We start from the raw sequence: 72,089 nt of genomic DNA, 5'->3' as shown, positions 1-72,089 counted from the left end.
CACATAGGCTGGACAACCAAATACTCTCAAACCAAAGTAATCTACCTCATTACCGGTCCACACCTCCTTTGCAACATTACCATCTAGTGCTACCCTTGTTGACTTGTTTATCAAATAACATGCCATATTCATTGCATCTACCCAGAAAATCTTTGCAAGTGTAGCATTCAACTTGAGACATCATGCTCTCTCTGCGATAGACTTGTTCATCCTATCCGCCACATCAGTTTGTTGTGGTGTCATACGTACTGTGAAATTTCTCTTTATCCCATGCTACTCACATAAATCCATGAACTTGTCATTTGTGTGCTCAGTACCATTATCTGTCATGAGGCACTTGACCTTTCTCCCAGTCTGGTTCTCTACTTCAGCATTCCATAATTTGAACTTGGCAAACGTCTCTGACTTGTTCGCATGAAGTACACCCAAACCTTTTTGCAAAATTCATTAGTAAACTTTAAGAAATACATATGCCCTCTCTGTGATGTTGTCCTCACTGGTCCCCAAACATTAGAATGAACATAATCCAGAATACCTTGTCTTGTGTGTGGCTATCTCGAATTGCACCCGATTTTGCTTCCCCAGAATACAGAACTTACAGAAATCAAGCTTGCACGTTTTGACACCCTTCAACGAATCTCTCTTATGAAGCTCCAACATGCCCCGCTCACCCATATGATCCAACTGCATATGCCACGAAACAGTACAATCAGACTTAGACTCCACAGAGGCTAGTCCACCTACAATTGTACTCCCTAACAATTTACAGATATTCTTTGAACTTTTCTGCACCCTCATCACTACCATTGCACCCTTAGCCACCTTTATTATTCCACCTTCAGACTTATATCCAAAACCATTTGAGTCTAACGTACCCAATGAAATCAGATTCTTTTCTACATCTGGTACATGTCTAAGATCACATAACTTTCTATCCACACCATCAAACATATTAATTCTGATTTTACCTATGCCTGTAATTTTACAATGTGCATCATTACCCATAGTAATGGTGTTAAACTAATTTCTGTTGGACGTCATGTGAAATGAACATGATGAGTCCAAAAGCCAAGAATCCACAGGATGCTCTGAATTTGATGCAACATAAAGCATATCATCATAACTAGAGTTTGATTTGTCTTCCACTACGTTCACAGACCTTGAGGAACCTTCATTCTCGTCGTCCTTGTTCTTCTTCCGATCTGGACAATCCCGCTTCATGTGCCCTTTCTTCCCGCACTTGTAACTGTTGATGTCCTTCCTCTTCCTGAACTTTAACCGAGAATTCTTTTTGTTGGTTTTTGTGTTGGCTGCATTCTATTGGACAAAATCACTTCTATGTTGAAAAATTGAAATTTGAAATGACTTCTAATTTAAACAACAAGTGTGTGCATAAGTGTCAACAAAAATTAAAGCACAGCGGAAAGTAAATGACACAAAGATTTTTGTTGACGAAGTGGAAGCTCAGTTAAGAGAAAAACCACTCCGGGGCAGCCAAACCCAGGAATTCCACTATTCAGAAGACATAGCTAGATACAAGACAGTAACACTCACATGTACCGATGCAGTGGTCGTACCTTGATCTCTGACGTGTAACCCAACACGAACACTTCCCAACCAGGTTCACCTACCTGAAGGGGTCTTCAATGGAACTCATTACCTTAGAGCCGACCTCTAAGATAGACTTCGGTTTACAGCACAGCACGCTTGTAAAATGGCTTCAGAGGGATTGATGACTTCTCTGAGCTCTAATGGAATTCACACCGAATTCTTGCAGTTCTCAGTGCCCAGGGGCCTCTATTTATAGGCTGGGGGCTCAAATGAGCGTCAGGGAAAATATACCTGGGCACCGTCCGGATGGTGGACATGGGCCATCTGGACGGACGACTGTGCGACAAGATTTTCTGAAAAATTCGCGGAGAAATCTTTCCTGTTTAAGGACATCATCTGGACGGTATGGCACATTGTTTGGACGGTCGCACGTCCGCTGCAAGTAATTTCCTTATAAGGCTCTCGAGCGTCCGGACCATGGGGGATGAGCATCCGGACGGCTATTCTTCAACACGCAATTTCCATATCGGTAATGCGCGCGTCCGGACCATGATAGCAATCGTCCGGACGGTTGAAGTCGAATCGGCAATTTCCTTCTTTGATGCACACGTGTCCAGACTACAGCTGTCAAACGTCCGGACGGTCATATTTGAATTGCGATTCTTGCCTTACGGAGACAAACATCCGGACAGGATAGCACATCGTCCGGACGGTTGACTGATCTTCCCTTTCTTGAAACTTGGAAAGAAATCAGAAGCTGATAGAGTACTAGGAGGCGTCCAGACATGCTGCTGAAACATCCGGACGGATGCAAGCTGGCACAGAAACTTCTCGATACAGTATGGGGTCTGGACGGAATGAACACTTCGTCCGGACCGTTGATGCTGGTCTGTTTAGCGTCCAGACGGTATTACACGTCGTCCGAAAGGATGGAACAGTGGATAGATGGGCGTCCGGACGGGATGGCTCGATCATCCGGATGGCTAACAGGGAACTTGAATTCTTCTGACTTGCAGACTCTGAAAAAGTGGAATCCCTGTTTACAGCATCTTTACACTTAAGTGATTTTGTCCAAACACAGAATGAGGCCAAAATACTAACAAACTCCCCCTTTGGCCATTCTGGGACAAAAATCACTTGACCGTTTTGGAAATACATTCCCGGTCCAAAAATAAAAGTACTCCCCCTTTTTGTCACAAAGGGACAAAGAGTAAAACAGAGTAATAAAAACTAACTGTCAAAAAAATTACTCCCCCTAACGGTCTCAGAAGGAACCGAGAAACAGAGTAATATATATCCAAAAAGTTTTAACAAAGCAGAAATTGTCTCAAAATAACAAAAGACAATAAAAAGTCTACTAACATAAGAGGGAATCAAACATCCTTAGGCATGGGTAAAATCCCATCTGCAACATCCGCATCATCACTGCTGCTAGGATGATGATGCTTCAGGCACTCCTGAAGGTCCAGTTGGTTCTGCTCCACACGCCTGTCGATGGAGTGCACAGCTAGCTGCAAGGATGAGATGGACTGCTGCATGGAAGACATAGACACCTGCATGTTGCTCATCCCTCCCTGAAATGCAGCAAGAGCCTCCATAATCTGAGCATAATTGACCTCTGGCTCAGATGGCGGCACAGTATGTGAGGATGAAGCCATATCTGGAAAGCCGACTGGCATAGCAGCAGGTGGGGGCACCTCATCATCGGAGTCATCTCTCTGCAGCTGCGCATTAGACTTTATCAATGTCTGCTTGCTGATTGGCTGTTGGATTTTCATCTTCGGTTCGCCATTGACATTGATGCCCAACTGAAGAATAATCTGAGTAAGGAGGCAGCCAAAAGGAAGACCAGCAGTGCTCTCATCACGGGCCTCTAATATAACCCCCAAAATGTGCTTGCACAGGCAGAAAGGCAAGCGGAGGTGGATTGCATAGACAAACTGGGCCCATTTCAGAATAAGATCACTGCGCCGGGCAATAGGCCAGATGTTCTGCTGAACGATCTTGGCCAGCATGCGGTGGGTGGATGACAGGGCACCAATCCGGATGGTAGTAGAGCGCTCCTCACCTTGGGGAATGGCACGGAAGAATTCCTTGAGATCATTTAGGGATGGAGGAAGCACCACCTCATTGTATGGGCTAGTCGAAATCTCAAGCACTGGGACTTGGATGATGTTGCTGATGACCTGAGGATCAATAGTGATGAGATGGCCTGCAACTGAGGACTGAAGCACCACTCCATGATCATCATTCTGAACCACCTCCAGGTTGGCGTAGAACAGCTTGACTAATCTGGTGTGTACCTGACAAGCACAACTGTGGAGATATCCCCAGTTGTACGTCTGAATGATGTCAAGTATGTTGTCCAGCGCTGGCACCATGATATCAGCCCGAAGAACGTTCCGCTCAGCAATGACGGAGCGGTCCATAATTTTGGCCTGAATTGCAGACTTATCTTCCACAAGCCTCTGACGGACCTGGAGGGGTGGACTGCCAGCAGACATGATTCTGCAAAAGATCCAACAAAAATTTTCCAAAGAAAAATATTCCAAAAATATTCTTGTTAGGATAGCAAAAATTTGGCAGAATAACAGCAGTAAAAAGGACTTGTAAAAACAATAAATACAAAATAATATCATAACTAAGTCCAAGAAATTTCAACATAGCAGATATATGCATCTCATATTCCAAAATAAACAACATTCTAACAATAAAAAGAAAACTAAAGAGATAAGGGCTGAAAAACAATACCTGGAATATGAGAAAAATGCAAAAAGCCAAAAACACACAAAAAGAGAGCTCACAAACTGCCAAAAGAGAGATTAAGTGGGGTATAGTGAGAATGCGACGAGCAGGGGAATTTATAGCCTCTGTGGGGTCCCCGTCCGAACTGTGGATTGATGACGTCCGGACGCTCGCTGCCTCGGAAAGGAGCAGACTGGTCACGCATGTCTGGACGATATAAAGAGACCGTTCGGATGATGATGACAGCGCGCGTCCGGACTCCATCAGGTCTTGTCCGGACATGTGGGCTCCATCCCCGTCCGGACTTCAAGAGAGTGCCGTCCAGACCACCAGTCCGTCCGGACGTCAATATAGACCATCCAGACGCTCCACACTGAAACACAAAAAAACTGAGGAAAATTTTACAGAGATCAATTTTCCTCAAGTCAGTGTCAGAACAAGCATATATAATCAACTTATAACACAATCAGAAAGCATCTCAAAACTTAACAGAGATATAAAAGAGAGTTGAGATTTCAATTAGCACAAGTAATTTTCCTAATCATAGAAAAGTCAAATAGACAACTCAACTCAAGCAATGCGTGTGTGTGTGGAGACTGAACCGACAAGGTTTGAAAAATCATGACAAGAGCAACTGGATTTCCTAAAGAAGAGAGAGAATCCGTGACAGATTAGCCAAAAGTCAAATCTTACTCTTACTAGGGCCTAGCCATCCTCATCTGATACACTCCCCCTGAGATACAGCACCGAATTGTTTTACTTGTACCATGAAAGACAAGATAAATTTTTACTTGCTCATAAAGGGCAAGGTATATTGCAAATTCAGTACAGAAGCAATGAATAGACAATTTTAAAGCATAAAATTCATACGAATAACTGCTCAATTCTTATGGTGCTGTAAGCTAAAGGAAATGCCATAATTTTTTGATCCTAGGTTCAACTAGCTTATGGTCAATTTGACCATCTTATCACAAACCTCTTCTCTTATTAAGAAATTCTAGAAGCAAATAGTCAGAGAAGGAAATATGTACCTTTAGGGAGTCTCGGATAGTGCACTTTTTCATCGCATGAGGAAATGAACTATCCTTCTTTTGCATAAACATGAAAATCACTTGGCCAAAATAGTCATAAAACTCTCAAATACATCTAAGCAAAGTATTGATGCTCACAGAATTGAGATATCAGGTGAGAATACATGCAATATCTAATAAGCCAAGAGAAAAATAATCCTGCAAATTCTCCCCAAATTTTTTATTTTTTATTTTTTTGTTGAAAACGAATAAACAGAAAAACAACAAAGACATGCTTATGGAAAAGGAAATGACATCTAATCCCAGCATGTAAGGTAAAGCCAAACCTATCCTCATGGAGAGAGGTTTAGAAATACCAACACAGAAAAGCAGCCGTCCGACGTGCTTTTAACTGTCATCCCCAAAGATATATCTGCAGAAGCTTCTCAAGATAACAAGAGAAAATATGGGGATAAAATAAACAGCTCCTCAAACATAATGCAAGGCATGAATAAGATACGACAAGGTAGACAATGCAATGCAAACATACCTGACATGCACTATGATTTAGGAACCAAAATCCTAGGCATGGGGGAGACCTCACCTACTAGGTGAGTCCACTCCCCCTTAAAGGGTGAATTGTCTCATCCTTCCTTACCCATACCTTCTTTACCTGTGAGGCAGGGGTGTGAGCCATGTCCCAATTGATCAGTCTGACTAGGACATTCTTCATCATGTTGACAAGCCTTTCATTGGTCTGATTCTTCTTGGGCTTGTGAGGCTTCACTTTGAAGCATTCGGCTTTGATGTGGCCATACTTACCACAGTGATAGCATGAGGGAGAATCCCTTTGAGGATAATGCCGTTGTTGCCGAAAAACATGATGAGGCTTAGAAAGTTTAGAGCTAGACTTACCTGTCTTTTGCTCTGTTTTCCTGATCCGAGGCTGCTGATGTCGGATCTGAGGACAGTGAGGCCTGATGTGTCCAGAGACACCACAATGATAGCAGGTAGGCTGACTTCGTTTGCTGAAATGCTTCTTGAAGGGCTCTGCAAATTTAAGATTAGCATTTTCACAAACAATAAAGCCCTTACCTCTTTTAGATATATGCCTTCTATGGGGCAGGACATATTTATCTGAAGAGGTTTTCTCAATAACGCCCTGTTTGGAATCCTCATGCTTCTTCCAAGGTCTGTGGGATTTTAACAGATAACACTTTGGTCTGATATGACCAACCCTCCCACAATGATGACACATAGGAACAAACTTACCTTGTGTTCCCGAATCCTTGGAGTTAGGCTTCACACAATTATTCAAGTAAGAATTTTCTGAACAAGCTGCATCTACTATCACAGGCTTAATATCAACATGATCTAATTCAAAGTTAGAAATATGTGAAGTAGAAGCACTCAAATCATCAACAATTAAACCAGTCTTGTTCGAAATATCTGAATGAATACACAACATGCTTTTCAAATTATCACTTGAGAATTTTTTAAGAGATTTTCAGATTCCTTTAATTTATTCTCAAGTGTATCAATAATGTTAAATAGCATGGTATTTTCAGATCTCAAAGAGTCAATCAAAGCAAGTGATTCAGACAATTGCATAATTAATGACTCTTTTTCTTGCTTCACATTATTAAGCTCTTTATGTGAAATTTTAATTTTAGAATGTTGAACATTCTTCAATTTATTAAAAACCTTAAAGAGCTTAATATTAGAATCCTCATTAGATAACTGAGAAGAATTCATGATGAAAGGTGTAATCAAAAAATAGAAGTCACAAAAATATGAGGATCACACTCAGAAAATAAATCCTAAACATAGTGTACCCGCTCTGATACAATTTGAAAAATTGAAATTTGAAATAACTTCTAATTTAAACAACAAGTGTGTGCATAAGTGTCAACAAAAATTAAAGCACAGCGGAAAGTAAATGACACAAAGATTTTTGTTGACGAAGTGGAAACTCAGTTAAGAGAAAAACCACTTCGGAGCAGCCAAACCCAGGAATTTCACTATTCAGAAGACATAGGTAGATACAAGATACTAACACTCACATGTACCGATGCAGTGGTCGTACCTTGATCTCTGACGTGTAACCCAACACGAACGCTTCCCAACCAGGTTCACCTACCTGAAGGGATCTTCAATGGAACTCATTACCTTAGAGCTGACCTCTAAGATAGACTTCGGTTTACAGCACAACACACTTGTAAAACGGCTTCAGAGGGATTGATGACTTCTCTGAGCTGTAATGGAATTCACACCGAATTCTTGCAGTTCTCATGCCCAAGGGCCTCTATTTATAGACTGGGGACTCAAATGAGTGTCAGGAAAAATATACCTGGGCACCGTCCGGATGGTGGACATGGGCCGTCCGGACGGACAACTGTACGACAAGATTTTCTGAAAAATTTGCAGAGAAATCTTTCCTGTTTAAAGACATCGTCCGGACGGTATGGCACATCGTCCGGACAGTCGCACGTCCGTTGCAAGTAATTTCCTTATAAGGCTCTCGAGCGTCCGGACCATGGGGGATGAGCGTCCAAACGGCTATTCTTCAACACGCAATTTCTATATCGGTAATGCGCGCGTTCGGAGCATGATGGCAGTCATCCAAACAGTTGAAGTGGAATCGGCAATTTCCTTCTTTGATGCACACGCATCTGGACCACAGCTGTCAGACGTCCAGACGGTCATAGTTGAATTACGATTCTTGCCTTACGAAGACGTACGTCCGGACGGGATACCACATCGTCCGGACGGTTGACTGATCTTCCCTTTCTTGGAACTTGGAAAGAAATCAGAAGCTGATCGAGTATTGGGAGGCATCCGAACATGCTGCTGAATGTCTGGACGGATGCAAGCTGGCACAGAAACTTCTTGATACAGTATGGGGTCCGAACGGAATGAACACTTTGTCCGGACCGTTAATTCTGGTCTGTCTAGTGTCCGGACGGTATGACACGTCGTCCGGACGGATGGAACAGTGGACAGATGGGCATCCGGACGGCTGATAGGGAACTTGAATTCTTCTGACTTACAGACTCTGAAAAAGTGGAATCCCTGTTTACAGCATCTTTACACTTAAGTGATTTTGTCCAAACACAGAATGAGGCCAAAATACTAACATATGTAATGGTGTTGCTTTCAAAGGGATGCCGTATATTTCAGAGTCTTTGGATATTCAGAGTTTATTTCTTTGATGTGGAAAGAGTCGTATTATGACAAGCTTCAAGAAGGCTATTTCAGTATTCAAGGAAGATTCTGTGTAGATTCCAACTCAGAGAAGTCAGATCCTATGTTTCCGTTCAAACGACCCAGTCTAAGGGTCTGGACGAGGTGGCAAAACCGTCCGGACGCCCATCAGTGTCTAGAAACTTCAAACTATTCAAGGTTGCATCCGTCCGAAAGTAATGGCAAATTGTCTGGCCACTATTTAGAGTTCAAGAAGTTTTTAGCTTTCCAGTGCATCCATCAGGACGACGTGATATTCCGTCCAGACGCTCAACTGTCCAAGCACCATCCATTTGTACGATGAGAACTTTCCGTCCAGACCTTCTTTTGTGTCTAGAAGCTTTGAACTGTTCCAGCTTGCATTCGTCTGGACGTCTCAGCAACACTTCCAGATGTCACTCAGTGTTCAATCAGCTTTGGGATTCCTTTCCGAAACACAGATAAAGGAAGACAGCTGCAACTGTCCGGACGATGTGGATTCTCGTCTAAACGTGCTCATTCATAAGGCAAGTCTAGCATTCAAATTTCAGACGTCTGAATGACAGTCTTCATGGTCAGGACGCTCGAGCTTCATATATGGAAATTGCGTGCATCAGATGTTATGGCCCGGACGCTCCAAGCCTTGATATGGAAATTGCGTGCAGCTAAAGTACGACCGTCCGGACACTAGGGCAACACTATTCGGATGCTGCTCAATTTAGGAAAGAATTTCTGCAAAATTTGGAAAGCCAATCGCACAATTGTCCGTCCGAATGGCGCCTAGGTATTTCAAGCCAGATGCTCATTTGAACCTGTAGCCTATAAATAGAAGCTCCTAGGCTTGAGAATTGTAAGAATTCGGTATTGAATTCCGTAGTGCTTAGAGAGTTATATTTTAAAGTTATTGTGTTGAGTTAGTCTCTCTCAAGCTGTTACCAAGTGCTGTTGATGTGCTGAATTGAAGTCTATCTTAGGGGTTGGCCCTAAGGTAAAGGATTCCATTGAAGACCCCTTCAAGTAGGTGACTTGGTTGGTAGGCGTTCGTGTTGGGTTACACGTTAGAGTTCAAGTTACGACCACTGCATAAGGTTATGTGAATGCTACTGCTTTGTAACTAGTCTTGTCTTCTGTATAGTAGATATACTGGGTTTGGCTGGCCCGAAGTGGTTTTTCTCTTAACTGAGTTTCCACTTCATTAACAAAATATATGTCTCTTTTAATTCCGCATTTTGATACATTGTTGTTCACTATTGCACACACTTGTTAATAGGGATGTAAATAAACCAGTCTGTTCGACAGCCCGCTCGATACCCGCTCAGTTTAGCCCGATCCGAACTCGAGCTCGATACTGTAGAAACTCGATCGTTACTGTAGAAACCCGCTCGATTAGTAAGTGATACATACCCGACTCGCTCGACAAAACTCGATAGGGGCTCGCGAGCTCAGCTCGTTTAAAGCTCGACCGGATCGTTAGTTCAACTCGTTAGCTCGTTCATATCTTACATATATATTAGTAAATAGTAAATATAGTATAATATATATAGTATTACATATTAATTATAATATTTTGATAAAAATATTTAGTATGTTAAATTAACATATTAAGTTATTAATAGTTAGTATATAACAATATTAAATAGTTAGCATATATATGGTTAACAATAGTTATATATTATACTTATATTTTAGTTACTTAGTTATATAGAATATATTAGACTTACTATTTGTTCACGTTATACATATACCATAATTTATACTCTCTACTTATATATAATAACATATTGTTAATTTGTTACTTATAAACTATAGTTTTGTACTATATTTTATAATATGTCTTATATAGTTATATATTATATATTTTTGTTATTAATAAATGCATAGAGGTTGTTCATAAACTTGGGCTTGAATTCTGCTTTGATTACTCATTGAAAAATTTAATAGTCTACATCGAGCTATAATTCAGCCGAGCTTGTCCAGTAACCCGGCTCGGCTCGAATGTCATTTTCAACGAACTCGAGCTTGAGCTCGAGCTCGAGCTCGCTCGAGTTTTAAACGAGCCGAGCTTGAACATGAAATTTATAGCTCGGCTCGAATTCAAGCTCGACTATTTAGGCTCGACTCATAAATGAGCCAGTCTTGAAATCTTCAAACCCGACTCGGCTCGGCTCGATTACATCCCTACTTGTTAAAATTAGAAGTCAACTTAATTTTCACTTTCCATTCGAAACACCCTTCTTACTGCTTCTTCCACGCTCCTGGTTACCCTTCACAATTAGGCCTTCTCCTTAAGAACTTTCGTCACTGACTTTCTTCCTTTGATGAAAAGCCAGCGGGGTTCCAGTAACGTCCTCTAACTTCAAGGACTCTTTCCCCATGTTCGAGTTGTAACCAAATTCTCATATGTGGTAGAAGTTGGGAATGAATTCAACAGCATCAATGCCTTGTCTTCGTCTTCGAACTTCACATCAACCCTCTTCAAATTGGTGATTACATGACTGAACACGTTGAAGTGTTGGCTCAACTCTTCTAAGCCCTCTTCCATCTTCAACAAGATTCTCCATCCATGACATGATACATCACGTCATCCCCCAGACAAAGCCGAATAGTAGCCACCACTCTTGCCTCAAGCTCCTTCCAATCTATGCTCGGCATATCATCTGGTTTCGTCCTGATGTGGTCTTTTGTTTACCAAAATATATCAATAATAAAATTACCACTCGTAATAGTACAAATCCTTATAGGATAGGGCTATATTGAGGGTGTCGAACCTCAAGGACTGCAGGAGTATTACTATCAAGTTTTTCGAGATTAAATATAACTTAATTAAAAAGATATTTGATTTTTGTTTTCTAAAAATAAATGTATAAAAGTAAAAGACATAAATGTAAATAAAGTAGGGATGAGATAAAGAATAGGGGATTGATTTCACCACTCACCGCATAACAAAGGTCCATCATAAATTAATAAGGGAAATTCATACTATGCATGATATAGGGCTCGTCTTACTCTAGTAGTCAAGAAATTACCTCTAAAGAATAAGTATAATCCATCTTTGGTTGGCACGGACCGTCCACCTAACCGCTAAGATGCGGTACGAATCATCTTCCTTAGGTATGGATTAGCTACGTCTTTAATAGGATACACACAATCAATGGAATAGTATAACCCATCTTCGGTTGGTACAAACTGTCTACCTAAATTACACTAAATTAGGGTGTAGTACAATCCATCTTTCCTAGGCATGGTCTATCTAACCCTCTTGATCATATGTCAATTAAAACCGTTGTATAACAATCATTCGCATAATCACAAAAAATATGAAGGATTGAGTTCAATCAATATAAAAGACTTTCTAAGACAAGATAAGAAATTCATAATGATTGAATATAAATATTAAGATCAATTCTCACAGTTATACAACCATCATGCATATAGAAAATACCAAATTAAAATATAATTACACCATTGTTACTTGGAAAGGGCTACATCAATACCCTAGTACGAATTTAGCCGCTCATCGTGGTGCTAAAATGGCCTCCTGCCATGTTCTTCTCCTCTTCAACTTGTCAAGCCTTCAAAAAGAATGTTTTTTTCTAAATTAAGCACAAGCACAAGCACCCCTTTTCTTAAAGCTTAGGAGTCTAATTATAGAGACTAGGAGAGGCCTAAAAGCTCTTGGAATTCCATAAAAAATCATCTCTTGAGTCTTCTTGTCCAAGTAGGAGATTGAAACTTCAAGCTAAGTAGGAAAAGGATTCCAAATTCGTCCAGAATTATGGTCTTTTATTGTGGGGCGATTTTAACATAGTAAACGTCCAAATTAGAAAAAAAGCTATTTCCGACATATTTATTGAATTGTTTATTAGCTTTCCAAAGCCATAAATTTCATTGCAATCCAATATTTGAAAAAGTTATGATCAAAATACTGAGACATGTGCAGAATCCAATCCGATTTTGACTCTTAGTGAAGAAATTCTGATTTAATCATCTCATTGATTTGATTAAACTTAACCACATCATAGAAGTCTTCTATTATGATCGGTTAAACTTACCAATATCTTCTAGGTCTTCTCAAAGTGTGCTTTAAGCCCAAAATCAATGGAATTAATTGTATCTTTATTTAAAATCTAAAAACATTAAAACAAGACAAACTCAAACAAATAACAATACTAAGAAATTAACATATGCAAGTTAAGGGGCTTGAATGTGCAACATTCGAAGCTTATCAGACCCCCAAACTTACATATTGCTAGTCCTTTAGCAGTACAAAACAAGAAATAAAACTGAAAAACAACAAGATAAATCCTTCTTTCGTGGGATGTACGATTGCATTTAGCATATGCAACAAGCCTTTTAAACCCCTAGGACTCCCTAGTGGACGAGTAGTCTCGTGAGGGTTTGTTAGGAATGATACCCACAAACATTGTTCCTACCATATTATCCCCAAGAATGCAGCATCATAAAAATAACGGTTCTCATTCATTGGCAAGCTTAAGAAAATAAAGTCCATCTTCACAATTTCAGGGAACTAAAAATTAAGCTACTAACATGGCATTATGAGATATCAAAAGATTCAATTAGTGTAAAGTGAACTTAACACATAGTCATGGGGTTTCAAAAACTAATCTCAATCACGAATGGTTTAACACTCAAAATTCGCTGGACTCCCCATTAGATAAAACAACCAAGGCATATATATTTATTATTATTTTTATATATATGCAAGCTGTACAATGCTTAGCTCCCTTAAGCTTTCTAATTGACCCATGTAATGAGTGTTAAGTCAATGACTCCCAAACCAGATGGTTTTAGGGCACTAGGTGTAAAACACCCTAAAGACTTACTAACTCGAGTCAAAAAGGTTACAAAGCTAAACTTAGCCATTTTATCAATCAAAGTAAACTTTAACCTTTTGACGCAAATACTCAAAGCTTAATGAGGCAAGAGATCTGGTTACTCAGCGAAAGCTTTTTCTTTCTTCTTTTTTTCTTTCTTCTCTCTCTCTCTCTCTTAATGCCAAGGTTATTCCTCCAACAAGTTACCCAACTGCATCCAAGATATTGATAACAGACATAACTAATTTCAAATTTCATACCCCACAGACTACGTGCTAGTGTGCTTGTGAAAATCAAATTGAAACAAGTAATATCTCATGCTGCCAAAGAAAATAACAAAACTTCTTAATTCCCTAGTCAAGCGATCATGTGTTCGTCATGTTAAGCTCACCAATGAAATACAAATCAGAATTTAAGTTCAACCAAATTCTTATAGATAGAATAGCAAAATATTGGACAGTGTTTCGTTTTTCCATACCCCCAAACTTGAATCACACATTGTCCCCAATGTGTGTATAGAACTGAACATAACAGTAAAAGGATAGAAATACCTGAATGAGCAGATATGGGGCATATCATACCCCCAAACTTGACAGCAAAAATACATATCCTGAAAAAGAGAGTGATACTCCAACCAAATACCAGTAAAGTGCAACATATTGTTGTAAAAATATAAACTAAGAATGAAACAACAATGGAGAAGATAAACCTGGAAGGAGATCATGTACCCTGGCCTGATGGAGGACTCGAGCGCACAGGGCCTGTGCTCGAACCAATGAAGCCGACTCATTTAGTCAAAATATGTGGGATCCACCAAGCCAACGGAATCCACATCCTTAATGTGCTCAATGATCTCTGACCTTAAATTTAAATTTGAAGCACCAATCTTTTCTTCTCTTGAACCAAAGAGAATAAATTTTACCTATAGAAAGGTAATTCTGAATGGCCGCATATCGAGGTAAATTCTTCTGAGTATTCTCAAACAGTTTCTCATCCGGAAGGGAATCATGAACTGGAATAAAATGAGGAGAATACACAAGGAAGTTTTCTACCTTGATGGTATCTTTTTGCTCTTCTAACAGCCCTAACAAATTACTCTCATGACCTCTTGTTAAGTCATAAGCAATAGAGGCTCGGGGTTTATATGGCGTCTCGAGAATAAGAGTGGATGATGAAGGAACCTCAGTGCTCACTTCCTCGCCTTTTACCCGATGTAGAGCTTGTGGGGCCTCAATTTGCTCCTCCTTCATCTCTTCCACGTGAGTTTCGACCACTTCTCCATTCTTCATTGTGGTGATGGCTTGGTCATGATAAGAAGTACTCTCATCCACCATGTAGTGTCCATCAAGATTAGCCATCGACTGTCTTTGAAGCTCTTTTTCTTCTCTATTGAGGTGGTTCATGATTTGTTCAAAGTGAGCATCCATCCTGCTTCCATCTCGGTGAAGAATTGAGGAGTATATTGTTCCTGTTGAGACTGTTGTTGTGGAGGCCAGTAGATGAGAGATGGCTCCTCTTCGTGAGCTTCTATCTTGGCAATGGATTCAGAGTGAGAGTTCAATGTCTGACTGAGACAGGTCACTGTTTGAGTGAGTTTCTGATTGATCTCACCCATAAGTTTCAATATCTGAGCTTGAACGTCGGAATCTGATTGAGGAGATGGTGTAGCTTGAGAAGAAGGCTGCCAGTTATCCTCAAAGCCAGCACAATATGGAGATGATTGCCATTGCTAGTGGGGAGGATGGAAGTTAGATGGTGGATAGACCGCTTGATCAATTGCAGATATGCCTAATGGTATAGTTCATAAAATTGTGGAACATAATTTTCAGGAGCTTGAGCTTGCCACAAGATATTAGATTGGTTGCTCCATCCCGGGTTATAGGAATTACAATAAGCTTCATTCCTCGGTCCAGAGAACTGTTTGCTCATATGCTCATAAGAATAGTTAGAAAATTGTCCTGCAATAGGACAATCTTTAACATGGTGATAAGGACTATAGTAATATGAACATGGTTCATGGGGTGTTGGAATGCCTCCCCACATGAACAAAATTAACAAAAATAAAATAAAGGAAAATAAAAAAAAAAAATTGAAAAAAAAAAATCAAAGAAACCAAAAATTAAAATAAAATAAAATAAAATAAAAACATAAAAGAATCAAGTTAAATTCAATCTTTAAAACATAATAACATAACCGTTTGTAATCCCTGACAACGGCGCCAAAAATTGATGTGGTCTTTTGTTTACTAAAATATATCAATAATAAATTTACCACTCGCAATAGTACGAATCGTTATAGGATAGGACTATATTGAGAGTGTCAAACCTCAAAGACTGCAGGGGTGTTACTATCAAGTTTTTTGAGATTAAATATAACTTAATTAAAAAGATATTTGATTTTTGTTTTCTAAAAATAAATGCATAGACATAAATGTAAATAGAGTAGGGATGAGATAAAGAATAGGGGATTGATTTCACCACTCACCGCATAGCAATGATCAATCATAAATTAACAAGGAAAGTTTATATTATGCATGATATAGGGCTCATCTCACTCGAGTAGTCAAGAAATTACCTATAAAGAATAAGTATAATCCATCTTTGGTTGGCACGAACCGTCCACCTAACCACTAAGATGCGGTAAAAACCGTCTTCCCTAGGTATGGATTAGCTACTTCTTTAATAGGATACACACAATCAATGGAATTGTATAACCCATCTTCGGTTGGTACGAACTGTCTACCTAAATTACATTAAACTAAGATGTAGTACAATTCGTCTTCCCTAGGCATGGTCTATCTAACCCTCTTGATCATATGTCAATTAAAACCGTTGTATAACAATCATTCACATAATCATAGAAAATATGAAGGATTGAGTTCAATCAATATAAAAGACTTTCCAAGACAAGATAAGAAATTCATAATGATTAAATATAAACCGTTAGTTTTTGTGTTGGCTACATTCTGTTGGACAAAATCACTTCTATGTAATGTTGCTGGTTTTCACAGATGCTACTTTATCCAGAGTCTACTCTTCAGCTATGTTCTTCGAGAAGATTCTGTGAAGTTTTCAAGGATTTATTTCGGTTCCCTGTCAGCCGTCCGGACGACGTGGTATTCCGTCCGGACGCTCATCAGTCAGCAACATCCGTCCGGACGACGAGATCTTTCCATCCGGACGCCCATCAGTGTCTAAAAGCTTTGAACAGTTCAAAGATTGCATCCGTCCGGACGTAATGGCAAATCGTCTGGACGTTCTTCAGAGCTCGAGAAAACCCCAGTGTTCCAGCGCATCCGTCCGGACGACGTGGTTATACCGTCTGAACGCCATTCAGTGTTTGACAAGAAATAGGGTTTCTGCCTCAAGACACAGTTATGGGAAGACAGCTGCTACCGTCCGGACGATGTGTGATCCCGTTCGGACGATGTCCTCTATAAGGCAAGAACGTGCATACCAAGTTCAACCGTCCGGACGTCAGCCTTCATGGTTCGAACGATCAAGCTTCATATAAGGAAATTGCATGCACCAATTCAATCGTCCGGACGTTAGCCTTCAAGGTCCAGAAGCCTATTAGTTCTCGAACGGTTCACTGATTCTTTCCAAATTCAAGAAAGGGAAGATCAATCAACCGTCCGGACGATGTGGTATCCCGTCCGGACGCGTGTGTCCATAAGGCAAGAATCGCAGTTTGAATTTAACCGTCCGGACATCTGACAGCTGTGGTCCGGACGCTGGTGCATCGTATATGGTAACTGACGATTCGACTTCAACCGTCCGGACGTCTCCCCCTTATGGTTCGGACACACGCGTATCAGATATTGAAATTGCATGTTGAAGTTTAGCCGTCCGGACACTCCTGCCCCATGGTCCGGACGCGTGAAGCCTGTTACGGAAATTACTTACAGCAGACGTGCGTCCGTCCAGACGATCAAGCCATCCCGTCCGGACGATGTTCTTATACAGGAAAGATTTCTCCGCGGAATTTTTGAAAAAAAAATCCTGTCGCACAGTTGTCCGTCCGGACATTCATGGTCCACTGTCCGGACGGCTCACAGGCAAATTTTGCCTGACGCTCATTCTGACCCCCAGACTATAAATAGGGGTCATTGGGCACTTAGAGCTGCAAGAATTTGGTGGTGAATTCTCTACAGCTTAGAGACGTGATATTTGCTCTAAAGCGTTGCCAAGGGTGTGAATTCCATTAGAGCTCAGAGAAGTCATCAATCCCTCTGAAGCCGTTATACAAGTGTGCTGTGTTGTAAACCGAAGTCTATCTTAGAGGTCGGCTCTAAGGTAAGGAGTTCCATTGAAGACCCCTTCAGGTAGGTGAACTTGGTTGGGAAGCGTTCATGTTGGGTTACACGTCAGAGATCAAGGTACGACCACTGCATTGGTACGAGTGTTACTGTCTTGTATCTAGATATGTCTTTTGAATAGTGGAATTCCTGGGTTTGGCTGCCCCGGAGTGATTTTTCTCTTAACTAAGTTTCCACTTCGTCAACAAAAATATCTGTGTCATTTACTTTCTGCTGTTCTTTAATTTTTGTTGACATTATGCACACACTTTACTTTTAGAAGTCATTTCAATTTTTCATAAACATTAAGATCAATTCTCACGGTTATACAACCATCATGCATATAGAAAATACCAAATTAAAATACAATTAAACCATTGTTACTTGGAAAGGGCTACATCAACACTCTAGTACGAATTCAGCCGCTCATCGTGGTGCTGAGATGGCCTCCTGCCATGTTCTTCTCCTCTTTAACTTGTCAAGCCTTCAAGAAGAATTTTCTGTCTAAATCAAAGAACAAGCACAAGCACCCATTTTTTTGAAGCTTAGGAGTCTATTTATAGAGACTAGGAGAGGTCTAAAAGCTCTTGGAATTCCAGAAAAAATCATCTCTTGAGTCTTCTTGTCCAAGTAGGAAAATGATTCCAAATTCGTCCAGAATTGTGGTCTTTTATTGCGGGGCAATTTTGACATAGTAAGTGTCCGAATTAGGTAAAAGCTATTTCTGACATATTTATTTTATTTTTTATTATATTTCCAACCCCACCAATTTCATTACAATCCAATATCTGAACCAAAAGTTATGGTCAAAACACTGACACATATGCAGAATCCAAATTTGAATCCAATCCGATTTTGACTCTTTATGAAGAAATTCTGATTTAATCATTTCCTTGATTTGATTAAACTTAACCACATCATAGAAGTCTTCTATTATGATTGGTTAAGCTTACCAATATCTTCTAGGTCTTCTCAAAGTGTGCTTTAGGCTCAAAATCAATAAAATTAATTGTATCTTTATTTAAAACCTGAAAACATTAAAACAACACAAAATTAAACAAATAACAATGCTAAGAAATTAACATATGCAAGTTAAGGGGCTTGAATGTGCAACATTCGAAGCTTATCACGTCCCATATAGCACCTTCACCATCCCTTGTTGTACCAACAAATCCTTAACACGCCTCTGCCATAACCCGAAGTTACCTGTTCCATCGAATTTTATCACGATGAATTTCGTAGAGGATGTGCCAATCCCAGCCATCGCAAACTTGGCTCTGATACCAATTGTTGTTATCGTGCATAAAAATGATGAATAATATAGAATCGAAAGAGAGAAAGTAAGAGAGAAGAAAGACATGGATTTAACGTGGTTCAGCAATTTGCCTACGTCCATAAGAGTGCGGTTATATTTAATAATATGCTCAACTACTCTACTACTAAGTTAATTATCTTAATTAGATATCTAGTAATAACATTGGTTTAATCTTAATTAAATATATGCTATCTTGTAATAAATGCATAACCTAAGATTGAACAGTTATCAAACTAGCTTAGACCTTGCCGTGGGTGTTTCCACCACTTCAACGTCAACAAATGATTTTAATCCATGTGTCTTGTTAATATAGTAGTGAATTTCAGCTTCATATAAAAGAATCTCTCCTAACTGGGATGTGATACAATTTTAAAAATATATGTTGGTAAAATTTGAAAAATTGAAATGAATTCTAAATTTAAAACGTGTGCATAAGTGTCAACAAAAATTAAAGCACAGCGGAAAGTAAATGACACAGAGATTTTTGTTGACGAAGTGAAAACTCAGTTAAGAGAAAAATCACTCCGGGGCAGCCAAACCCAGGAATTCCACTATTCAGAAGACATAGCTAGATACAAGACAGTAACACTCACATGTACCGATGCAGTGGTCGTACCTTGATCTCTGACGTGTAACCCAACACGAACGCTTCCCAACCAGGTTCATCTACCTGAAGGGGTCTTCAATGGAACTCCTTACCTTAGAGCCAACCTCTAAGATAGACTTCGGTTTACAGCACAGCACACTTGTAAAACGGCTTCAGAGGGATTGATGACTTCTCTGAGCTCTAATGGAATTCACACCCTTGGCAAGGCTTTAGAGGAAATATCACGTCTCTAAGCTGTAGAGAATTCACCACCGAATTCTTGCAGCTCTAAGTGCCCAAGGACCCCTATTTATAGTCTGGGGGTCAGAATGAGCGTCAGGCAAAATTTGCCTTGGAGCCGTCCGGACGGTGGACCATGAACGTCCGGACGGACAACTGTGCGACAGGATTTTTCCGAAAATTCCGCGGAGAAATCTTTCCTGTATAAGAACATCATCCGGACGGGATGGCTCGATCGTCCGGACAGTCGCACATCCGCCGCAAGTTATTTCCATATCAGGCTTCGCACGTCCGGACCATGGGGCAGGAGCGTCCGGACGGCTAAACTTCAGCACACAATTTCCATATCTGATGCGCGTGCGTCTGGACCTTAAGGGGCAGACGTCCGGACGGTTGAAGTCAAATCGTCAGTTACCATATACGATGCACCAGCGTCCGGACCATAGCTGTCAGGCGTTCGGACGGTCAAATTCAAACTGCGATTCTTGACTTATGGACACACGCATCCGGACGGGATACCACATCGTCCGGACGGTTGATTGATCTTCTCTTTCTTGAATTTGGAAAGAATCAGTGAACCGTTCGAGAACTGATAGGCGTTCGAACCTTAAAGGCTAACGTCCGGACGTTTGAACTTCGTATGCACATTCTTGCCTTATAGAGGACATCGTCCAGACGGGATCACACATGGTCCGGGCGGTAGCAGCCGTCTTCCCATAACTGTGTCTTGAGGCAGAAACTCTATTTCTTGTCAAACACTGAATGGCGTCTAGACGGTATAACCACGTCGTCTGGACGAATGCGCTGGAACACTGGGATTTTCTCAAACTCTGAAGAGCGTCCGGACGATTTGCCATTACGTCCGGACGGATGCAATCTTGAACTGTTCGAAGCTTCTAGACACTGATGGGCGTCCGGACGGAAAGATCTTGTCGTCCGGACGGATGTTGCTGACTGATGAGCAACCGAACGGAATACCACGTCGTCCGGATGACTGACAGAGAACCGAAATAAATCCTTGAAAACTTCACAGACTCTTCTCGAAGAACATAGCTGAAGAGTAGACTCTGGATAAAGCAGCATCCCTGTGAAAGCAGCATCCCTGTGAAAGTAGCAACATTACATAGAAGTGATTTTGTCCAACAGAATATAGCCAACACAAAAACTAACAAACTCCCCTTTTGGCCATTCTGGGACAAAAATCACTTGACCGGTTAAAAATACAATCCCGGTCCAAATCAACAATTACTCCCCCTTTTTGTCACAATGGGACAAAGGGTAAAATAGAATAATGAGAAAAACCACACAACAATTACTCCCCCTTAATGTCTCAGAAGGACAAGGGTAAACAGAGTAATAATATCCACAAACAAAAACGTTCTAAAATCCAGAACAATAGGAAAGTAGAGAAACATCTGCAAATAGCCCAAAAGAGAGGAACAAAAATCTTCCAAGTATCAAATCCCAAGACCTTTGGAAATTGAACATCCGACTTCAACAATAGTCAGTTTTCCAAAGGATGCATCTGCCAATCACTGTGCTGGAAGCCGCTGGATGTCGTATCCCTGAAAAACCAATTAGAAATATCTCCAAAAATACCATTAGATCCTGTTAGTTCCAAACATAATGTGGTATTTAACACGGCTGTCAAATGGATGCCAAAGAGAAATATAAGCAATGCAACTACTCATAAGGCATAAATATATCATGATCAGCCCAACACACAGACAGAAAAGGATTTTCATGCACAATATCTCAAGAAAATATCCCAACAAATATTCCAATATTCTAAAAGCACAAAGACTTAAAATAATAACGGAAGACACAAAGAAGATCATGGGATGAGAAGAGATGTGCAACAAATGCTAAAATCTCGAGAGAAATCCACGAGAAAAACACACAAGATGCCATGATAAATCAATAAAAATGCAAAGGTGTGTGTATGGCAGAGAAAGAGAAACAAGTCTTAAACCTATAGAGATCCTGACCGGATGAGCAATTGCTAGGTCAGCATATGGTAAGACTGCTCTCGTTTTGGACGTAAGAATAAGTCTGTCCAAACACAACACACTGAAAATTTTGAAACTTGAGGAAAATTTGCAGACAAATAATTTTTCCAAAGGCAGTTTCAGAAACACGCATGTATAGTCAACTAATAACACAATCAGAGAGCATCTCAAAACTAAGCAGAGATATAAAAGAGAGTTGAGATTTCAATAAGCACAAATAACTTTTCCTAATCACAGAAAATTCAAATAGGCAACTCAACTCAAGCAATGCGTGTGTGTGTGGAGACTCTTTTCCCACAAGGTATGACTTTCCAAGACATGACAAAGAGCAACTAGATTTTCTAGACACGAGAGAAAATCAGAGACAGATAAGCCAAAAGTCAAACCTTATAACTTGCTAGGGCCTAGCCACCCTCATCTGATACACTCTCCCAAAGAAACAGCACATATTCTGTTTTACTTGTACCATGTAGGACAAGGTAAATTTTTACTTGCTCATAGAGGGCAAGGTAAATTTAATCACATAAGCAGTGATTAAACAAATTTAAAGCACAAAACTTTTTATGAATTACTGCTTGAATCTTATGGTACTGCAAACTGAAGGGAGTGCCAGAATTTATAGATGCTAGGTTCAACTAGCCTGTGGTCAATTTGGTCATCTAATCAAGGACTTCAACTCATATCCAAAATCTCCAAAAGCAACGAGTCAGAGAAGGAAAGAAGTACCTTAGGGGAGCCCGGGATAGTGCACTTTTTCCATCGCATGAGGAAAGAAGCTATCATACTTTTGCATAAACAGGAAAAATACTTGGCTAATATAATCAAAACTCTCTAATATATCTAAGCATAGTAAATTAATGCTCACAGAAGAGAGATATCAGGTAAGGATACATATAGTACCTAATAAGCCAAGAGAAAGAAAATCCTGCAAATTCTCCCAAATTTTTTTTTTTTTTTTTGTTGAAAACTGATAAACAGAAAAACAACAAACACATGCTCAGAAAAGGAAATGACATCTAATCCTACCATGTAAGGTAAAACCAAACCTATCCACATGGAGAGAGGTTTAGAAATACCAAGACAGAGAAGCAGCCGCCCGACGTGCTTTAACTGTCATCCCCAAAAATATCTGCAGAAGCTTCTCAAGATAACAAGAGAAAATATGGGGATAAAATAAACAGGTCCTCAAACAGAATGCAAGGCATGAATAAAATATGACAAGATAGAAAATGTAATGCAAACATACCTGACATACACTAGGATTAGGATTAAGGAACCACAATCCTAGTCATGGGAGACTTCACCTTTACTAGTTAAGTCCACTCCCCCTCAAGGGGTGAATGGTCACATCCTTCCTGACCCATACCTGCTTCACCCGAGGCAGTAGCTTGCAGGTTTTGCCCATGTTGTCCATTCTCCGTAGCATACCTTGTATTAGGTTCAACAATCCTTCATGGGCATGGCTGCCATTGGGCTTATGCGGCTTTCTCTTGTAGCGCCTTGATTTGCCACTCTGATTAGCAGGAACAAACTTCTGGTGATGCCGTAGAGCCTGAAGAGCCATCGGAGGTGTAGCTCTTATTGGCAACTTCCTCTGAACCTTCAACTTCTGGAGTTGTGGACATTTGGGTCGGATGTGATCGGTGATGCCGCAGTGATGACAGGTGGGCAAGCTTCTTTTGTTTGAATGCTTCTTGACATTCTTTGCAAAATTATGGTTAGCATTCTTACACATAACAGTGTCCTTACCTTCTATATGTCTCCTATGCGGAGGAACATATTTTGATGAGGAAGAATCTTCAACTTTACATTTCCTCATAGCATCCTGCTTGATCCAAGGCCTGTGGGATTTCAACAAACAACAATTTGGCCTAATATGACCAATCTTCCCACAATTATGACAAGTAGGGACAAACTTACCATGAGCTTGTGTACCTGTGTCTTTGGATTTTGGCATCACACAATCATTCAAGCAAGAATTATCCAAACAAGCAATGTCTACTATCACAGGCTCAATAATAAAGGAATCTAATTCAGAATCAGAAACATGTGAAGTAGAAGCACTCAAATCATCAACAACTAAATCAGGCTTGTTGGAACTATCTGAATGAATACACATCATGCTTTTCCAATTATCACTAGAGAAAACAGAATCTTTTAATTTAATCTCTAGTGAATCAATAATGTTAAACAACATGGTATTCTCAGATCTCAAAGAGTCAATTAAGGCATGTGATTCAAACAATTGAACAATCAAAGATTCTTTTTCTTGCTTCACCTTTTTAAGCTCTTTATGTAAAATTTTAGAATGATGATCATTCTTCAATTTATTAAAAACCTTCAAGAGCTTATTATCAGAATCCTCATTTGATAACAGAGAAGAATTCATGATAAAATGTGTAATAAAAAAAAATATCGAAGTCACAAAGAGATGAGGATCACACTCAGGAATTAAATCCTAAACAGAGTGTGCCTGCTCTGATACCAATTGAAAAATTGAAATGACTTCTAAATTTAAAATGTGTGCATAAGTGTCAACAAAAATTAAAGCACAGCGGAAAGTAAATGACACAGAGATTTTTGTTGACGAAGTAGAAACTCAGTTAAGAGAAAAACCACTCCGGGGCAGCCAAACCCAGGAATTCCACTATTCAGAAGACATAGCTAGATACAAGACAGTAACACTCACATGTACCGATGCAGTGGTCGTACCTTGATTTCTGACGTGTAACCCAACATGAACGCTTCCCAACCAGGTTCATCTACCTGAAGGGGTCTTCAATGGAACTCCTTACCTTAGAGCCGACCTCTAAGATAGACTTCAGTTTACAGCACAACACACTTGTAAAACGGCTTCAGAGGGATTGATGACTTCTCTGAGCTCTAATGGAATTCACACCATTGGCAAGGCTTTAGAGGAAATATCACGTCTCTAAGCTGTAGAGAATTCACCACCGAATTCTTGCAGCTCTAAGTGCCCAAGGACCCCTATTTATAGTCTTGGGGTCAGAATGAGCGTCAGGCAAAATTTGCCTTGGAGCCGTCCGGACGGTGGACCATGAACGTCCGGACGGACAATTGTGCGACAGGATTTTTCCAAAAATTCCGCGGAGAAATCTTTCCTGTATAAGAACATCGTCCGAACGGGATGGCTCGATCGTCCGGACGGTCGCACATCCGCCGCAAGTTATTTCCATATCAGGCTTCGCACGTCCGGACCATGGGGCAGGAGCGTCTGGACGGCTAAACTTCAGCACGCAATTTCCATATCTGATGCGCGTGCGTCCAGACCATAAGGGGGAGACGTCCGGACGGTTGAAGTTGAATCGTCAGTTACCATATATGATGCACCAGCGTCCGGACCATAGCTGTCAAGCGCTCGGACGGTCAAATTCAAACTGCGATTCTTGCCTTATGGACACACGCGTCCGGACGGGATACCACATCGTCCGGACGATTGATTGATCTTCTCTTTCTTGAATTTGGAAAGAATCAGTGAACCGTTCGAGAACTGATAGGCGTTCGGACCTTGAAGGCTAACGTCCGGACGGTTGAACTGGTGCACGCAATTTCCATATATGAAGCTTGATCGTCCGGACCATGAAGGCTGACGTCCGGACGGTTGAACTTGGTATGCACGTTCTTGCCTTATAGAGGACATCGTCCGGACGGGATCACACATCGTCCTGACAGTAGCAGCCGTCTTCCCATAACTGTGTCTTGAGGCAGAAACCCTATTTCTTGTCAAACACTGAATGGCGTCCAGACAGTATAACCACGTCGTCCGAACGGATGCGCTGGAACACTGGGATTTTCTCGAACTCTGAAAAGCGTCCGGACGATTTGCCATTACGTCCGGACGGATGCAATCTTAAACTGTTCGAAGCTTCTAGACACTGATTGGCGTCCGGACGGAAAGATCTCGTCGTCCGGACCGATGTTGCTGACTGATGAGCGTCCGGACGGCTGACAGGGAACCGAAATAAATCCTTGAAAACTTCACAGAATCTTCTCGAAGAACATAGCTAAAGAGTAGACTCTGGATAAAGTAGCATCCCTGTGAAAGCAACAACATTACATAGAAGTGATTTTGTCCAACAGAATGTAGCCAACACAAAAACTAACAAAATTAATCTTCTTAACTACATTCAAACCACTTGGATTTATGTATCTCTTTTCCATCTCTTCAAGCCAATTATGTTCTTTTGGAGTCCTTGCATACCTCGCCAGAAAGTCCGCGAGACTGTTTTTGTGGCGATAAATGAAAGATGAACGCCAATTGGTATTCCTTAGCAGCTTCTTAAACTTGTGTATTACACTTATTACAGGCACTTCCAATTCTGGATCTTCTCTTCTTATTTATATTGTTCAAATTTCTTTCTGCCTTCCAGATAATTTGGACGAATATGACCTTTTGTAAGACTTGTTCTTATCTAAGTATAACAAAAACAAAAAGAATCATTAATCTTAGTATAAACCAAACTTATATCCTTGCTAAGAAAAATAAAATTCAGTGCCTTAGAATTGAGTTCTACATTTGCAAATTAATAGCTTCCCAAGTGCAAATAAACATAGACTGCTAGAAGCTCGATTCCATCCTTGGGCTCTAAAACATATCCCTGTTTCAACAAGGTAAACACTCAATCTTGGGCTAATTAAGTTTAGACAATTAAATTAAAGGAGAGTTACTCAATGCACAAGTGAGGTGGTAAGAGGGAAAGAAAGCCTACCTTACACTACTAGAGGTGATGTGTGAAATCTACACTAGGCATGCATATAACAACACGCGCGTAAGACACCTGAACAAACACTTGGCTATTCACATGTAGCATTTTTGTTCTACATCTGACTCTCTCCCTCCGAATTACCCCATTCTTGTCTAAACTCTTGCTTCATTGGCCATTGGCCAGCCTTTATCCCCAAACCCTGCCTCCGTTGAAGTTTCTTCTTTTCGTTACTAGTGTCATTATGCTGGCTAGAATATGTTTACCTTTCAAAGTTTTAAAGGTAAGATGTCCTATTTTTTAAACACTTTATCATATGGGAAATGTTTCTGTTAAAAAACTTCATACATATTCATATGTCTTAAAACCTAGCAAAACATGTCTGTTTTCTAAATATCTATCTAAATGATAAACAAACTGAAAATAAATAATGACTTCTAAATTAGCCAAGTGTGTGTTTGTGTGCAACAAAATATCTTAAATGCGGAATTTAAAGAAGATAAGATATTTGTTGACGAAGTGGAACCTCTGTGAAGAGAGAAACCACTTCGGGGCAGCCAAACACAAGAAATCCATTATCCTAAAACAAAGCAAGTTACAAAGCACTCATACTCACAAAACCAATTGCAATAGTCATACCTTTAACGATAACACGAAGCCCATCGTGAACTCTTCCCAATCAAGTCTCCTACTTGAAGGGGTCTTTGATGGATTCATTTACCTTAGGGCCGATCGCTAAGATAGACTTCACACGAATGTTGAGCACACACCAGCAACAACTAGAGAGCTAGCGGATCTTTGATTCTTCCTAAACACCTTCTCTAAGCACTATGGAATTCGTTACAGAATTCATACAATTTACAAGCCTAGAGCCTTCTATTTACAGGCTTACATAAAACCTAAATCTACTAAAATTCAAACTCTAGCTATCAAGCGTCCAAACGAAAGTTATCCTCGTTCGGATGGTCTTCTGTCACCGCCTTCCAGAATAGCCAATTCTTTCTATAACAGGTATACGTTCGTACGGCTTGGCCGAGCGTCAAGACGGTCTTCGCTATAACTCCTTTCTGCGTTCGAACGGTAGTCCGGAATATTCTAAAATGTTGGACAGCGTCCGAACGTGTTGCCACGTCATCCGGACGTCTTGCAGAAACTTCCCAAACAATGTCGACTTCTGAAATCCAACTCCATGTAGAAATTGGAAAAGCTTGACCTAGAGTCCGGACGGTGTTGCTCTGATGTTCGGACGTCTTCAAAGCAATCTGCTAGACACTGAGGGGAGTCCAGACCCCTTTCAAAGGCTCGTCTGGACGGTTGCACAGGAATCGGCTGTTTTATCTTGGATTTTGCAAGGAATCTTCATGGACATGTTCTAGAAACTTGTGATCAATCACATGTTTTGAAATGAACATGGTCCGAATATATGAAGACTCTGAAATAAGAACCGATCATCATGTTAATATGCAACTATTACATAAAGTGATTTTGTCATCCAGAATGTCGCCAACATAAAATACTAACACAAACATTCCCTTCAACTTTCATTTGAACACCTGATAGACAGTTCCTTTCATATGTCTTAAAACCCAACAAAACATGTCCTTTTCTAAATATCTATCTAAATAATAAACAAACATTCCCTTCAATGTTCATTCAAACACCTGATGGACAATTCCTTAAGCCTTCATAATGGCCAATGTTTTCCAAATACATAAATTTTTAATGGAATAAACTAACAATAAAAAAGATTAGCTTCAACCTACCTACCACAAATGCCTTGTCATCATCTTCAACTTCAAGGAACTTGCCCAGGTCCATATCATCAACATTCTTTATGGCTGAAAGTAGATTTGATTTAATAAAATAAGTTGATGAATTTTTTTATGACCAATTCTTTTTCAAACTAACAACTATTACCTTGTTTATATTCCTCAAATTTCTTCCTGCCTTCCAGATAATTTGGACGAATATGACCTTTTGCAAGACTTGTTCTTATCTAAGTATAAAAAAAAAATAAAAAAAATGTTTAATCTTACTATAAACCAAACTTATATCCTTGTTAAGAAAAATAAAATTCAATGCCTTATTACCCCAGTATAGAGTTCCATAATTGCAAATTCAAAAGCTTCCCAAGTCCAAATAGAAATAAACTGTTAGAAGCTCGATTCCATCCTTGGTCTCAAAAACATACATATTCCTGTTTCACCAGGGTAAACACCCAATCATGGGCTTAACTAAAATTTTAACTTATTAGTTTAAACCTACATCATTAGACTCCACTAAAATTTAACTTATTATCTTAAACTTACCTCACTAGACTCCCAGTAGAATTGCCAAGACTCTTGGTAGAATTGTAATAGTAATTTTGCCATCACCTTCTCGCATTAATAAAACAATGATAAAGGTATGAGAGAGCAAATCAATACTATTGACATAGTAAAATATTTTTTAAAATAATAATAATAATAATAATAATATTCTTCTCACACAAATTGTATTTAGAAAAAAAAAATGTTAATTGTGATTTCTTTTAAAATTTTAAAAATATTTTAAGTATTTTGAAACATACCTTGTCAAGAAAACTCGATAACTGATCAAGCAATTGATCGAGCACTTCAATGTTATATAACAATCCATTCAATCTAATAATGTAAAATTTTGAATTACACTCCATTATAATTCGAGATTCAAGATGCTTACCAAAAATCAAAGTGTGCTTTAACAAGATTTTTATATTTAACTATAGCTGAATTGAAAATGTATATATGTTAGCAGATGTGTTTATGAAAGTAAATATCATGTCAATGTCAAGTGATAGCATACTGTTGAGTTATTCCAGAAATACATTCCCCCTCCTTACTTCTATGAAAAAGCAATTTGGTTGCATGTCAGGTATGTGCTTTGTCAAAACTAAATGGAAAACCAAAACAAAAGAAGAACTATTAGTGTAAATATAAACATTGTGAAAAGCCTATTTATGGAATTCTTAACTAATAATGAGCATACCTTTTGTCCATTCTAATATGTGTCTGGATTTTTTCTGTCCACAACTTGATTTAAGATTCTGCCCACTTGATTTAATATTTTGCTGACTGTTGTTGTCACCACTTCAACGTCAACAATTGATTTTAATCCATGTGCATTGGTAGTATAGTAGTGAATTCTAGCTTCATATAAAAGAATCTCTCTTAACTGGGATGTGATAAAATTTTAAAAATATATGTTGGTAAAATTGATGTTCTTAACTACATTCAAACCACTACGATTTATGTATCTCTTTTTCATCTTTTCAGGCCAACCATGTTCTTTAGAGTCCTTGCATACCTCGCTAGAAAGCTTGTGGGAATGTTTTTGTGGGATAAATGAAAAATGAATGGCAATTGGCTCCTAGGCTCTAGCACGATATGAAACATAAATTACATAAATTATTTATTTGATGAGCTCTTGTTGAGATCTTAGTGGAGGCGTTGATTAATTACTTAACAATTTTTCACATAAAATAATTTTTTTAAAAACCAATTGTCAGGGCAACGATCCCTGTTGGCCTTAATGTGGCTCTACCACTGCATACATCCCCTCTACATTTCCATAGAACCAAGTTTCAAATCAACCATTGAATTTGAAAATGAGATGTATAGGAGATGTGTAGGAGATATATCATTTGACATTTTGTTGAGATCTCAATTTTGTGTAAACGATATGTGTAAGACAAGTAGATTAGAACATTGACATGAAGCAAATGTGAAGACAATGGACACACATGGGCCCAACGTTATAGCCTAATGGAGAAAATTGGACAAATGTCACAACGCTGGGCACAAAAGAGAAAATAAAATAAAATTGATGGCTTATATGTTCTAAATAATAGGTTTATGATTTAGGCCATGTCTATCATTTCTAAGTCTAATTTTAGGGAAAAGAGAGTCATAGAGCCTTGCTCATTTTCTTTTTCTTTTTCTTTTTTTTTTTTTTTTTTTTTTGCCTTCTGTACTGTTTGAAACTAGTACTTTTTTTATTTTTTCTTTTTTGGCTTATGCAAAAAGTTAATCATATTGGCATTTTTAAAAACCTTTGTAACGTTGATCTATTTTTAATAATGGACTTCCAATGGATCAAAACTCTTAAGATCTCATGGCAAGACACAAAAGCCCAAGACAAGGCAACGAATAAGACAAATGAGATGAAAGAATTACAAGATTATGGGTCTGACAAAGGATGAACCCTTAGGGCTTGACAGCCCTCGATGCAACCTAAATGAGGGACTTTGACAACCTACTGTAATTGTGACTTTATAATAAACTATAATCATCAGGGCTCAGCTACTTTACTACTAAGTTTATTATCTTAATTAGATATCTAGTAATAACATTCGTTTAATCTTAATTAGATATATGTTATCTTGTAATAAATGTAGGACCTAAGATTGAACAGCTATCAAACTAGCTTAGCCCTCGCTGAGGGTGTTGCCACCACTTCAACATCAACAAATGATTTTAATCCTTGTGTCTTGTTAGTATAATAGTGAATTTCAGCTTCATATAAAATAATCTCTCTTAACTAGGATATAATACAATTTTAAAAATATATGTTAGCAAATTTGTTTTTGAAAGTAAATATCATGTCAGTGGCAAGTGATAGCATACCTTTGAGTTGTTCCACTAACACATTCCCCCTATGTGCTTTTATGAAAAAACATTTTAGTTGTTTGTCATGTATGTGTTTTGTCAAAACTAAATAGAAAACCAAAACAAAAGAAGAATTATTAGTGTAAATATAGACATTGTGAAAAGCCTATTTATGTAATTCTTAACTAATAAAGACCATACCTTTTGTTTCTTCTAATATTGTGTCCGCATGTTTTCTGTCCACAACTTGATTTGAGATTCCGCCCACTTGATTTAATATTTTGCTAACTGTTGTTGTCACCAATTCAACGTCAACAATTGATTTTAAACCATGTGCGTTGGTAGTATAGTAGTAAATTCTAGCTTCATATAAAAAATACCTCTCTTAAGTGGGATGGGATAATATTTTCAAAATATATTTTGGTAGGAATGATCTTCTTACCAACATTGAAACCACTTCGATTTATGTATCTCACTTTCATCTCTTCAAGCCAACCATGATCTTTTAGAGTCCTTGCATATCTCGCTAGAAAGTCTGTGGAAATGTTTTTGTGGTGATGAATGAAAGACGAACACCAATTGACTTCTAGGCTCTGGCACTATATTTGAAACATAAATTACATAAATTTACTTATTGGAGAAGCTCTTGTCGAGATCTCAGTGGTGGCATTGATTAATTACTTAAAACAATTTTTCTCGTAAAATAATTTTTTTTAAACCAGTTGTCCAGGCCACGACCCCTGGTGGCCTTAATGTGGCCCCACCACTGCATACATCCCCTACACATCTGTATAGAATTAAGTTTCAAATCCACCATTGAATTTGAAAATGAGATATGTAGGAAATATGTATTTGGTAAATGGTTGTGTCGTCAAATTTTTGTTTGAATAGTAGTAAGAAGCGATTGATGTGATAGAAAGTATAAAAAAGTCTAGAATTGTTTTATAGAGAAGTGAAAAAGTTTTGTTTTGTAGTGGATTATTTATTTGAATAGTAATAAAAAATTATTGATGTGATATAAAAAGTAAAAAAAAAAAGTTAGCATATTTTGGATTTGACTTTTTTTGGAGAAGTGGAAAAACAATAGAGAAGGAGATGATAATTTTGCCAAACACACTCATTATTTCTCATTTTGTTGAGATCTCATGGGTACAACATTATAGGCTAATGGGGAAAATTGAACAAAAGTCACAATGTTGGGCACAAAAGAGAAAATAAAATAAAATTGATGGCTTGTATGTTCAAAATAATAGGTTTATGATTCAGGCCATGTAAATGATTTCTAAGTCTAATTTTAGGGAAAAGAAAGTCATAGAGCCTTGCTCTATATATATATATATATAGATAGAAGTTTTATAGTAGTAGGAATACTTGTTCGGGGTAAAAATGATATCCATGTTCCGTGTGAATTAAGCTAGGATTTGAAAGAAATCTAAAAACCTAAAAGAAATAAAATGCGGAATAATAAAATAAGAGAGACAAGATATTTTACGTGGTTCGGTCTATGACCTACGTCCACAGAGTAAAGCTTAAAAGGCTACATTGTTACTCTTATTGCTTGATTAATTTACAATACAAATGATCTCTATTTATAGGGATATAGAGAGAATACAAAATGGTATGTAGCTAGAGAGAATATAATCAAATCAGAATTGAATGTATTCAAATATAATTTGATTACAATCAATTACAATTAATGATGATTAAATCGAATCATCCAATATATTCTCTAACATCCCCCTGCAAACTCAAGGTGGAAGATTTTGAAATCTTGAGTTCGGATTTTATTTATTTTTTTATTTTTTATGTTGGGTCGGATATATATAACCCAGTTTGGAGAACAACTTGCTTCTTCTTCTTCTTCTTCTTCGAGCCAACTATGGGCTAAATGAGCTTAGGTAGCGAGGTTTTGGGTAGTACCTCAAAGGCTAAACACATAATGAACCATTTATAGGACAAAGAAAATGAGTTAACTATGAGCTGAAATGGGCATGAGTTTTAAAGAAATACCTTAAATGCCAAAAGAAAAGAAAGATGAGGCCATCTATGGGCCAAAGAAAATGAGACAACTGTGGGCTGAAATGGGCATGGATTTTAAAGAGTACCTCAAATGCCAAAAAAAAAGGGAGCCATCTATGGGCTAAAGAAAAAGAGCCAACTGCAGGCTAAAATAATATGGGCAACTTGTTCTCTTGATTTTTTTTTTTTTTTTTTTTTTCCTTCCACTGAATTTTCTTTGATTTCTTTTCTCTCTCTCTCTCTTTTCATTGCATCTGCACAGCCGTACACTCATTCAAGTCATGCACCATAAATAACCAAGCCTTTCTCTACATGTTTCCCCCCTCCCTTTTTTTTTTGGGAACCAAAAACACTGAACTGAACGGTTTGAGAACCAAACAATATACTTGCAACCAAACGGAGACCTTCGTCTCCAACAGCTTGCCTGGATCCTGCCGGTGAAGACTGGATCTCACCGGAAATCAGCCCATCCGATGGACCAACGAACAACCATCCATGCTACAAACAACGCCGGCGAGCAAACTCTCTCGAACGACCACGACTCCAGCGACGTAAACCAGAGATCACCAAACGCGGCCGTGAACGGCTACAAAGCCACCAGAACTCGCTGGAGACGGCCAAACAAGTGTCAAGACAAACACCCACCGAGAACCACCGTGAAAACGCACGGGAAGAATTTTTTTTTTTTTGGTCAGTTACACTGTAATATCTATGGTGATGAGATTTGCAAGAGTATTGACTATTAAGAAAAATGAAATAAAAGAAAATGAAACAAAATATCACCAGACCATTGGATCAAACACTGGCGTTAGCCTATAGCTCTGATATCATGAAAGAAATCTGAAACCTAAAAGAAATAAAATGCGGAATAATAAAATAAGAGAAACAAGAGATTTTACGTGGTTCGGTCTATGACCTATGTCCACAAAGTAAAGCCCAAAGGGCTACATTGTTACTCTTATTGCTTGATTAATTTACAATACAAATGATCCCTATTTATATGGATATAGAGAGAATACAAAATAGTATGTAGTTAGAGAGAATATAATTAATGCTCCGTTTGTTTCGGCGTAAAATGATTTTCTGGAAAATGATTTTAGCATTTTCCGGTGTTTGGTAGGGACGAAAATAATAGTCAACCGAAAAATTATTTCTGTTTGACAAAAAATGCTTAGTAAATTTTGGAAAACGATTTACGCTTTTTAAAAGCGTAAATCGTTTTCCGAAGACGCCAGACGCGGTCGATCTATTTTAAACGACACAGTCGACGTTCACGTTCAAGTAGTCGACCACAATCGAAATATTGCCGGTATCGGAATCCGACAACATCCGGTTAATGTCGCCGGAATCTGGCGACGGAATCCGGCCAGCCCAGATTCCGGCGACCAATCTGGCCAGACCGGCGGGATTCCGGCCATCTGACCGGATTCCGGCCATCTGGCCGGATCTAGCCTGAGAGCCGGATTCCGGTCGAATCTGGCCAGAGAGGCCGGATCCCGGCCGGCCTTGGCCAGAGAGGCCGGTTCCCGGCCGACTCTAGCCAGGGAGACTGGTTCCCGGCCGGCTCTGGCCAGAGAGGCCAGATCCCGGCCGAATGGATCTGGCCAGATCCGGCCGTTTGTGTCGGATTTCGGCGAAAGTGCCGGAATCCGGCCACTTTCACCAGAATCCGGCTATTCCAGATTCCGATGAAACTGCCCGGATTCCGGCATTTATCTCGAATTTTGGATATATTAGTCGGAATCAGGTAAAAATGGTCAGAATCTTGTCGGTCAGTGATCGAATCTCGCCATCGATGATTTTTATATTATTTTATATTAATATTTATATGTTTTGAATAAAAATTAATTTTTATATATTAATATGATTGAATGAAAATATGTAAAATATTTGTGATTTTCTGTACGCGCCAAACACCGAAAAATACTTTCGGCGAAAAATATTTTCCAGAAAAATGACTTACCTAAAACCATTTTACGACGGAAATCATTTTACGTCGAAACAAACGGAGCATAAATCAGAATTGAATGTATTCAAATTTAATTTGATTATAATGAGTTACAATTAATGAGGATTAAATCAAATCATCCAATATATTCTCTAACAGGATTCTCACAAAGGCGTTGTAATGGCGGAGGCCCTGGAAGTTCTAAATGGACTCCTCATCACTCATGTTATGCACAGTCAGATGAGAAGTTAGCATTTTTTATTTCAATCTATTTAAAGTAAATTATATTGAACTAAGTGTAATCTAATAAATCAAATTTTGACATTATTAAATTGAGTGAACTGTTGTATAATTTGGAAGTTCTCGGTCAAAGTAGTTGAATGATTACCGATTTTGCCCAAAATGTATGTTTCAAAAAACTTAAATATTTTTGAGAGACAATAATATATTGTTTTTGAAAAAAATACAGTATGTGTCCTAAGATTAATTCTATAATAATAATAATAATAATAATAATAAAAGAATTATTGTGTCAATAGTATTGATGCGCTTTTGCCTAGTTTTCGTTGTTCTATTATTATCGGGAGGTAATAATAAGAGTAGTTTAATAATTCCACGACTCTTGAAATGTAAGTTTAACCTAAGTTAAAATTTCAGTTTATCTAATGAGTGAGTGTTTACCCGAATGAAACATAGAGTTCTTCAACTCAAGAATATAATTGAGCTTTCAGCATCCTATATGAACTTTAGTAGCTATAAATTTGATTAGGTCAGACTTTATCCTACGGTAATGGGGCACTAAGGCTTGATTTCATTTTTCCTAACTAGGATAAAATTTTGATTTGCACTAAGCTTAATTATTATTTTTATTATACTTAGATAACGACCGGTCTTATTCAAGCTCAAATTCAAAGTTATTGAGAATGCATAAAGTTATACAAGGAATATAAAGAAGGTAACAGTTCTTGGTATTGAAAACAAGTTGCCCAAAGCTCTTGGAGAATTGTATAAAATCATATCTACTTTACAGACCTAAGTAATGTTGATGATCTAGAGTTGGATAAGTACTTAGAAGACGATGACCAAGCAGTTCGGGCAAGTTGAGGCTACTTTTTTGCACTATTAATTTATTGTTAGAATTTTATGAGATTTTAGCAACACATTGGCGATTATTCCTTGTTGTGCATAAAGAGATGCAGAGAAAAGTTTAATATAATTATTATTTTTAAATTCTACTAAGGCTTTATCAAACTTTTTCTAATTTTGTTTCAGGTTCTCTAAACCATCAAAACATAATTTTAAAAAACAAGTTCTTTCGGTATTCGCAATTTTAAATATAGTAGAATATAATACAAAAAAATCGCACACTCAAACGAGCCCTTAGTTTTCTTGTCTAAATCTTATAGCATATTTATGATCTAGGATTGTTATAGGATAGTTTTGATGGGTAGATAGAAAGATTTCAACACATCTAGCTCTTGTAATCAACCCATTCGTTTCTAGGTAGATTATGCCCCAAAAATCTAAAAATTCCCCTTTGATTTTGTTGATTGTTGGGACTTAAGCATTGGACTAAGTCTCATCGTTGTGTTGTGGCTAAACATGTGCCATACCCCCGTTTGGATTTGGGGGATTTTTGCCCAAAATTTAGAAATGACCAAAATGCCCTTGGTGTTCCCAAAATGTTTTTGATGCCTTCTGGGTATATTTGATAAATTTCATGCCCCATCGACCCCGTAACCCCGTTATGCTCAAAAATTTCATAAACCCCGAGTGTTCGGTGAAATGCCCCAGCCGCAAACCCGCTTGACACAATCCACCTATTTTGACACCATTGGGACTCACACCCATATGAAACCTAAGGAAATCCCATAGAAGCAATTTCGTCATTTTTGTAACCGTCCGACGAGATTTCCCTCTTTAGGGCTACCGGTATTCCGTGAGGAAATTTTCTCCGTATGAGTACCGTAACCAAAGTTTAAATTCCACTCTTTCTTGTAAACACTAGCCAGACCTTAAACGGGAATTACAAACCAAAACTTGTACTCCACTCTGTGTTGATCAGGGATAGGACACTTAAGAATATGATTTTGATTTTCTCTTCTTTTAATTGGTAACAGGTAGAGATGACGAGAGTCGGGAAGGGAGCGCACGAGTCGGCCGGAGCCTCCACATCCCAGGCCACTCAAGACTCCAAGGATTTTGAGGCTACAAAGTCCAAGTCTGGATCGACCCCACCAGCTGTGCACTCCCAAGTGCCCTAGGCACCGTAGCCATTCAATCGTTCAAGGATTCGCACACAATTAGTGTCTGACACGTTCTTTGGCCAGCTCGTGGCAAGGAACGTGATCTTGGAGAGGAGGCTAACATTCAGCGCCTTTGTGAGGCTCCACCCACGAGTCAGAGAGGTGTTCGACCAGCAGGAATGGCCGGGATGAGATGCTCTCCTCAGCAGTTAAGGTGTCCCCTACCTTAGTTCATGAGTTCTACGTAAATATTGACGACTATAAGAATGGCACCTTCCACACGATGCTCCAGGGGAAAGATATCATAGTCACCCCCACTTTGATTTGTGACCTCACCCACATTCCCATGGTTATCTACTTGCCATATTCATGGACTCTCGAGGAGGCCCTGCCCCATAGTGAGATCATCGCCACGCTGAAAATAGGGAAGATAGAGGTTGACAACTACTACTCCCTCAAGACTCTTCTGATACACCTCCGCCTCATCTACCGGGTAGTAGCAGTAAGCCTTCACCCCGTCTCCAGCACCAACCTGATTCTGTTAGATAGGTTGCACTTCCTTTATGCCCTGCTTCAGAACACCCCTATTGACTTTGCCACCCACGCCATCACGAGTATGTGGAATGTCCACCAGGGGTTTTCGGGCTCAGCCTTGCTCTTCGGGGGATTGATCATGAGGATAGCTGGGACGGTCAATGTGGACACATCTGTTGGAGGAGACGTTCAGACTTCCTTGGGGCCTTTCACCAAGGACTTCATGAGCAAGAGCGTGGGCCACTTGACTCGAGTGGCCCCAAAACTGGGGAGGAGTTGCTGGAAGCTGCTGTTGAGCAGCCATCAGATGGATCGACAGCGCCCCAACAACCACTTTCAGGAAGGCAGATGCAGATGCCCATGAAGCGACGTCCCTCAAGTGCAGGCTACGCTAGATGCCCATGTTGCCATTTTTGGAGAGTAGCAAGGCAGATGGGAGACCGACGGAGCCACCTAGCACATCTAACGATGATGATCAACATTATCCAAGAAAGGACTGTAACCAACTATTTCGATGGTTAACCGGTTATTTAATAACAGTCGGTTATCGGTTGGTACTAGGTTATTCGAAGCGGTAATAAAAATTTTAAAAAATTGAGTTTTTGGAGCTTAATTTGAGTATTGGGCCCACTTTTTGGGCTTAATTTAAGCTTTTTTAGCCTTTTAAAAAAAACATTTAACATTTTTTTCCCAATATGTTAGCCTAAGTTGAAATAGAAATAAAAGTATAAAACCTTAAATTTTATTATTTTAATTTTTTAAATAAATAAATACATTTATATATATAGTTGGTTACAGGTTATTTTCAATTGGGTACCAAACTGATTGCCGGTTAGCGGCTGGCTTTACACCCTTACACGTATCTCTCTAAAAATGACGTAATTTTTAAAATTACCATTTGATTAAATTGTAATTTTAAAACCACATAATTTTTAAAGAAACACAAATGAGGCTTCTTAAGCATTACCTAATTTACCTTAAAACTAATAGGACTCTTAAAAAAAAAATTACTTTCACTTAACTAGGACTGTAGGAGGACCAAGTATAGGCAAGTCTATTACACATTAAAATTTGCCATAACTTTTTTTTTTTTTTTTTTTTTTGAAGAGAAAGTTTCATCTATTTATAAAATAACCAAACCAGAGAGGTCAGTCCTTACAGCTCCCGAAATAGTACTAGGTGAAGAGTCAACCCAAAACATATGAATCCTATTTCGAACAAAAATAAAAAATTATATATACCCAGGAAAAAAAGGGGAAAAAAATTATATATATATAATTACGTTCTTTGAGAATTGAGATTGGGTATTTTAGCTTTTTCTTTTTTTTTTTTCTTTTTTTTTTCTTTTTTTTAATATGGGAGAGGAGAAAGGCAACCTTAAAGAATATATCCTTGTGAATTTAAATAAGGAAAAAGTAAAAACTTTTTTTTTTTAAAAATAAAAAAATAAAATTATGTTCATTTTGAATTTAACTTGATATAGATTTCTTTATTCTTACGCCGTAGTAGAACATGGGAATCAAAAAACATACCACACACAAAAACAAAAAAATAACTTGTTCCTGAGTTTTATAAGTCCCTATACTCACCCATTTCACTGACTCTGGAAACCCCCCCCAGAAAGATCAATTGCCAAATTCTAGGGTTTACTCTCTGGCCCTCGAACCTCCTCAAAGCTACGTCGTTTTCAAATTTCTCTCCCACATCTTTTCCGGTAAATCACACGAACTGGTTATTACTTATTTGAGAATTGAGTTTGAAGGGGCGATTTGGCCTAGTTTTCAATAAATTTCTGCTTATTCACTGTTTGGTAGCTGCGAAAATTTAGGAAGAATAGTGAAAGTTATCTTTCGAGATTTACATAGTGTTACTCTGCTTATTGCCAATCGATACTCCTTTTTTCTTTTTCTTTTTTTTCTTTTTTTAATTTTTATTGCCAGTCGATACTTCAGTTGTTTAGAATTGATGCAGTGGATTCTTTTTGGGGTGTTTCTTTTAAGCTTCTTACGACATTTTCTCGGCAGTGAATCTGAGGATTGGGGATTGCTTTTCCTTTTCTTCTCCGAATGGTTAGATTAATTATGATGGAGACGGTACATTTCGAGTAATAGGGTTTTGTTTTCGATAATTACGGCTTCAGAAATGGGTTTTGTTTTTTATTTGAGTTTGGTAATTGAAGGATGTTCTATAGATTAGTGGTTTGCTGAATTTGTTTTTGTATTTGCCTCACAATTTGAAGAAGTTTTTGAGGGCATTTGGCTTTATTATACTTGAGCAGCATTGTAGTAGTTGCTGATTGGTTCTCAAACTGAGTTTATTGAGTTCTTTGTGTTGTTCAACAGGATATTGTGCTAGCGGTTGTGTCGATGATCTGACTTGTGCAAAAGTTGGGATTTGTCTCACAGTCTTAAGTGATTGAAGTGTTTGTCATATTTTTAGTTAAGTTGTAACGTATGAGATGTATGGTCAAGGGAATTATGGTCCTCAGTTTGGGCATCGTCCTAATGCACCGATGCCACCTGCATACCCACATCGTCCTCTGGCTCCACCTCCTCCTCCCCCTCATTTCCAGCAAGGGTCATCAGCCCCACTACCTCTTTTGAATCAACAAGCTCCTCATGCTGTCCCACCACCTCATGTAGGTCACCCAGGCCCTCATATATATCATCAGCATGGTCCTCCTGCCCCAGCCCCCACAATTAACCAAGGTCCACCCATTCGAGTTCCATCTGGTGGGATGCCGAACACAGGTCAATCTTATTTACAAATTCATGGAAGCGCCCCCTTGCCTCATATGTACTCAAATATTCAACAGAATTCCCAACATCCCTCACATTTAGGGACGCAGAATGTGCATCACATTCCACCACCAGTACCTCCTCCCCCTCTTGGGCCTCCTCCCTCAGAAATGTTACAGGTCCCACCTCCTCCTAGAGCATTACCTCCTCCTCCACAAGAACAAACATTGTATAGAGCTCCAGCTCATCCACGACCACAGCAGCCTGGTGCTATGCAGAGTCTTCAGCATCTCCCACCTCCCCCTCCACCTCCAACTCATAGTTTCTCTAGTCCTGCTCAAGTAGGAAGTTTTGTACGTTCTACTGTTGGAGAGTCTCAATCACCTTTCTTGGTTCCCCCGCCACCGCCATCTTCTCCACCACCTATTCCTCCTTCTCCACCACTGCCTACCTCTTCGTTGACTTCATCTTCTACTCCCAGACCAGTTAGACATATTGCACCTGACCATGTTGGCAATCTAAATCAGGAAAGTGGAAGTGGCTCTAAGGTGGGTCCTCTAGCGAGGGATGGTACATCAGATCTTCCTCCACCTCCGCCTCCGCGTAAGCCAACGGAAGAAAAAGTTGTTCAGAAGATTGAAGGTTTATGCTGGCTTATTGCTAAGAATGGTCATGATATTGAAGATATGACTTACCAAAGTGAAGATAAGAATCCAGAGTTTACTTTCTTGTATGGTGGTGAGCCAGGAAGTGAAGCTGCAATTGCTCATGAATATTTCCTGTGGATGAAGAAGAAATGCATCTTGGAATACAAAATGCATGAAGGGAAAAGTGTTTCAACATTGACGCCTTTAAAAAATGAGTATTCAGCACAATCCAATCATCTGATGGTTGGAGCTAGATGTAATTCACCTTCTGATTCAGACATGGAGATGGAGGGTAAGTGTCTCTGATTACGATCTGCTTCCCCTTATTAATACGAAGTTTTTTTTTTGGGTCTATTCTGCAGGTAATTGTTGTATGCTTAGCCTTTAAAAAAAAAAAATTGAAGTCTTGAGCTGACTGTTATTCAGGACATGTGTTGTAAAGTACTGGTCATTATCATGGAATTTTGTCATCTGTGTCATGTAGTTGAGATGAGATCTACAAATTTTTTTTTTTAAAAAAAAATTTAACAGGTATTTGTTATGAACTTCTGGAGTTCACCACTCACTGGTGAAGTTATCGTCAATAAACCATGTGAATGTAAACTTTTCATTATGAAAAGTCTGCACTAACTAGTTTACTAGGGAAATCCCCTGATAGGATACAGTAATAAGAATGGAAGCACATCTGACCACCTCTATCCCCACTTAACATACTCAGGGAGAAATGAATATTTGGAGATCGTGTAGAACTCCTGTCAAGGAAAGCAGATAATAAAGAGCTTTATTAGGGAATTGGTTGATTGGAAGGGAGATAATGTTGAATGAGTAGGAAGAAATTTTTGCCACTGTATCTAAGTGTCAGGTCTATCATATTCTCATTCATTTTCCTACCTTGCACTCTACCAACCATATCAGAGACTAGATGAGTTTCTATAAGTTTCCCAACACTGATTGAGTTATTGATTTAAGACAACGCAGTGGGGCTGGGATTCTGAAATATATTATTGCTAATAGTTAATGTCATACCTATAAAAAAAAAATAGTTAATGTCATTAACAATTTTTTTAGGGTAAACTGCACTTATCCCCTTCAAACTTACAGCCAAATTGCAATATTCCCCGACAAACTTTAATCAAACTATTGGTCCCTTTGGTTAAGTCAGACGGAAAATGGGTTACGTGCTATACACGTGACCCAAAATAACAATAATACCCCTGCATTAAAGTGAAAAAAAAAAAAAAAAAACACACACACACACACACAACATCACCCACGGCTGGCCGTGGAGAGACCCACAACTCTCCATGAAGGAGACCCATGGTGGCTGGCTGTGGGTCGGTCACTGCAGAGATTTTTTTTATTTTTTTTTATTTTTTTTTCTTTTTAAGGGCATATTGGTATTTTCACTTCTCACCGGGGTTGCTGGCCAAGTTGACAGAAACTCCTAATGGCGGGAGGCTAAGTGAAAGGGAGCACTAGTTTTTTATTTTTTTGATAAACAATGACATATCATTGAAAAAGCATAGAGGAGCAGAAGTATACTAGAGATCTCTTAAATTGAGGAAAACGAAGAGCATAAATTTAAAAACTCTACAAAAGTAAGGCAACTCGGGCTAAGATAAGCACATTTCTTTGCAACTCCAACACCGATGTTTCTACATCTTCAAAATGCCGAGCATTTCTCCCACACCAATGGCTCCACATTAAGCATAAAGGGACCTACCTCCAGATCGTCTGAGCTTGACCACACCCCAGCGAATCACCCCAGCTAGTCAACAAATCCAGCACCCGTCTCGGCATGACCCACTCCACCCCAAACAAAGTAAGAAAGTAGCTCCACGAATCTCGTGCAACCTCGCAATGCAATAAGAGGTGGTCAACGGATTCCCTACTCTTCTTGCACATACAACACCATTCAATCACCAAGACATTTTGCCTACGCAAATTGTCATGCGTCAAAATTTTCCCTAAGGCTGCTGTCCACACAAAAAATGACACCCTCGACGGAGCCTTAACATGCCAAATACTCTTCCAAGAAAAGGAAGAACCCTCTTGGATGGTTAACACCTTATAAAATAACTTAACTTCAAATAGCCCCCTCTTGGAAGGGTTCCAAAGTAACCTGTCCTCCACTCTATGTCGAATCGGATGAGAATACAGCCACGCATACTAAGAAAGTACCATCTCCACCTCAAAAAGGGGTCACTAGTTGGGGGGGTTCAATTGCTACTTTGTAGAGTTTGGGGGGCATTGTAGTTTGGCTGTAAGTTTGAGGGTGGCAAATGTAGTATCCACAATTTTTTAAGTTTCTATAGTCTTTGATCGTGCAAAATGGGCAAATGATACTAAGGAGTGCCAGGGGCAAAACTACTCCCACCCTTGGGGGTCCATAGCCCCCCCCCCCCCCCCCCCCCCCAATTTTTTATTTATTTATTTATTTTTAATTTGTCTCTAAATTTTTATACTTTTTATAATTTAAACACTTTAAAATGAATTTGTTACCCCCCTAAAAGTGTTTTTTTTTTTTTTTTTAGTTTTTCCCCCCACACCTTGATTTCTGGTTCCGCGCCTTTGGAGTGCACTCAATGCAAACATAGAAGAAGAGAAATGAAGCAAACTTATAGATTAATGTAGAAAAAACTTAGGACTGTAAAGCCATTAAAGTGACCTTTTGGTACTCACCTACAAAGTGGCTAGTTATCAATGATCTCGAGAAACTAGAAGATAGGAGAACTACCTTCATTTGATGTTTGGACAAACATTACACTGTTTTGCACCTTTTTATCTATTGCGCTATTTGGTTCGCTTAGAGGAAAAATTATCGACTACTAAGTCTGCTGATTTACATGTCACTTGTAGTGACAGGCTTGTAACGAGGTTCTTTTCCACTAGAGTTTAGAGAAAGGATCATTGTCTAGATTCTGGCCTTTTTGTACAACAAGACATTATCATATCTTTCTGATGTCTAGTTTTTTTTTTTTTTTTTTTGGTTCATCTTTTTTTCTTTATACAAATTAACTTTTCATATGATATTTAAGTTGAAATTGATTTATGTCAATGGATTGCGTATTTTTCAGGTATGTCCCATGTTGATCTGGTTGACTGTCCAATTTTTGTAATATGTTTTTGTACGAACTGATAATTGTGTTGCTTCCGATGATTATATCTAATTGGCAAATTTTGTAGTTAGGAGAAAAAAAGAGTTTGTTAAACTTGTTGCTTACATTTTTTCAAGTCTATTTGGTCTGTGATTGAGCATGAATCTGAGAGCAGAATGAAGCTGATATATATATATATATATATATATATATATATATATTTGCAATATGTTTATGGGTGTTTTTCAGATGATTTTACCCAGTCTGATGAAGATCAGGGAGTCAATCACTCAATTGAAAGACTAAACAATGGGTGTGATATAGTCCACAAGAAGCTTGATGGGAAAGAGCAGTTACATGTGCTGGATAGTTTAGCAGAAGGTAGCCCATTGAAGGATGTTTTATCTGAAAAAGTGACTAGCTCTGGGTTCGCAGAGCTAGGTGAAAAAGGTAAAGGTTTTACTTAAAGATTATTCCTATTAGTTGTTTTTTCCTTTATAAACAAATTAAGCATTTATTATCTTGTAATCTTTTTCCCACCAAAGTCAGAATCAGTTTTGAAACAGTCTTTTAGTGTGCACCTCAAAGCTTTTGCCTTGATTCATGCCTCAAAATGTTTCCTTTGCTTGATTTTTGGAATTGTATTTACACAAGTTCACTCATCGCCCATTTCTTAATATATATTTGTTTTAATCATTTAATTTATATGGTTAATACTTAAAATTTAGCTGACGTGACTTTACTGTGACTATGGTCATTTCAGCTTCGTTAATGTTACTCTTATTTCCCTTCTCTTGCTATATTTCTATATTTGTTCATTTACGCACAAGTGATATTTGAAGTGAAGTTCTAAGGCTTCTACTATAAACCGTCTTTATTGAATTAAGCTCATTTAGTTAAATTTTTGATATCATAAGCTCCATCTTTATTTAATCTTTCTCAATTTCGTATCATAATTTAGTATTTTAGTTGTAGTTCTGATTGAAACGTGAATGGATTTTACTAACTCAAGGAGTTGGAATTCATGCTCAGAAGAGCCGTGCTATCCTTATCTTTATGTAGCCAATATGACATGGTACCTTGCTCCGAAGGGACTCCAGTTTGTTTAGATCATTCAGTTACTGTGCAGCTGTAGGGTTGATGAGTTTTCAATCTTGACATACTACCCATCCACCAGTGCACTAATTTATGGAGGCAGTGGATTATAACCTTTTTTTTTTTTTATAAGTAAGGCAGTGGATTATAACCTTACTAGACCTGTGTAATTGTTGTCAAAGCTGATGTCATATCGATTGTGCATTTCTCTTCTAGCTTGTTCTTTTTCATTGATATGGAATGAGTTTTCATTTGGTCGTATGATTTCTTCTAATTCAGGACTCGCCATTATTTATTACTACTATATTCATTATTTTATTTTATTTTTATTCAGGGCTGCATCATGAACACTCAACATTTGGAAGGTCAACTTCTGCAGTTCATAGCCCAGTCATGATTTCTGCTGGAGCTTCAGAACGCCCTGTTGCCCGCAATTCAGCGAAATCTAGTAGTCCTCTATCTGATGAATTAGGTCCATCCAGGATTTCTGTAGCAGCTGAAGCCATCAATTCTGATTTGTGTTCTGGTGAATTAACCCAAGGTGGCAGCCCATTCAGACTTCTACAACACCACTATGCTTCTGATGACAGTTCAGGAAATGAGGATGAGCCCCACCGTGAAGATGTTAGTCCTTTAAAGTTTTCACCATCAGTTACAGCTGGTGCTACAAATTCCCATGGCAATACTGGTTGTAATCTGGAGACAGATATAGAATCCAAGGGTTCCTGCAGGACTGGAAAGGGGTTCGAATGGCTCTCAGAATCCAGGATGCCCTACAAGGCTCAAGAAATTCCCCCAGATGCACAAAAAGAGGTTAAGGATACTGGTACAGTGTCTACCTCAAGTGGGACAACTGATGAACATGTTGATTATAACCATGAAAATCAAGTGCCGTTTAGTCACTCTGCTTCTCGTGAGGCTGTTTGGGATAAAGATGACATGGATAGTGCTGGTGTTGATGTTTCTAAGGGTTCTATGTCTCAAAATAAAAATAATGTGAAAAAGGAAAAACTTGAATCAACTCCTTCAAAAGTAGATGAATTTGGGAGATTAGTCAGGGAAGATGCTACTGACAGTGACAGTGATGATTCTCACTACACTCGGAGGCGTAACAAGAGAGGTAGAAGCAGGAGCCGGAGCCGATCTCCTCTAGATAGAAGGAGGAGGAGGAGGAGTCCGTGGAAAAGAAGGGAGAGGCGAAGCCGATCTCGCAGGTATTCGGTGCATTTTGTATACATCTTGATTAATGTAATTGACTGATTACTTACTGTTTAGGGTTTAGAATGATAGGCCTTAGGTGCATTTTGCCTAGGAGCTGTGGAAATTTTAATTTTTCCACTGGCTATGTTTCAGCTGGTCTCCTAAGAACCGAAGAAGCAGGAGCAGGTCTCCCCTATTTAGGCGTACAGGTGAGTTCAGTGTTGAAAACAGGAGACGGGACAAGGGTCAGCTTCCAGAATGCTTTGACTTCCTTCGAGGAAGGTGTTACCGTGGAGCGTCCTGTCGATATATGCACCATGAATCTGACAGGAGTAGCGGATCAAGGCACCAAAAGAGCAAACAGCAGTATCTTGAAGGTCCTCCTAGTACAAAGAATTCTAAGTTTCGTGAAGAGATCCATGATATCTCAGTTGAATTATCTAATCATGAGCGTGAAGCATTCAAGAGCCAGGTGCAATCCTGTCAAGATGTGGATGGTGCTACAGAAGATGCGAACATCAATTGGAAAAGAGAAGATACTATTAGAGATGCTCAGCAATCTGGTATTTCAGATAGTGATGGTCGAATATCAAAGTCTGATATAAATAACTATGAGAGTTCTAGAGAAGTAGCTGAAGTGCGGAAAATGCAAGCTATTCAAGAAAAGGCAGAGCAGCCTACTAGTGACATCCCTGATGGTGAGAGCTGTCCGGGAACAGTGGATTCTCACCAGCCATTCTCCTTGGAAGTTTGTCCCTCTCAATCTGTTAGTGATGCTGATGCCCTGAAGTCACAAGGTAATACCTCTCAGGACATACTTTCATCTCTGAAAAGTTCAGCAACTCAGCAATCTCAATCCAATCTCTGTATTTCAGGGCTTCAAAATGCTCGGCTGATATATGACTCTTCTATATCTGATTCATCTCAGGATCATACATCCATAACTTCCCCTAATAAGTTATCAATGGGTGAACCTCTTCCAAATACAAAATCATCAACTCAGCCATGCCCTGACACAAGTTCTGTTAGCCAGCCTCTTCCATCTGAACAATTCTCATTGCAATCCTTGGCTCCTAAAGACTTATCTCATTGTATTTCTGCTATAGGTTTTTCACATTATCCATCTGAGTTGCCCCCTCCTCCAGTCTCACAAGGTGCAAATACTACACATATGGCACAGGCACTAAAGGATCACAACTTGACACCAGAGAGTGCATCCTTTCCATTTGGATCTGCTCCTGGGGAAAGTTTTCATCCTTATCAAGCTCCATTATCCAACCAACATTCTCAATATCCTGTACTCCCAAGTACCTCTTGGATCTCCTTGCCACCACCACCTCCACGACCACCGTTTGACCCAACTTCTAATGCAGGAACCACCACACCGGGTGTTTCTTCACAGTTTCAGGAGGGTCACTTGCTCACCTTCAGTTCTCAGACTTCTGTTAGGCTCTACCCTAGCAACATGCCTGTTTATACACAGGTTAGCGAATTTCCTTCTCGAGCATATCCTCCAGGGCAGGAGCATCATCGACCTTTCTCTTATTTGGAAGATTTGGGATCAAACCCTCTGCCTATGAGCAATCAGCCTAGTCAACCTTTTGGCAGCACTAGTCTTACAAGAGAAAATCGTCTTTCACAGCTTCCAGTCCAGGATTTAATTTCTTCAAGCTCCTTTGGTACTGGCAACATGCTCCCTCAACTTATGCCCCCTTCACAGGAATTATTTCCCAATGAAATGAAACCTTTTTCTGGTGACAATTTGGCCCCTGGCGAACTTAGAAAGTCATCTTCCCAGATTCATCCTTATTCACAGCAGCAACGGCCACCATATGGTTTGCAATACCCTGCGACTGATAGCATTTTGGGTGTGCCTGGAAAGACTGGTTCTGTGTCCAAATACCCGGCAGATCTTCTGGATGGGCATCAGTCATCTCAAATTCTTGCTTTTGGGGGATCAAGAATTTCTGCTCATTATAATCCTTATGCTTCTACTTTTGAGCAGCCGCTGAGCTCCAAATTCAGTTCTGATGAATTCAAGCAAGATAAGGTAGCCCCTTCTTCTAATAACTATGATCGTTCATTCAAGTTGAGCCATGTTCCAGTTGATGGGCTAGGTGTGGGCAGTGTTGGATCAAGACAGACAACTTCCTCACCAAGTTCTATCAAAGCAGTTGGGCAGATTTTGCCTAGGTTAGGTGGTGACCAGTATGATCCACTTTTTGACAGCATTGAGCCATCATCAAATTTGTTGAGGAGAGATGATCATGGTCAAAAGCAGGAACTTTCTGGTGAATCTGACACCATACTAAGGCTCAGTGGTACCCGCAAGCCACTGGATGTGGAACAGAAACGTAAAGAAGTTGGGGCTGTTGCTTCAACTGCATCTCTGGATAATGATGAATACGGTGAGACAGCAGATGCAGAAGTGGGTGCTGTTGAGAATGAGAGCCCAAGCAATCCTATTGATGTAGCAAACATGACTGGGGGTGAAATTGAGATTGATCAGATTAGGTCTTCAGGGAAGAGTAGGAAGAGCAAGGATTCTAGATCAATGAAACTTTTCAAGATTGCTGTTGCAGATTTTGTAAAAGAGGTTCTTAAGCCATCATGGCGACAAGGTAATATGAGCAAGGAGGCATTTAAGACCATTGTAAAGAAGACTGTTGATAAGGTGTCCGGAGCCATGAAGAGCCACAAGGTACCCAAGTCTCAGGCAAAGATAGATCAATATATTGACTCATCACAGCGGAAACTAACAAAACTAGTGATGGTAAATCCTCGATTCTGTCTTCTATTTGCTTACGAATGGGAAAGAGTGTTGAAGACTTATATTTAGATAGATTGATGCATGCCCAAAGAAACATGTGTTTTTGTATGCCTTCTTGCTCTCTGGACGTGTGAAGCATGTTTTGTGACCGAAAATACTCTTTATGAACTCTAACCCAATCCATTGGTCCTTAAATATTTTATAAGGTGTCACATGGCATGACCATAGGGGAGTCCCTACTGCATATTACATCGTGCTTATATGAGATTGTCAGTTACTTGTTGCTTCAACAGGTTGATCAATTGATTTTGAACCATTTCATTCTATAAAACTCTTTTACATACCTTTTTTGTTTGTTTACCTTTTTAAAGATAAGGGGGTGGGGGTTGGGTTCAGAACTGCAAATACTGGCTTATACACAATGTGCTTCTACGATAGTTTTAATCAATATTTTTCATACTTCTCAGCACCTCTCAACATCTCCTGCAGGGCTATGTCGATAAGTTTGTCAAGGTGTAGAGGTTGATACAAGCTGTGACTCCAGCTTGTTGTGGTAGATGATCAACTTGCAATGGAGCTCTATGATAGATTTGCAGTTTTATGCCGGTGTCTTTACGACAGTATTCTGCAGTTGCAATTTGGAGTGCAAGGAAAACATTACAGCTTGTGAGAAGATGAGCTGAATGACTATGCTTATCTAGGATTCCCACCTCAGCAGGGTTCTGAGGCAGCTGGAAAAGGTGTATGTACTGCGTTTTCTTGGAATATGATTGTTGTGTTTCTTTTGAACTGTAGTTGTTTGTTCAATGTTGTACACCCTCTGTAAATGCTCCCATCCATGAAAAACAAAAATTGAGAAATGACAAGGAAAAAAAGGTTCTCTCAGAAATTTCTAAATGCTACATATATTCTCCAACACTTTTTCCTTATTTTTTAATTACACAAAACTTAGCCACCCATGGAAATCTTACTTCACCATCTATATAAAAGAACTTGTGATCTCTCATAGGGATGTCTGTGTTAAATCAGATTTCTCTTGGATATGAAAATGCAGCTTGTACAAATGGAATGAATTGTACAGGCAGAATGGAAAAACAGGCAGTGCTCTGGATGGGGTTACAAAACCCCAGCTCCTACCTTGTCAGGATAACTTGGCACGATCTGAGTACCGAATTGTATGGGCAAGACTATAACTATAATGGAAATTCTAGATACTACAGTCACTCTGGATTAACCCTTCTATTAGTCATTGTTAAATAATAATAATAATAATAATAAAGTGATAGTTTCTAAGAGATAGCTCAATCGACTGGGAACCACGCTTCATGAAGCGGGGGTCATTAAGTTCGAATCATCTCCCTCTTCTTGTGTGGACATGTTAAAAAATAATAATAATAATAATAAAAAGATCTAATAATTGATTTAGAGTGACACTTCAACATTGTTAGACAATTGTAAAATAAAAATATAGCATCTAACATTACTCTAATTATAATAATCAGGCCTATCAAACATTGTTGTTACATGTAAATTAAACTACATCTTATTTGATCATTCTATTTAACACTGTCCGGATATAAATTAGAAAAAAATAAAATAAAATCTCACGTGGACGTTAAAATAAAACAAAATAAAATAAAACGAAGTGAAAACTAGATGGCAAAAGATTTGATTGATTTCTATTGGTGCGTATTCAAACGATCGTTTCGAATGATTTGAAACCCCAAACCTAATTCCTTTTCATGATTTAGATTTTTAACAACTAGAGACGGACGTACGGGAAATCAACATAAACCATGGCTTCCACCCACTTTTCAAAGGTTCATATATAAATCTTGTTTCGTTTTTTAGGTCGGTCCGGTCTATTGCTCTTTACCTATTTCGTCTTAGGGGGTTGGTTTACATATACAACCTTTGTAACTTCATGTCATACACGGATTGGCAAATTCCTATTTGGAAGGTTGCAACTTCTTAACTACAGCATATTCTACTCCTGCTAATAGTTTTAGCACTCTTTGTTGTTACTATGGGATCCAGAAGCACAAGAAGATTTTACTTGTTGGTGTCAATTATGCAGTCTGTGGACCTTTGTTGCTCTCCACGGCGCTTTTGGACTAATAGGTTTCATGTTATGTCAATTTAAACTTGCTTGATCCGCTTAATTGCGACCTTATAATGCAATTGTATTCTCTACTCCAATTGTTGTTTTTGTTTTCGTATACGTTCTTTATTTATCAACTAGGTTAGTCTGGTTGGTTCTTCCTTTAGTATATATTTTTCGAAAAAAAATAAATAAATAAATAAATTGCTTTGGCTCCTCGCCCTTTAAAAGGTAGTTCAGAAAATTAAGTATACAAACAAATGTGGTCCCATATGGCCTAAAAAATACTTGATCCCCTATAACATAAAGTCCTTGTAGAGGAGCATCACTACGATATCTGGCGACGGAGGAGCACAGTGGTGGACGCTTAGAGAACATAGCATCTTGATCTAAAAGTCTCTATAGGCAAAAGGGGGGTATCGACTATGGAGATTAGGAGTGTGCCGTTTGCCCGCCCACCGCCTACCAATTGCCTATCGGCAACCATCGCACCGCCCCGCCCCACCCCGCCACCGATTTGTAGGCTGAACAAAAATAACAGTTTTGACATTGTCGGGTCGGAAGGTAGAACTGATTTTGAAATATCAGTTTTCTAAGTCTAATGAATATAAAAACATTTTAAAATTATTCATTCAAGCTGCGTTGTTTTGTACAAAACAAAAACGACGTCGTATTTAGTCATCACTTTGCCTACGACGACCATCTCACTTTCTCCCCCACAATCCCACTATCTTTGTATGTAGAAGGCAAAAGCTTCGAGCTTCTTTAGGTTCACACCACAGTCCTACAGCTGATCACGTCTCACAATCACTGCCATAATTCACACCACTGTTGTGTAATCGTCTCTTATCCAAGCAAACTCGAATTAAGCCCATTTAGTTTTTCGTCTACGTACTGCCCGCCACTACCACTGTGAATACATGTTAAAAACACCTTTTTCCGGTGGAAAAAGTCGGTGGCATTTAATTCCAACTTTCCGACTTTGGTGGTACCCATTTTGGCCATTCAATTCACCGACACCTAGCAATAATGGAGATCTAAAGGAGAAGGTCGAGAGGAGCTTATAAAGATCTACCGCATGAAAAATATACAAATTAGGTTTAACGAAGATGAATGAAAAGGGTGATAAACGGGACCTATCACTAATTGGAAGAAAAGGGATGACCCTATCACTATTTATCATTGGACAATTTTCAATCACGTAATTCATGAATAAAAACTAGTCTTTCAAAACCATCAAATTTAAATTTAAATAATAGTTTCACTTTAATAATTGGAAATGCAAAATAATATCAATTTATATTAATAAAAAAAAAACCAATTTGATTGTTTATTGAGATTGAGTCAGTTTTGCATATTCTATGGGAGTGCCCGGCTGCGGTGGATGTGTGAAGCTTGAGACCCAAAAGTTTGCAAAAATGTAGTGGCGGAGTTGTCAGTTTGAGTAGCGTTCTAGAAACTTTGATGAGGAGATGCTCTTATGTGGCTATTGAGCTTTGGGCAATTCTAGCCTGAAAATTATGGCGGAGAAGAAATTCCGTAGTGTTTGGTGGGGTTTTTACATCGCCAAATCAAGTACTAATGAGGGAATCAGTTATTTCCATTGAGGATTTCAAAAGAGCTAATGCGCCAACTGAAAATGAGAATGATTTTTTAGGTTATACTTGTTCCCCTAGTCCAATGGAAGGCTCCTTCTCTTGGTTTTTATAAAATCAACTGGGATGCTGCAGTTGACATAAAGAACAGAAGGATGGGAGTTGGGATTATAGCTCGTGATTATCAGGGGTTAGTAGTGGCAACACGCAGTCTTACATTACATGGTCATACAGATTCTCTTGTTGCTGAGGCATGGGCTGCTCTTCATGCTGTTGTCTTGGCGAAAGAATTAGATTTGCTTGATATCATTTTGGAAGGAGATGCTTTGCAGGTAGTAAATGAGATTAATTTGGCCATTCCTTCTTTGAGCAAAATTGGACACTTCACTAATGATATTAGATTAGTATTGTACTCTCTTAAATCTTTTCGTGTAATTCATGTAAAAAGAGAGGCAAATTCTGCTACCCATGTGTTAGCTAAGGCAGATGTGTTTTATGTCAAAGACTCAATATGGTTGGAGGAAACTCCACCTCCAGTCTTTAATATTGTTTTTAGGGAGTCTTTGGGCTCCTAACTTTTAACCTTTAGGTCTCGTGTTTATAAGATTAAAAATTTGTTCAAAAAAAAATAATAATAAAAAAAACATAAAATTGAAACATTTTTAAAACAATAACAATAGATAAACATAATTTAGACACAAAGTTGACCAAGACCCATGTGATCGAGCGAAGTGATAGAGCCTGTTTGGTTAGCTGTTTTGGAAACAGTTTTCTGTTTCCAAAACAGTAAAACATGTTTCGGTCCATGATATGTGCGTTTGGTTTGTTGTTTTTAAAACAGAAACAAGCAAAACAGAAAACAATAAAAAACACGAAATTAGGAAACAGGCTCAAGATGTTTTGACAAAACTGTTCTCATTTTTTCAGAAAAGACGCGCGGAACAACTTAACGAAACAGTTCTCATTTTAAGTATACAGTGCCCAGGCCACCGTTCGAACCACCTCATGAATTTTCTCTATTTTAATTTTCTGCATCTTCATTCTTCACGCCTGCCTGCCTTTACTCTCCATCTTTTCTGCCTTTACTCTCTCTTTTCTGCCTTCACGCCTGCTTTTACTCTCTCTGTTTTCTGCCTTTACTCTCCATCTTTTCACACCTTCCTTTTCTCTCCATATTCTCCCCTGCCTTCACTGCACCTTTCTCTTCACATCACTCTTTCACCAAGCTCTTCAATTCTTGCATCTACCCCATAACTCGGCCATCGCATCATCTTCAATTTTGGCTTTGAATTTGTGTTTCCTTCCATCCCAACTAACCCTACCAACCTTTGTTCTTCAGTAATTTCCCTCATCAGTTTTGTGTTATAAAAAGGCCTTAATGTGTTGGAGAAGAAAATCTGATTACAGAAGAGAAATCTGCGCCTCATCTATCAAAACGGCTCCAATCACAAGATCAAAGAAGGTAATTTTTTTCCTTTATCCTCTTCTCTTTCTGTGATTTCTATACTATATTATGTTTGAGCATTCTTGGATTTGTGGGTTTTGTTTGTGATTTCTGAACACTTGCATATAATGATCACAGATATATGTATGGAAAAGATATCCAATATAATTGTCTATATATACATTTGCCAAGTTTGATAAATATATTTTTTGTCGTTCACAAAGTAATAAAATAATAGTTCACTGAATCTAAAAAATTTAATTTGGTAAATAAGCTCCCATTTATTCATCCAAACAAAAAAAAAAAAAAGGGGGGGGCTACCATTCATGCATATGTTAGAATAAACGGAATATATGTTCAAGTGTTAACACTCCTTCTTTGGCACAGTCAATGTTAATTGTTTTTTTCGGTATTAGTTCAAGTTTCAACACTGCATGTATAGCTGTATTCGTTGTGTGATGCTGTGTGCATCTGGACTGTGCCTTTCCATCTTTATACTTGGTCTTACTGGTTAAGTATTGATGAGCATCAAGTTCATTTTGTTCCAAAATATTAGCTTTTTTGTATTCTTTGAGGGGTTGCTGCCACTGACTCCTTGAATAGCCTTGATGGTTTTGTAGCTTCTAGCTCATAAATATATTTAATAAATCACCTCTGTTAGAAATTATATCCTATGTTTTTTTGTGTTTATTAGAAGGATTTGCAGGACCATAAGTTTATGTTGCTATGTTTTAGTGCCCCTGTGGATCATTTGGCCCAACTTGGCTGTGGCAGAGCCGTAGATGGCTATCTATTTTGTATTGCAAATATATGGCTTTTTTACTTAAGTAATTTTGTTGAACAGGAAGATTAAGTGGAAACACAGATGAGAACCAGTGTTAGGTGAATCATTGGTTGTAGAATATCTCTCTACACAAAATAAGTATGGTACTGAATGTTTTTGACGTCCAGTTTTCCATATTCAATGGGCTTACAATCTGTTTAGGTTTCAAGTTTCTCTACTTGGGTAGAATTTGTTTGGTACTTTTACAAAAAAACTTGTTGCTGCAAATTTATAATGAATGATAGCTTGCATTGGGGGTTACTTCCACTTAATGTCTTGGATTGATGTTGCCGGAGCTGATGCTCTGTTTTTTTTTGCATGCATGCTCATATCATGTACTAGTTCCAAGCAAACAGACATTGTAGTTGAAAAGCACAAAAAAGGGTAATTGAAACTTGTTCTATGAATTCAAGTTCACATGTTGGTTATGGCATATGCATGCGGTATCCCATCTCCTTCCCACCATTCATACATTTCTAAATTACTGCCATAAATTGATTGACCTGTTAAGGAATTTCTATCTGTATGATTTTAAGGATCAAAGGGAAATAGATTTTTCTTTTGCTGGTAAGCATGAAGTAGCCAAGATATCAAAGATGGCTTTAAATTTTTACACCCACAAAAAGATCATCAAAGATGGTTTTCTTTCTAGGCCTGCTCACAATCGCTTGTGGTTGGGACAAAAATCTAGAGACGAGGGAAAAGAGGACAAGTAGTGCCCTAGAGATAATCTATTTTTTGTGCATTATAATTTCAGACCTGATTGTTTCAACCAAGTAGTGCCCAAGAAGTCTATCTAAATAAATATTGTTGTATGTGTAATAGTTAGTTATATAGTAATATTTTTTTTTTTTTTTAAAGCTGGTGCTTATGTGTATACAAACCTCCAATTCCTTTTGTGAGCACTGTGGTTTGTAGCATGTGAGTATTTCAGTTTGAATAGTTCAAGATAAGTCTCTGTTCTTCAGTTTGAATTGGATGGATGGTTGGTGCTTATTTGCAATTGCTGTGAAAATAATCTTCCTTATCTACAATTGTTTATTTGTATGCTGTAATTTCAAGTAATTGACCCTGTTTGACACTAGGTTTAGTGTTTTAAATGTTTTACACTTGTGAAATTCCTATATGCAAATGTAGATCTCATTTGCTTCTTGTAATTCTATTTGTGAATATTATTACTCAATTGTGTAGATAAAATAGAAACATTTTAGATAATTTAGTACACATATGTGCTTTTATGTGGATATCGAATATAGAATAGCACATTAGGTACTAATATACTAATAATACAATGAAAAAAACTGGGTTATAGGCTAGTACCTATAGTAAAATTAAAAGTCATGAAAAATACTATTACTACTTTTTTAAAAAAAAAATAGCAATTTTCTTTTGTTGCTAATAAACTTCTCTAAAAGTACATTATAGGCGTACTTATTGAGGCCACGTGAGAGTCATGGATCGCTAAGAAACTCTTTTCTGAAGTACAAGCCCAAGCCCACGCGTCGAAAGGTATAAAAACTCCTCATTATTAATATTCGGATGTTGAACCCAATTATTAGGAAAGATATACGGATCTCTTAGACTTTTTATGTTAACTAGATGACTACCCAAGAACAAGTTGAAGATACTACCAAGTGTTCACCCCATGTTGAAAAGATTTTAATTGACATCTTGGTTGAGGAGGTTAACAAGGGAACATCTGACAGTGTGGGATTTTCCAAAATCCAATGGCGTAAGATTACAGATGAATTCAACAAAAGAGCAAAAGTAAATCCACGTATGACGCACAAACAGATAAAGGGAAAGTTTAATAGGCTTCGCATGAAACACCGTAGCTTCTCGACCCTTTTGAATGAACCGACTGGATTCGGTTGGGATCCTGAAAAAGGCACGGTCACTGCTGATGAAGATGCTTGGGCAAGGCATCTCTTGGTAAATTCTTAACCCTGCGGTAATATGGGAAGCTTATGATATGTGCATTCAGGCGCTTGATAATTTATTTTCTTATTTTAGGTTAACCCTATTGCGACGCAGTTTAAGACCAAAGGATGTGCAAACTACAATCTATTGGGGATTATATTCAATAAGACCACAGCAACTGGCGTGTTGCAACATGCATCTACACAAGACCCACCCAACTCTGCGGAGGAGAGACATCTAGATGAAGCGCTGCTAAACGGTGGTGTCCACGTGGATTTGGATGCTGATGAAGAGCTTGTTGATGTTGACACCCCACCCTCTGCGAATGACAATGGAAGAAACCACTCTGGAAAGCGTTCTGGAAGTACTGCACCACCAAGATCTGAGAGGAAAAAAAGGCAAAATGTGTCAGAACAGCTTCACGCAACCTTGGCCGCTATGGAGGAGTCGTGCCAGAGTCGGTCCTATATCAATAATAAAAAGCAAGAAAGACTTAAGAATATTGAGGAACAACAAATGGGGAGCAGCAACGTTGCACCTGACCCTTGCTCGATAAAAGGTTGCATGACCATTATGTCAGAATTGGATCCACCTGTCTCGAGCACCACTTATTTGAAGGCAGTGCAGACCTTCAAGGAAGATTGGTGGAGGATTGTGTTTGCTACGATGCCACCTGAGCATCGTGTTGAGTGGTTAGCTTCACTGTAGATTGTTGTCATCTTATGGAGTTGTTTTGTGGTGTGGTTAAGGTGCAATGTGACAGGATATTATTTAGTATTAAGTTTTTCTTTTCCATGAAAAATGCTATTACTTAATTATGTAAAACGCATTGACTTATGATATCACTTTTGTAACTTATGAAGCTTGTTGTGCTTTTACTATATGAAGTAAGGGTAACTTATGCTTCTACTCTATTATATAATATTTAGTTGTGAGTTTTCTATGAATAATGTTGTTGCTTTATATGTATGAAGTGCTTTTACGCTATTATGTAAATTTTTTTTGCATAGTGTAGTTTCTTTGGGTGCATAGAATAACATGGAGATATGCAGTATAAAGTAATCTCTATACTAATTTATTGAGTGTATGGTTTGTAGGTGGAGGCAACTTTCGGGCCAATATTCTTATGGATTTAGATAACATTTTGGATACCGATAGTGATTCCTCTGATGAGGAGACCGAAATGCGTGAAATGCTTGATCTGATAGTGATTGTTATGAACTATAGGCCTAGGGAGCCTCAGCGCACATCCATATTAACTGGAGCGGCCTATATCAATGAACAACTGGAAGGCAACCCTGCAAACTGTCATGACATGTTTCGAATGTATAAGGGTGCATTTAGAAGCTTGTGTGCCCGTTTAAGGGAATTGAACTACGCTGAAGATACTAAATTAGTCACTGTTGAAGAGGCCGTTGGTATCACACTGTTTATACTTGGTCATGGTGTGGGAATGAGAGTTGCAGCTGATCGTTTCCAGCACTCCTTGGAGACAGTTCAACGTAAATTTAGGCAGACTATTCGAGCCTTTAGCAAACTAGGAAAACATATCATACGACCGACACAGACTATTGGAGTGCATCCATTTGTTAGTAACTCAAGTAAATATTACCCGTGGTTCAAGGTAATTGTATATTTACCCGTTTCCATATTAACTCGATTGTTGTACCCGTTATTTAAAGATCCTATATACTTGTTGTGTTGTGATTGTAGCATGCTATCGGTGCGATCGATGGGACACACATCAAAGCGCATGCTCCTACATCGAGGCAAACCGCTTTTAGGGGAAGGAAGTTGATTATAACACAGAATGTAATGTGTTGCTGTGACTTTGACATGAAATTCACCTTTGTGTATGCTGGGTGGGAAGGGACCGCGAATGACTCACGTGTGTTTCTGAATGCGCTTGGTAACGTGAAGAACAAATTCCCTTGGGCACCGGAAGGTATTTAAAATGCTAAATTTGCATTAATTTTTTAGATATTTATCCACATACTTAGATGGTCACAAACACTTATATATAATTTACCATCATGTAGGTCATTACTATTTGATGGACTCGGGCTACCCGCAAGCCAAAGGTTTTATGAGACCATTTCGTGGAGAACGATATCACTTGGAAGAGTTTCGAGCAACAGGCACCCCTAGAGGTTATAAGGAGCTATTCAATCACAGGCACTCATCTCTGCGGAATGTTATAGAGCGATGTTTCGGTGTATTGAAAGCTCGTTTTAAAATATTGATAGTTATGGCATCATATAAAACAAGTAAGCAACCGACAATTGTTACAGCTTGTTGTGCCGTGCATAACTTCATTCGAATGGCTGCGGATGATGATCATTTATTTACCCATTGGGAGAATGAAGATGTGCGTACGGATGATTATGAAAGTGTTGGTGGGTCCAGTTCGAGGCATGGAAGAAACCTTCAGAACCTATCAGATTCAGCCGGGCATGAGATGGCCGTCTTGAGGGAAAGCATTGCACAACTTATGTGGCAGCATCGAAATGATTAGATGTGCATGACTTTTGGAGTCAGTTATGTTTAACTAGTTTAATATCTATCACGTTTATGCAGCTTATGTAATGGGAATGACACTACTTGAAATTATTAGTACTAAGTATTGAGGCTAATATTTTGTGTTATTTGTAATCTTTATTCCCTCAACTTTTTTAGTATTTAGGTAAATGGATTATTTCTATTATTGAAAGACACATGAGTGTCCATCTCAAACTGGTTTGAGATATTTATTTGGAGATTTTTGTTCCAATTCTCTTATAATCTTGTATCTTTCGTGACTGTATGAGGAATTCCTAATGTTATTATTAGAAACAGGTGGGACAATGGGTTATGGTTTATCAATTTAATTTTATTAGGCAGGTTAATCCAAAAATATGGGACACAAATGATAGTATGAATGACTGTGGCCCGTGGATCATATTTTAAATGTTAAGTTCTTAGTTCATTACTATCTTCATCTAGGAAAGTGATAAGTTTGGTTATTAAAAATGACCTCTTGTTGGCCACCTAAATAGAGCATACATCATGAATAACTTTTAACAAAAATAGTGTAAAAGAGTTTTGACAATATACTATTCTCATTTAGGCTATCAAGTTTAATGACATAAATTTGACAAAATTTTATTTGGAAATCACTAAATAAATGGTGAAAAAAAAAATTGAAAACAAAAAATATATTAAGAAATGCCAAACAGTTTTCTATTTTCTTCTTAAATGAAAACTGTTTTGCAAACAATTGTCCAAACGCATTAACCACTGTTTTCTGTTTTATAAAACTGTTTTCGAAAACAATTTGCCAAACACTTTTTTAACGAAAAAACAACAAAAACAATTTTTTATTTGTGTTCTCGAAAACAATTCTCAAACACAAAAACAAAAAATCGATTTACCAAACGAGCTCATAGTTTGACCACAGTTCAATCTCCAACGCACTTGGTTCAGATTGTTTGGTAACTAGGAAATGAGCGCTCCTATCCACAACCAATAGAACCCAGATCCGTTATTGGGGTGCTGTTTGGGTTTACGGCTAACCCAGCCAGCATTATTGCAAACTCACGAGCACAAGCAACCCAAACCCACAACAAAGAAAAGCGTTCGAGTCTCCAACCATTTGTCTCTCACAGTTCTTCTTCTTCTTCTTCTTCTTCTTCTGCAAATTTCTGCGGCCCAAAATCCTATACAAAGGTAGACTTTCTCTCGCTCTGTGTGTGTTTGTGACTTTATGAACCCAGTTTGACAAATTGTTAGGAAATGGGTATTGGATTACTTGCTGGGTTCTGGTAGAGATTTGTTTTGTAGAGAAGTTGAGTGTTTATTTTCTCATTTGCTATGTTGGGGCTTTCTGGGTTTTGCATATTTTCTTCTGTTCTTAAATTTTTTATTGAGACTCCGTTTGGTTGCTGAGAAAAAGTGAAGGAAATAATAAGGAAGCACAATTAAACTATCAAGTTAGATGAATGAACCAATCAAATAAGGCGGTTAGCTGTCTTGGGGGAATTTTGAGATTCAAAAGTCGTGGTTTCTTTTGTTTTTTGTGCTGTTTCCTTAGCAATAAAATAATTAGCTCATTTTACCTGATATTCAAGAGGCTTTTCATTGATGGAATTGGGTTAAATTTTGAGATTGGCTAGAAAAAAATTGGGAACTAACTGGATTAAGCATAATAATGCTAGGAATTGGCCTGCCTGCGATGCTATTTTCCCCCCCTCTCATTATGTTCAGCTCTTGTTTTCAACTTATTTTTGTTGTGATGATGGTTCTTTGTTTTCAACAAAAATTAGTTGACTTGGGTATCTTCTTACAAATAATTAAAAAATTAGCAATTGTTACCAACTTTCTCAAGTCTGATTATTGCAAAAACGTCTACATTTCTAATATCAATAGAGGCTGTATTTTGCTTATTGGGGGGTGGGGAGGAAAAGACTGAAGGTTCGGTTTTGTCTTATCAAACTAGAAGTTTAATAAGTATGGTTTATTAGGAAGGTCTTCTGTGTCTATTTTCTGCATTAGCTGTATTCAATCTATTATTGATGGCATAAGTATCTTTCTCTGTTTCAAATACTAGCTAAGATGTTTTATAGAACTGTTGTATGCTTATAGTAATTGGGAGACTGATTCTGATTTAATGCATTTTGGCTGATCGTCATTGTGTGGTTTAAAATGGTTAGTCTTTGAATTATGAGCAAGGAGAGGAAAGGAAGAGCTTATAAAATAAAATAAAATAAAAAGGAGAGGAAAGGAAGGGGACTTTTTTTTTTTTTTCTGTATAACTTGCCTTCTATATGTAAATAGGTTGTTTGAATGGTTTTATGGTGATGGAACTCATGTGAACCTGTCTTTTCTACTCTTATGTGGTAATCTTGTGATAATGCCTTCTACCAGTTATATACCTCACTGGTTTAGGAAGAGGCTCTTAATCTTTTTCTATGAGAATGTTGAGCTACTGCTTTTGGGTCTTCGCTTATTTTCATGATTATATTTGTGACTTGTAAGACTTCTGTATAACTCTTAGTTGTCTCTTATACTATATGATGCTTACTTATTTCTTCTAATGACTACTATTTCAGGTCATTATAAGAAGGGGTGACATAAGAAAAAAAGAAATAAGATTGTTCACCTTCTCAAACTTATGTGGAAGAGGCCTAAGAGGAGACATTGATGTGGAGATCATTTTGAATAAAAATGGATGGATGAGAGGAAGAATGCTAAGATATCTGGAAGTTGAACTTTTTTCATGCAGAGACTCATATATATGGCTTCCAATCAATATTAGCTAAAGATGGATGTGGTGACTGCAATAAGAGATGCAGAATGGAGTTCATGGGCGGAAGAGAAGAATAGTATGGAGCAGATCTAAGAGAGGAATCAATCCATGAAAATTAATGATGCAGATTTTGATTATTAGGAGGGTAATTCTTCAATGAAAGATGCTCCTGAAAGAGGTTTACGTATAGATTCTTCGGCTGCTACTAGTGGAACGAAGGGATTGGGGATGCCCCAAAGTAATTCAGAATCAAAGAAAAGAAGAAAGAAGCTGAAGGGTAGTCATACTGCCCTTGAAACTAGTTGTAGAGATTGTGATCCTCCAGGAGGTACCTCTTTATTGAATGCAAGTTCACTGGAAATAGATCAATCTCATCAACCTCCGGTCAAATCATGCCTGAAGTTGGAGCGAGAAACTGCTCAATCTACTGTAGAAGTAAGCTGTTCTCAAGTAAACATTGAGAGAAAGAAGCAAAATGAGAGGCAGAATGGCTCAGAAATCAACGTTATAGACTGTGATATTCAAGAAGGTGGTACAAATGTTAAGAATTTTGAGAAAGATGAGACTTCTGTTTTCAAAATTTCAGAGATGAACTCATCAGATTTAAAGGATAACTTTGTCGTTGTTGGAGAGCAAACAGGATGTCCCAAGAGTGCAAATACTGGTTTAATTGAGAAATGTGATCACGATTTAGAGAATAAATATGTTTCACTTGTTCAGAGGAATGTTAAAACCTATAGTAGGAGGAAAAGAAGCAGAACTGATAGCTGGATACATAGAAAGAGGAATGTTAAAACCTATAGTAGGAGGAAAAGAGAAGGAACTGATAGCAGGAGAAAGGGAAAGTCCTCTGCTTCCTTTCAAAATGCTTTGGAAGAGGGTATGAGGGACCCTTTGTGTCGTTGTTCAGATGAAGTACCAACTGCCAGGTTACAGGAGAAGAAGGTAGATAGAGCAGTTTTAGTGGAGCATGCTACCTCAGTACAGGTTATGGAACATATGTTGGTGGAGGAAGCCCCGTTTTGCCTTCCAGATGGTGAACCTGTATCTGGGGACTGCGAGGAGAAAATTGAAATAAAGAATTTGGAAAAGAATTCTTGCGAACTTAGTTCTGCGAATGATGTTTCTGTAGCAGGCATCCCAAACGCACTCTTGGAACAGAAAAATGGGGCAAAGCATCATAAGATCCAAATCACAAGAGGAGAGATGTTTCGTGGAAATGGAGATTTTGATGAACCTGAATCATATGGTGAGGGGGAAACTTCTAAATCTGGATGTGGTTCTTCCTGCAAGCCACTAGAGCAGATGGATATTGAGATAGAAACCAAGATGGAAGGAAGTCCTTCATCACACTCGGGTTTAGGAAAAAATGATGCTGATTTGGATGTTATCATCACAGAGCAGAATGTTTCACAAATATCAAACTCTCCACCAGAAAGAGCTCTTATGGATTCGTATAAGAAAAAGCTTCTCATTCTTGATGTGAATGGACTGCTTGTTGATATTGTTTCTTGTGTTCCTCATGGATGTAAAGTAGACATAATGATATCAGGGAAAGCAGGTGAAACTTGACACTTAAACATGGATTTAGATTTTTGCATTTTACTACTCAAATCTAACGCGATTGTCTCTTGTTCTTTTTTTTCTTCCCCAGTTTTTAAGAGGCCTTTTTGTGACGATTTTCTACAGTTTTGCTTTGACAGATTTGTTGTGGGTGTCTGGTCATCAAGAATCAAGTAATGTTCAATCTATGACTGATTACTCTTTTTCCTCTCTTTAGTTTGACTTGCTCTTTTAGGGACTTTTTTCTTTTTTTCAAGTGTGTGTGGTCTTTACATTAGTGTACCAAAAAATGCTTTACTTTATGATGATTGGCGAATGTGGCTTAACCATGTCACTTATCAAACTTTTGTAGGAGGAACATGGACAGGCTAATCGATTTTCTTATGGAAGATTCCAGAGACAAGTTGCTCTTCTGCTGGGTAATTCCATAAATCTTTGTTTTTCTTTGAGTAAATTACGTTTCAAAACTTGCATGGGACAAATTGAGTTTTGGTATCTCTTTCCCAGTTTGAAGTTCGTTTGCCATGCAACAAGCTGGTCAAACATTTCTCCTTAGGCATATATAATCCGTTTCCTAGTCACATCCTTCACTACCTTTCACACTTTTACTGTGGTAATAAAAAATGTATACTTATGGCTGCCATATTATTTGATTAAACTTTTGTTTGTTGTAATTGGTTGCATTTTTTGTCTAGTACCTACTCTCTGAAACTTACATTTTGCTAAGTTTTGGAACTTGTGAAGTTTTGATACTTCTAAAAGTATTAAGGACTGTTTCTGTTTGGTTATAGTTTTGATGTTATGGAAAAACTGTAATATTTTTCCCGGTTATCCATCTTCCCCTTAAATGCAGTATTTTGCCTCTGTGATGGGTTGTCCCAGCTAATTGATAGAATAATTTTTCAGTGACTGCCCTTGTAAAATGCACTTAATTTGTGAACTTGCGAGTATCTTTATATTTGCTGTAATAAGTTGGGAGCTTTTAGGATTGATACCATCATAGCACATTTTGTAGTGTGTATGTTGTTCTTGCTGTCGTTGTTGTCATCATCTTCAGTGCAACCAGTTTAAACCATGTCTTTAAGCCAATCATCAAAAAGTGCATAATTAGGTATTATTGTTCTAATTAATGGTTTTATGCAGGATCAATCACACTGTACCAGTACCGGATTCACTACTATCGAGAATAAAGAGAAGCCTCTGCTCTTGAAGGAACTTAAAAAATTATGGGAAAAGCTTGAGCCTAATCTCCCATGGGAAAAGGGGGAGTATAGTGAAGCAAACACATTATTGCTGGATGATTCACCATACAAGGCTTTACTTAATCCGGTTCACTTATTAACCCAATCCTCATTTGTTTGTCACTTGGGGAATATGACATTTCTATTATATCCTAATCCTAATCCTGATATTGTTTTGTTTTTTTTTTTTTTTTTTCTCATCTTTGCATCTTCTTGTCTTTGTTTTAGGTGAACACGGCAATATTTCCCCATACATATCGCTATAAGGACGAGAAAGATACGTCATTAGGTGAGACAAGCATGGCTGGAAAATTTTGTTCTTCCTTTTCTGATATATATCACTTTCCAATTATCACCGATTTTTCAATCCCTTCTGATTTTTGTTGGTGGTCTTCCATTAATGTGCCTTAAATGTTATACGACTTTGTTTGTGCTTCTCTTTCACAACAGGCCCTGGAGGTGATCTTCGAGTTTATCTCGAAGGGTTAGCTATGGCAGAGGATGTTCCAAGATATGTGAAGCAGAATCCATTCGGTCAGCGTGCCATTACGGAAGCAAACCCATCATGGGGTTTCTATCGTAAGATAGTAGAGGCCAATGCATACCCTCATCAAGATGACGCCAATACTTCTTTTGTTGCCAGTAGTGGTGCTCTTCATATAATGCCCAACACATAAAAATTTGGAGAAACTTTCATGGATTCTGGAGTTGCTGGTGGGAATACAAGGTGGGTTTTTTGAGTCGTCCAGAGATGAGTAGGCTTTGTACTATAAACATACATGCTTCCCACCTTCAGATGAAAGGCCTTTTTGTATCACTGATCCTTGACTTTTTGCCCCCTAACCACAATGCTCAACATTATTCCAAGTAAAATCAAAAGGCATTCTTTTGTTTTGTTTAGTTTTAGCTATTACATTATCAGAATATGATGTACCAAGTATAGGACTCTACTAGACCTGAAGTGGGCTATTTATTATATTAACAAAGTGGGAATCTTTTGACATAAAATTTATTCAGCAAACCCCTTCTGACGCAGTCTCGTGGTTCTTGTGATAAGTTGACATTGGAATTGTATTTCGAAGTTAAATTTATGCCTTGAATCTTTGAGAAGAAACATAAAGTCTATATACTATCATGGCGTTTGTGCAGAATTCTGTCAAGATCCCTAGTGATCAAGAGAGGATTCTTGATATATATATATATATATCACCTGCTGCAATTTTAGTATAGTGAGATTTGAAGACAAACGTTGAATGATGGAGGTGTTTGGGTATTAAAAACATGGCGTTTTTCCTAATGTAAGCATGCTGTTTTTCATTTGACCAAGGGAAAATAAAAATATACTTCTTGAGCAATTGTACACTTGCAATTTGTTCTTTGCGTTTCTAAATCTGACTTCTAACTCTTTTTCTTTTTTCTTTTTTTTTTCTTTTTTTTTTTTTTTTTTTTTTTTTTTTTTTTTTTTTGGCCTTTTTCATTTTACTCATCCAGTTGAAAACCATCTAAAATTGCCACGTAAGTAGTTTTTCCATGTTAGTTAAGATAAAAATAAAATAAAAAAGGGGAGGAGTGATAAAGCCACCCCTTCAACCCCACAACTTGAGTTGGGGTGGCGAGAGGGTTAACTTGAGCGGCCACATGAAATAGAGGCGGCTCGCGCAGCTAACCCAATAGTTTAGGTTGGTTCGCACCATTATTCCCAACTGAGGGTTTGTTATATAGTTATGATCGTTTTTAGTCCACATCCCTCTTGAGATGATTTTGCTATATTTGTCTAGGAAATACCATGTGATTTTTAATGTTGTTAAGGATATTACAACTTTTATTATAAGAAAATACTCAAATTACAACAAGTGCACAACACCATGACACATTGGGTGGGTTCCACACATAAGGAACCTATATGTGTGGAACCCATCCCAATGTGCCTTGGTGTTGTGCACTTATAGTGCATGTATTATCTCCCTTTATTATAAGTTCCTTACAAATCTAACGTGACAATCCTTAATTGGTGAAAGAGTAATGCCAAATACTACACCCTCATCCTATTGAGCTGACAATGCCCATTAGCACTTGGATAGTCCTGGTCAAAAAAAAAAAAAAACAAAAAGACATATTACATGTACATCTCTTTTCTAAATCAATCATTCGATCTATAGGACCCACAAAGACCCTATGTGTGGATCCTATAGATCCAATAGTTAATTTAGAAAAAAATATGTTTGAGAGATGTGGAAAAATTATTTCTCTTTAGCATTAATGTCTTAGTAGAATGACTAAATGGTCCGTTTGGGTGTTGAATTTTTTGAAATCGGAATTAAATTCTAATTCACTGTGTGAATTTTAAGGTTTGACTATGTGAGATAGAATTTTAAAAAATTGAATAAAATATAATTTTTTTTTTTTGAAAAAAAGTAGAAAAGAATAAAGAAGATTCAAGTTTGTTGCATTTTCACTCTTACTCTTCTCATAGATACAAAAGATTAATCATTTAACTGATTATAAACTGTCACGACAAATTTGCAAAGGGAATTATGATAAATACTGCAATGCCCCAAATATTTTTCTCTCTTAAAAAATAAAAATAAAAAATAAAGTTGAAAGAAAAGTAAATAAATAAACATACGCTTAAACCCTAGACAAAAATTGGTATACTAAACCCTTCTGTGCGCCAAGCAAGTCAGCACTAGTGCTAAAACTCCCCTCCACGGCTCCAACCCAACCTTAAACCCCACGAGCTGTGGAGCATTTTCTTTCATGGCATCAACGATCTTCAGAATCTGGAACAGGTCCCAAAACCCAATAACCAACGCAAGTTTATTAGTAAGGTCTCGCAGCACGGGAAGGCATGCTGATAGCAGCAGGAGAAACCTCTTCTTAAGAATTAGTCCCATGGGGGACCCTTCTCTCAGTGTAGGCCCAGTTCTCGATCAGTGGGTGGAAGAAGGCAACAAAGTCAAGAACCCCCAGCTCCAGCATATCGTCCGCGAACTCCGAGCTCGCAGGCGGTACAAACAAGCTCTCGAGGTGAGTTGATTTTCTGGACAATGGTCTGTTTGGTTGCTGAGAAAATGCATAATTCAGATTCTGGGTTTGCTGGAATTTGCTGTATGGGGTCTCATTTGAGTTGATTTTATTTTACTTTATTATTATTATTATTATTTTTTTTTTAAAGCTTGAGGCTTTTGGATGGATGCTAAGAAAGTGTTGGAAAAGGAAAAGACAATCTGGGTGTTCTGTGTGATATGCTGGTTTGGTTTCAATAGATTATTATAAACTCACTTCTTTTAAGGCAAAGAGTTGCACTGCTTAATGTTGGGAAGGTTCTCTGTTTGGTTGTTAAGGTGCGAAAAGAGAGGAAAATAAAACAAAAATGGGTTGGGTTTTTTCGCCAAATGGAGAACTCCCTTGATTGAGCTAATCAGTGGGATAAGGTCAGGTTAAGTGGAAATTTTTTTTATTTTTTATTTTTTTCCTGGTTGCAACAAATAAAATTTATCAAAGGCTTGAAGTTTTGCATTTTTTTTTTTATTTGCTTAGATTTTTTTAGAAACCAGACAGTCTTGGGGGTGATGTGTTTTTGAGTTGTTCTTCTGCTTTTGATGTGATAATTTGTGTCTGGGATTTAGAGGAGCAAGTGTTCATGAGCTTGTAAAAAGGTATAAATAAAATCCGTAGTGTTGGCTTGAGCATCATTTGTGTCAAATTTTTGGTTCTGGCATTATTTTGATTATCCAAAGAAATGTGTCGAAACTCGTTCTTCTAATAGGAATATCAGAATATAGGTTCATTTGAAATAAAGTTAAGCTACGAAATAAATATCATCCTTTCTAAGGTCTATTAGGAATATTCAATTTCTTATGTTTGAGTTTGTAGAGCTTTCTGATCCCTCATTCTAGCCTGGCTGAGCAAGGAAACTCCAGAGACCAATTTGCCTTACAAGGGAAAGTATCCAATTAAGAATTATCATATATGCACGTGGGAAATTTATAGAAGCAGTATAAAATCAACTGCAGGTATAAATTCTAGGATTTTTTTTTTCTTTCTTTTGATTATAAGTTTTCTATATTTTATTCTTTTATTGCTAAATTATACATGACTGCGGGACTTCAGCTTATAACCTGCCTCACCAATAAATTCAAATTAAAGGAGATATCTTAACTGTTCTTCAAAGAAATTTTCGACACGCATGATGCTACTAAACTTTAAATTGAGCTTCTGAAAGCAAATCTCTTTCGGGTTTAAGGCTTGTGGGTCTACATTTGACAATGATCTTTTCCTTTCTACATGCATTGCTTGTGGGTTTAGGGCTGGTGGATATACATGTTTGTGTGCGTGTGTCATACATGTATATAATAGTTTTTTCCTCTATTCCTACCTAAATTCCTTATTAGCTCTATATTATGCTTGTGTCCTCACTCTTTTTCTTTTCCTTCTATGCTTTGGTATCAAAATTTGAAGTCTTCAGGCTCCAGGAGCTCCATAATTCCTTATTAGTTACTGTGGTTTTAATTTACTATATTACTTAATCTTCTGCTGCAGGTTTCCGAGTGGGTTAGTCGCAAGAAACTTTGGCCATTCTCAACAGGTGATCATGCTGTGCAGTTAGATCTGATCGGTAGAGTTCGTGGGCTGGATTCTGCAGAGAGCTACTTTAATAACTTGAGTGATCAAGACAAAATTGACAAAACTTATGGTGCTCTTCTAAATTGTTATGTCAGAGAAGGCCTCGTTGATAAGTCCCTCTCCCACATGCAGAATATGAAAGAGATGGGTTTTGCTTCCACTCCTCTCAACTACAATAACATCATGTGCCTATATACAAACACTGGCCAGCTTGAGAAAGTCCCTGATGTGTTATCAGAAATGAAGAAGAATGGCGTCTCCCCTGACAATTTTAGCTATAGACTTTGCATCAATTCACATGGTGCAAGATCTGATCTTAACAGCATGGAGAAAGTTCTAGAAGAAATGGAGAGCCTACCCCACATCTCAGCGGACTGGGCTACTTATGCAATGGTGGCCAATTACTACATTAAAGCAGGTATCCATGAGAAAGCATTGATCTACCTGAAGAAATGTGAAGAAAAGGTAAATAAAGATGCACTTGGCTACAATAATCTGATTTCCTTTTATGCGAGTCTTGGAAATAAAGATGAGATGATGAGATTGTGGGGCCTTGAAAAATCAACGTGTAAGACGCAAAGCAACAGGGATTATATTACCATGCTGGGTTCTCTAGTGAAGATTGGGGAGCTTGAAGAAACTGAAAAATTGCTTAAAGAGTGGGAGTCGTCTTGCTACTGTTATGATTTCCGTGTGCCAAATGTCCTCCTTATTGGTTATTCCCAGAAGGGATTAATTGAGAAAGCTGAAGCTTTTCTTCAGGGCATAGTCAAGAAAGGGAAGACTCCAACTCCAAATAGTTGGGCTATTCTTGCAGCAGGCTATCTGGATAAGCAAAACATGGAGAAGGCTTTTGAGTGCATGAAGGAAGCTCTGGCTGTACAGGCAGAAAATAAAGGGTGGAGGCCTAAGGATAGAGTGATTTCAAGCATACTGAGTTGGCTCAGTGAAAGTGGAGACATTGAAGATGTAGAAGCTTTTCTGTGCCCCTTGAAGACTGTTGTTACAATGGATAGGGAAATGTACCATGCCTTGATCAAGGCTTATCTCAGAGGTGGGAAAGAAGTGGATGGCCTTTTAGAGAGGATGAAAGTTGATAACATAGATGAAAATGAGGAAACAGAGAAGTTGCTAAGCTCAAGATAGCGAAAACCTGAAATTCCACACGGCTTTTGATGGATACGCCATATTAATCTGCAATTCTAAGATTCTGTGAGCATGTGGAACTAGTAGTCTATCTGATAGGTGAAGGTCACTCGTAAATTAAGCTTTTGAAGTGCTACACTGATATTAAATGGCAATGTTTCCACACACTTCAACAACTTTATTGTTATCAGTATTGTTTGCCCTCTGCTCCCTACCAGTTTATGATAGATGCTTATTAACAACATTTACCTTTTCCACACACTTAAAATGCTCTTACTATATTCGTTATCAAAATTTAAAAGTCTTCGAGGAGGTTTTTGTTTGACATATATTGTAAACTTAAGTTTACAAAATATCCTTATTTTGGAGAGAGTTGGGGTATGTTTGGTACGCGGAATAGCATTCTATTAGGAAAAAGAATAGTTTTTATTGAAAATGGAAGAATGTGTAATGAAATAATCTTGGAATAGCCATTCTCATGAGAATGACTATTCCTTATATTGAGAAATTCTTATCATATACCCTAACACTAATACTATTCTATTCTACCTTCTTCTATTCTTAATAAAAACTATTTAATTTTTTTAATGGAATAACTATTCCGCATTCCAAATGTACCTAAAAGGCTTTGAGGAGTGAGAAGCTAGATGGAGATTTAAGGAAGAGAGGATTATTGGAGGGCTGAGACAATCTAGGGCTGTTTTATTTTTTTCTTTGGGCTGGTTGACGTTTTGCATTGGAGATTTGGGCTATTTGGGCAATGAGGAAGTGGGTGTGGTGGTGGTTCGACCCACTCACCATTTTTTTTCAGTCTCTCAAGCTCTCTCAGTCTCTGTTCTGTTGAAAGGGGTTTGTTTGTTTCTCTATCTTTGGGTATGAATGTGCAGAAGGC

At 38.3% G+C, this 72,089-nt stretch overlaps 4 protein-coding genes across 5 annotated transcripts; all 4 read left to right on the top strand.

Moving 5' to 3' along the window:
- Positions 1–39,425: 39,425 nt before the first annotated feature.
- Positions 39,426–50,370, top strand: LOC133875947 (uncharacterized). Of its 2 annotated transcripts, XM_062314235.1 has the most exons (7): positions 39,426–39,620; positions 40,249–41,583; positions 44,639–44,839; positions 45,819–46,698; positions 46,838–47,481; positions 47,560–49,457; positions 49,944–50,370. In XM_062314235.1, exons 2-7 carry the CDS (start codon positions 40,365–40,367, stop codon positions 49,971–49,973), a joined length of 4,872 nt encoding a protein of 1,623 aa, XP_062170219.1. In that variant the 5' UTR covers positions 39,426–39,620; positions 40,249–40,364; the 3' UTR covers positions 49,974–50,370. The 2 variants fall into 2 exon arrangements, with proteins under 2 accessions (XP_062170219.1, XP_062170218.1); XM_062314234.1 differs by having other exon boundaries at positions 46,838–49,457.
- Positions 50,371–59,139: 8,769 nt separating this feature from the next.
- LOC133876542 (protein ALP1-like) lies at positions 59,140–60,007 on the top strand. Its single transcript, XM_062314831.1, has 2 exons — positions 59,140–59,282; positions 59,377–60,007. Exons 1-2 carry the CDS (start codon positions 59,153–59,155, stop codon positions 59,850–59,852), a joined length of 606 nt encoding a protein of 201 aa, XP_062170815.1. The 5' UTR covers positions 59,140–59,152; the 3' UTR covers positions 59,853–60,007.
- Positions 60,008–60,850: 843 nt separating this feature from the next.
- On the top strand, positions 60,851–66,433 carry LOC133875232 (uncharacterized). Its single transcript, XM_062313279.1, has 7 exons — positions 60,851–61,042; positions 62,425–64,182; positions 64,276–64,357; positions 64,537–64,603; positions 65,328–65,513; positions 65,654–65,714; positions 65,876–66,433. The coding sequence occupies exons 2-7, from the start codon at positions 62,778–62,780 to the stop codon at positions 66,100–66,102; spliced, it is 2,028 nt and encodes a 675-aa protein (XP_062169263.1). The 5' UTR covers positions 60,851–61,042; positions 62,425–62,777; the 3' UTR covers positions 66,103–66,433.
- Positions 66,434–68,075: 1,642 nt separating this feature from the next.
- On the top strand, positions 68,076–71,441 carry LOC133874527 (pentatricopeptide repeat-containing protein At4g21705, mitochondrial-like). The gene is made up of 2 exons (XM_062312368.1): positions 68,076–68,452; positions 69,968–71,441. The coding sequence occupies exons 1-2, from the start codon at positions 68,183–68,185 to the stop codon at positions 71,195–71,197; spliced, it is 1,500 nt and encodes a 499-aa protein (XP_062168352.1). The 5' UTR covers positions 68,076–68,182; the 3' UTR covers positions 71,198–71,441.
- The last annotated feature ends 648 nt before the right edge of the window (positions 71,442–72,089 follow it).

This window comes from Alnus glutinosa, chromosome 8, assembly GCF_958979055.1.
Source record: "Alnus glutinosa chromosome 8, dhAlnGlut1.1, whole genome shotgun sequence".
NCBI classification, from domain to species: Eukaryota; Viridiplantae; Streptophyta; class Magnoliopsida; order Fagales; family Betulaceae; genus Alnus; species Alnus glutinosa.
The sequence above is the reverse complement of the archived record's forward strand: the minus strand, read 5'-3'. Positions and strand labels throughout refer to the sequence as shown.

What these genes read in the sequence shown, in the direction of transcription:
- LOC133876542 (XM_062314831.1), top strand. Translation starts at nt 59,153, where the DNA reads ATGTGTTGCTGTGACTTTGACATGAAATTCACCTTTGTGTATGCTGGG. An exon ending in ATTCCCTTGGGCACCGGAAG is followed by an intron (nt 59,283 to 59,376) that starts GTATTTAAAATG and finishes ACCATCATGTAG; the next exon opens with GTCATTACTATTTGATGGAC.
- LOC133874527 (XM_062312368.1), top strand. Translation starts at nt 68,183, where the DNA reads ATGGCATCAACGATCTTCAGAATCTGGAACAGGTCCCAAAACCCAATA. An exon ending in GGTACAAACAAGCTCTCGAG is followed by an intron (nt 68,453 to 69,967) that starts GTGAGTTGATTT and finishes CTTCTGCTGCAG; the next exon opens with GTTTCCGAGTGGGTTAGTCG.
- LOC133875232 (XM_062313279.1), top strand. Translation starts at nt 62,778, where the DNA reads ATGAAAGATGCTCCTGAAAGAGGTTTACGTATAGATTCTTCGGCTGCT. An exon ending in AATGATATCAGGGAAAGCAG is followed by an intron (nt 64,183 to 64,275) that starts GTGAAACTTGAC and finishes TTTCTTCCCCAG; the next exon opens with TTTTTAAGAGGCCTTTTTGT. An exon ending in CGAGAAAGATACGTCATTAG is followed by an intron (nt 65,715 to 65,875) that starts GTGAGACAAGCA and finishes CTTTCACAACAG; the next exon opens with GCCCTGGAGGTGATCTTCGA.
- LOC133875947 (XM_062314234.1), top strand. Translation starts at nt 40,365, where the DNA reads ATGTATGGTCAAGGGAATTATGGTCCTCAGTTTGGGCATCGTCCTAAT. An exon ending in CGCAGAGCTAGGTGAAAAAG is followed by an intron (nt 44,840 to 45,818) that starts GTAAAGGTTTTA and finishes ATTTTTATTCAG; the next exon opens with GGCTGCATCATGAACACTCA. An exon ending in AACTAACAAAACTAGTGATG is followed by an intron (nt 49,458 to 49,943) that starts GTAAATCCTCGA and finishes CATCTCCTGCAG; the next exon opens with GGCTATGTCGATAAGTTTGT.